This window comes from Apium graveolens, chromosome 10 (genome assembly GCF_009905375.1).
Source record: "Apium graveolens cultivar Ventura chromosome 10, ASM990537v1, whole genome shotgun sequence".
In the NCBI taxonomy this organism is placed as follows: Eukaryota; Viridiplantae; Streptophyta; class Magnoliopsida; order Apiales; family Apiaceae; genus Apium; species Apium graveolens.
The window spans coordinates 219210994-219283082 of record NC_133656.1 but is presented as its reverse complement, the minus strand read 5'-3'; the positions used below and the strand labels follow the sequence as shown (position 1 = coordinate 219283082).

General features: G+C 34.8%; 8 protein-coding genes across 9 annotated transcripts; 4 read left to right on the top strand and 4 right to left on the bottom strand.

Annotated features, from left to right (window-relative positions):
- Positions 1 to 15930: 15930 nt before the first annotated feature.
- Positions 15931 to 16347, bottom strand: LOC141691833 (uncharacterized). The gene has a single exon (XM_074496586.1). It carries the CDS (start codon positions 16345 to 16347, stop codon positions 15931 to 15933), a length of 417 nt encoding a protein of 138 aa, XP_074352687.1.
- A 2288-nt stretch (positions 16348 to 18635) lies between these two features.
- LOC141691832 (uncharacterized) lies at positions 18636 to 19265 on the bottom strand. Its single transcript, XM_074496585.1, has one exon. It carries the CDS (start codon positions 19263 to 19265, stop codon positions 18636 to 18638), a length of 630 nt encoding a protein of 209 aa, XP_074352686.1.
- A 17085-nt stretch (positions 19266 to 36350) lies between these two features.
- On the top strand, positions 36351 to 36848 carry LOC141691831 (protein FAR1-RELATED SEQUENCE 5-like). Its single transcript, XM_074496584.1, has one exon. It carries the CDS (start codon positions 36351 to 36353, stop codon positions 36846 to 36848), a length of 498 nt encoding a protein of 165 aa, XP_074352685.1.
- A 111-nt stretch (positions 36849 to 36959) lies between these two features.
- On the top strand, positions 36960 to 37589 carry LOC141691830 (protein FAR1-RELATED SEQUENCE 5-like). Its single transcript, XM_074496583.1, has one exon. The coding sequence runs from the start codon at positions 36960 to 36962 to the stop codon at positions 37587 to 37589; it is 630 nt and encodes a 209-aa protein (XP_074352684.1).
- A 104-nt stretch (positions 37590 to 37693) lies between these two features.
- Positions 37694 to 38176, top strand: LOC141691829 (uncharacterized). The gene has a single exon (XM_074496582.1). The coding sequence runs from the start codon at positions 37694 to 37696 to the stop codon at positions 38174 to 38176; it is 483 nt and encodes a 160-aa protein (XP_074352683.1).
- Positions 38177 to 42232: 4056 nt separating this feature from the next.
- Positions 42233 to 44598, top strand: LOC141693470 (nascent polypeptide-associated complex subunit alpha-like protein 5). The gene is made up of 4 exons (XM_074498576.1): positions 42233 to 42283; positions 42683 to 42791; positions 43933 to 44030; positions 44140 to 44598. Exons 1-4 carry the CDS (start codon positions 42269 to 42271, stop codon positions 44422 to 44424), a joined length of 507 nt encoding a protein of 168 aa, XP_074354677.1. The 5' UTR covers positions 42233 to 42268; the 3' UTR covers positions 44425 to 44598.
- A 481-nt stretch (positions 44599 to 45079) lies between these two features.
- On the bottom strand, positions 45080 to 47504 carry LOC141692742 (putative E3 ubiquitin-protein ligase RHC1A). Of its 2 annotated transcripts, none has more exons than XM_074497676.1 (2): positions 47320 to 47504; positions 45080 to 46249 (listed from the first exon to the last, which is right to left on the bottom strand). In XM_074497676.1, the coding sequence occupies exon 2, from the start codon at positions 46154 to 46156 to the stop codon at positions 45284 to 45286; it is 873 nt and encodes a 290-aa protein (XP_074353777.1). In that variant the 5' UTR covers positions 46157 to 46249; positions 47320 to 47504; the 3' UTR covers positions 45080 to 45283. The 2 variants fall into 2 exon arrangements, with proteins under 2 accessions (XP_074353777.1, XP_074353776.1); XM_074497675.1 differs by having other exon boundaries at positions 45080 to 46199; positions 47320 to 47503.
- A 689-nt stretch (positions 47505 to 48193) lies between these two features.
- LOC141691828 (uncharacterized) lies at positions 48194 to 49210 on the bottom strand. The gene has a single exon (XM_074496581.1). It carries the CDS (start codon positions 49208 to 49210, stop codon positions 48194 to 48196), a length of 1017 nt encoding a protein of 338 aa, XP_074352682.1.
- Between the last annotated feature and the right edge of the window lie 22879 nt (positions 49211 to 72089).

Below are 72089 nucleotides of genomic sequence, written 5' to 3'. Positions count from 1 at the left end.
AAAACCTCCATCGTGATATTGAGACATCCTTCCTCCCAGATGTAGATCTTGTTCGAGCCCCTCCTTCTAGCGCCAATTTGTTGACGGAGGAATTTGGTATCAACAAAGTTTGAGGTTCGTAGCCGGAAACAAGATCTGTGATGGCGGTTCTTCGTCGGAAACGTGAACAGTAGTCGGTGGATCTGATGAACAGTATTCGTCGGAAAAGATGAATAGTGTTTGGTGGTGGTGATTATTGGGGGCTGAGATTTCTTATGGTTAGTGGTGGCTCCTTTATGCTCTCGCTTCTGACCCCTTACAATGTGTCTACGTACCCCTATTTATAGGGGATCAAGCCAACGTAGTTCTTGGGGAACAAGAAACCTAATGGGCTTAGATTTCTTATTCCGAGGCCCAATGGGAAACCCACTGGAAACCGTCGTCTACTAGCTTTAGGAATGCCCGTCGATGAGGCCCAACCACAAAGGCCCAAGGCTCGTCCACGGCTTCGAGACTTCACGGATGAGCCATCTCCCTGGCCAAGGATAACCCTCCGCTACCAGCTGTTTCTCTAGTCCGTGGACGCAGGTATAGCCGTGATTCACCCCAAATGTTGGACGCATCCTTGTCCCCCGATAAGGAGCCCCTACCAGATTGCAGGACAAGTGATCCCAAGCTTTTGGGTGCAAAGTGCAGGATACTCCAAAGTCTCCCAACGAGGACACCCGTTGACTACAGAGACAGAGCTCCCAAAGCACACACCAGATTTCACCCCACATCCCCAATGAGGACACCCATTGACTACAGGAGGAGGCCTTCAGTCCAGGCATACCCCTGGAGGTCTCTGACCACGGACACCGCCTTTTCTGTAGATATGCTACAGGAAGGAGTTCTTCAATAGAGTACCTGCATCAAATAGGTTAGTAATAACATTCTCCATCTTCCTTGAGTCTTCCAGAGAACCCATCCAAGCAGCACATAAAAGTCGCATTTATATGTCAAGTAGAAGTTGAGGGCGCGCCCTGACATCTCTGCATGTTGGCGCCGCCCTGTGTCACCATCCTTTGGTCTCTTCTTAAATCATTCTACATCATAGGGCGCGTCAAAAACTATTCATCTTTAGGGCTCGCTCCAATTCTATCCAAGCCAACGAGCAAGTCTATCAAAGCAACCATGTCCAAACAATCCGTCCACGGAGCCTTCCTTGCCCAAGGCGCGCCCTAAGGCTCACTACACTACATGTTTCAATTAAGAAATTTCTCTCCTCCTTCTCGATAATTGGGCGCGCCTCCTCCACCTGTTTGAGGGCGCGCCTTTAATACGAGATAATCATAACTGTCAATTCAGTTTCAGTCAATCGGGACGCAATCTTTGGGCGCACCTTCTATTTATGAAAAGTCAATCTCATCTTTTTCCTATATTTCAGGCGCTTCTCTTTTAATTCTGCTCATTTTATTAATCTTAATCTAAATATTGTTTATACGAATTTTTGGGCATAACAAAATTCATTTTCTAAAATTCAATTTCGGAATTTCAAATTTAAATATAATATTTGGTAATTGTAAGAATTTCAAATCATGAATTTCAAATTTCTAATGGTGTAATTTTTAATGGTGTTTGACAACTATTAGAATTTCATTTGAAATTAGAAACTTAAAATTCAACAATAAACAATCAAAAATACATTATTTTTTTTAAACAAATCAAATAAAATATCTGTATCTAGACGACAGGCCATAAAAGAATTTGGATTTTTTTCATCTTGTTTCAGTAGTTTTTTTTAAAAAAAAATTGTGCAAATGAAGAAAAAAAATAGTTGAATTGTATTTTTTTTTTATATATAACAGAAGCAGAGTTGTAAAAAAGATTAGTTTATATATGATAGAAGTAGAGTTGCAAAAGTGATAAAAATAAGAGGACAAATGTAAAATTTTGTTGGATAATTTTGTAGGGTATCCAAATGTAGACAAGATTAAGATAAATAATAACGCTGCAATATTTGAACTTGTTGCAAAATCAAATTGCGTTGGTTTAGGCTCTGTTTGGGATTGCTGTTAAAAATTGCTGTACTGTTAGAAAAAGTGCTGCTGGAAAAAGTGTTATTGTAAAAATCAGATGACTGTTTGGTAATTTTTTTTGATTCGTATATGTTTTAATGCAAAAAATTAAAAATATTGATGTTTTTGGTAAGGTTTGATGGTGAAATCAGCATCTGCTTCCCGCAACAGCTGAAAATCAGCTTTTTCTAAAAGCATGGGGGGACTTGCTTTCTCTAACAGCAGCTTTTAAGGCAAAAGCACTTTTCAGAAAAACAGCTTTTAAATTTTACCAAACAGTTTTTTAACAGCTTTTCAGCGAAAAGCTGTTTTTGCTGTCTGCAACAGCAATACCAAACACACCCTTAATGTCGGTCCTAAAGAAATGGGTACGCGGGAGGCTCTGAACCGGATAAAAAGAGAAAAGGTTGATCCAAGACAGAGGTAGAAATTGATTGTCTATTAGCTGTTCAAACTGTTATGAGTTTGTTGTCCAATTTCAGCAAGATTAGTGAAGATTGCGGAGGTTTGTTGAAAAAGTTAAGTGAGAATGTTTTTCTAAAATTTGTAAAACGGTTTGCGAAAAACATAACTTATGTTTTTCTATCGATGTATAATTGTATTATAGGTGATTGTACGTGAAGATTGAGTAATGCTCCGGGAGGAATGCACAATACTATGTCTTGTACTATCCCGTTCCAATGAATTGTATACATAAATTTTTATTTGTCGCTTTGATTTTTGCACACATTTCAATATCTTTTGACCGGTTAGTTAAAATTATTATTTATAAATTATTATTTTTATAAATAAAAGTAGACAACTTATATCTTAATTCACAAAAAGAAAATTTTTAAAATCATATTTCTAACTAGCCGGTCAAACCACATTGAAATACGTGCAAAAGTCAAAGCGACAAGTAAAAAAAATAGAGGGAGTATTATTTTCACGTATTTAGAGACTTTTATAAAATATAGTTTCATAATGTTTTTCTTAACTTTTTTTTTTGGAATAAAGATCTAAACATTAAATTTTTATTCAGAAAAGAAAAATTAGAAAAATATTTGGAGTTATATTTTAAAGGATCATTAAGAAGCGTGTCTAAAAATGATGTATAGAATTTAACATGATAATTTAACGTGACAGAAGCAGATAGGAGTTGGAAAATGGACACTCTAGTTTGGATGAGATAGGTGAAGTAATTATGTTGAAAGATAGCAGAAATCTATTATTATATATATAATAGAGCAAATAGGGAGTTAGTTGAGACAATTTATTCCAAATTACTAATTTACCTCTCAATAATAAATACAAATAATTGTCAAATTTAATATTATATATTAATTACACTTAGGTGATTATTACTCCTTATTAATAAATATAAATAAATGTCATATTTAATAACATATATTAATTACACCTTACTCATTAGTATTAATAAATTTATATATGTTACCATTTATAATTGAATATTAACAACCTATAATTAGATATCTAAAATTTAATAATATTTGCATGTATATATACTAAATTCTTATTTTTTTTGAAGACTTTATATAAATCAAATTATTTTCAGTAAATAAATTTAATATGTTAGTTAATCTGAAAATGACAATGTTAGTGTATCAAGGATTAAACCCAAAAAATATAATAGATATTCTCTTTGTATATGGATAAAATAGTGGGTTATGAGGGGGTTTATAATAAATTTGAGATTTTTATAATATGACCAAATCGAATATAAACTAAGACTGGTTTGAAGATTTTGAATATATATATAATAAAATATTAAAATATCAAGTTCATTACGGTTACATTAATATTTTACAATGGTAAGGTGAATATATTTCTTACAATAACCAATTTAAAATTTTTTCAAAGGTATAACTAAAAGAGTTATAAGATTACTGCAGTATTATAGAAATCGACAATTTCGCCGATAAATTGCTAGAAGTCAACCAAACAATATTATAGAGCAAAATTGGAGCATACAACATTTTTGCCATTTTCGATCAAAATCGGTAATTTTCCGGTCAAAATTTGACGAATCAAACACACAATTTGAGGCTATGAAGAAAAGAAAAGAAAGAAGAAATATACTCAGCATCGAGTTGGTGAAGAATGACGATTTTAAATGAAGAAATCAGACGGTTGCCGAATAGAAACTGAAAAGATAACGGAAGAGGAAAAGAGATGCGTAAAGATGATTAAGACTCTTATTATTTTAATAAATATTGCACACAAAATAATGTTATAACTTAGTATGGATGTACAAATGCAATTTTACACATCTCAATATAATTATTTTACTTATATATTTTAAAAAGAATATAAAAATATGTTCGACATTATTTCGATTTAGCATTTCGATAAATTCTCGATTTTTGACGATAGTTCAACCGATGTGGTCCATTTTTCAATTTCCATAACCATTGATTACTGACCTATCTATTAATATATTTATCATAAAAATGATTTATATTGAAAAATGTATTTATTTTATCAATTGTACAGTATTATATTTAATATGTCGGCTTTAATATCCAATCATTACATTTTCTAATATGGAAAGTAAGAATTACCTCATATTAATTGTATTTTGTATCACTAATTGTACCATATAAACAAATATAGTAACTCTTTAATTAACTTCGCAATATTTCATTCATTGTAATTATTTTCATGAGATATGTGTGTTGTCATTTGTATAATATTTTGATCGTATATTTTGATTTCATTGCCGCATATTCAATTCATTTTGAGAAAAAACACGTTAAGTACGACATCGATCTCAATTCCATAAAGAGATATATTTAGTTAATCGATACTTCATGAAACAACATGATTATATCATCAATAATTACAGTCAAAATAACATCAATTCACAAATTAGAGAACATGCATGTGCATTGCACTGACTATAGACTACAGAGCTAGTTTGTTAGAATTTGGAGGTTAACGATGCATTTGGAGGCAAAAGAAGAAGCTATTGTGATAGTTTATTTTTATATTTAATTTGAATTAAAATTGTATACAGAATCATGGATTATATATGTAAGAAAAAATATGAATAAATTTAAGATTAAAAAACTGAAAAAAATATTAGAGTTGGACAAGATAATAAACCTTTAAAACAAATTAATAGATATGTAACATTGGAATGTTATTATATAAATGTAATGGAGATTACAAAAATATTAAAATGTGTACATGCTTGAATTTTACAAATATAAAAATTAAGTTGGATCATTAACCAACCAAGCTATAAAAGTTATACAAATTGTAAAATATAACTAAGCAAGTATAATAGAAATTGCACAGCAAAAATATTTAAAATTTTGGGTATTTTCAAACAATTAAGAATTAAAGTTAATTTGTAAAAAGAAAAAGAATTCGATTTAATTTATATTTCTAGGAATGGTGAACGTATAAGATTAAAAAATTAAATTACACAGAGGCGTAGTGACTAGTGAGCTTTAAACAAGATGAACACTATCAGGGTCTTTTAATTCTTTACTCCCTCTATTTTTAAAAATTTGACACATCTTTTTTTTTGCCAAAGTGACACACATTTTTAAGTGCTTTGATAGTATATTTTAAAATTAATATATTTATTTATTTTTAATTAAAAAAATTGATTGCATATTTTTATTAAAAAATTGAAAAATATTAATTCTAACCATACCATACCAATATCGTGTGTCAAAAATTAAAGTTTCAAATCTATTATTATTATATAAAAAACGAAACATTGAAAGTTTGAGTATGATACCTGTTTTTTGATACACGTTTAATTTACCTAGTTACTCTTCTTAATAAAATTATATAAATTATATTCAAATTATTTTATACAAAGTCAATTATAATCAGAAAAAAAAATCATATCTCTTACTATATATTATATGTCAACTAAGGGTAAAAATAGTCATTTCAATGGCTATGAAATCACAATTTTGCCCTTTTATTTGAAAAATTATAAAAATGGTACTATTACACATTTTTTGTTAAAAATGAGTAGAATTGTTGTATCCAATAAGAATCAAACTCATTACCTCTTACTCACAAATTTCATATCACTATCATCAAGCTACATAATTTTTTGAGTTCAAATTAAATTTCTTATTAGATAAGCCATATCCTCTCCTTTTATCAAATTCTATTTTTTTTTATTTTAACTTTTTAGTGAATAAACTGTTAGTTTATACAAATATATAGTTGTGATGTATATTTTGTAGTTAGACAAACACAAACACATATATATATATATTATGTTGTAATTGTTTCTGATATATATATTTTATAAAATTAAATTTTTTTATACCTTTTTAGATTTATTTTCAAAAATCATAATTTCATTTAATTCAGTTTGACTTGTGTATTTATCGAGTCAAAAGTATTCGATTTAATCCGGAAATACTTGGAATGAGTAATCAGGAAAAAAAAATCAAATATACGAGAATCGAACTTATGACTAAATTTTATCTTAGAACCATGGTGCTATAATGAATTTTGATAATCACTATGTACAATAATTAAATAATTTTAAAATACTGAGAAAGTTGGGCCTACATGATATGGAAGCATTTGAGAGGGTTTATTATATATCTTCATATCTAGAGTATAACTCCAAATTTGAAATTGCACGGTGCTTTCCTTTATTTATAAAGATATGGTAATTCATCGTTGGAGCCCCGTAACTTCATATATAGAGTAAGAAATGAAGTAATATGGCATATAAAAATGTGATTGGAGATACCATTATTATAGATATGTATCATTTAAAAAATTATATAATACTTTTAAAGATGAAACCAATTAAAACAGTATGCATTACTCTTATTATTATCATTATTATATACATACTTCTACATAACAGAAAAATATTAATTATAATTCATTAGTTAGGTTAAAATGTTAATTTTGTACAAAATCGGACATATATAAATTAAGACGAGTAAGTAAATTTTGTAAGACTCTTAAATAATTAGGTAATTGTGTTGGTTCAATATTTTTCTTACCTTCTATTTATTTTTAGACTTCTTAATATTTAATCCGAGTAGATACAAGTTTGACCAGAGTTAGACTCAAAATCGGGTTTTTATTCGACTAAAGAAAATCAGTTTGTGAATAAGTTCAATTATGTGTACGCGGTCGATATATTGGCTAAAATGTTCGAGTTTTAGAACAATGAATTGGGTTAGTCGAGCAGTGACACAAAAAAATAAAATACTAAAATTTGATATAATATAAATAATATATTAAATATAGTGAATTTCATTATTTGTATTAAGTATATTTGTAAAATAAGAAAATTAGTGCTGAAAATTTTATTAAATTAGACAACATTCATTTTTACACGCTAATTTTGGAAAATTTTATCTTTATCATGATATTTTTCTGAGTGTACTTCATTTGTTATTATCTTCTAATAGATAATGTTAGTTTTTTATTAGTTTTAAAATATTTTACAGTCTTATTAATTTACGCGCTTAGTCAACTTAAGTGTTACCAATTGAGAATTGAGACGAATTAGTAATGAATTTGCTCTCTTTTTCTCACTCTTCATTTTTTTAATCTCAACGAAATAAATAGGAATGAGAATTAACGTCATCCCTCCTGACCCCGATTGATCCCAGCCCGTTCAGGTCAGAAATTTCGAGAACTTTTCAGGGGGCAAGTCTAGCAACGAGGAAGGTTTTATAAAATTTCGGGGGTCGGGAGGAGTTTAGGATTAGTGTCTCTCCGCCCCATTTCCCCAACCCCGATTATATGTATATATATACATAAAAATATATTAATATATTATATTAAATTAATTATTATAAAAATATGAATAAAATATTATTTTATTCTTAAATTAATCTAAAACTTTGTTGATCAACTTTTTTATATTATAATTTAAAATATTTGTCTGAATTTTAATTTATCATTTCTTTATATTTTAAATCAATTTTAATATGATTAAATTTAAAAAATATGAGATATTACTAATGATTTTGTATAATACGAATTAGTAGATTTTTTTAAAAAATATATATAAATAAAAATGCATGATTATTATTTTTAATTATATCCAGAATTCTCGTAGAATTTCCCATTCGGGTGAGGACGGGAAAGAAATAGAATCTCCGTTCGAGGTGTAAGAGATCAAATAGAACTTCCTGATCCTGATCCTGAAATGACCCAATGCATATCCCTATAAACAACTACAAGTAATTTTATTATAATAGTATAGTTTTAATTTTTTTAGTAATTATGTTTATCTGCCTTAAACTAAGTATCTAATATCAAAATTATCAGGGGTGAGCAAGAATCGAACTTTACGATAAAAATAAGTTTTCACCACTTAAGTTGTCTATATGTTCGAAAAGGAAAAAAAATAAGAAAATACAGTGATGACCTTTATGGCATCTCATTTTTATTGCATATTTATTTATTTAAATTTTTATAAAATGTAATTAAATTAATAAAAATATATTATTCATTTTTACGTGATTGATGTATGAATATAAAATAGAGTTATAATAATCATTTATTGTATTCAAAAATTAATTTCTTATAAATATTAATTCATTTAAAATAATATTTCGATATAAATACAGTGGCTTACACGCTAGTTTTGTATAAACCTCCTACCAGCACATATGTCTCCGATCTCAATTGCACGATCCTGGCTAAAAATTTCGACCAAATTTACAAACTCTTACTATAAACCAAGTACACACACTTCACCACTCCATGAACTCTTGCCACGCATCAAAATCAAAACTTTGTGTACCTATCCCTTCTCTGCATTGACACCCCGTGAATTCTGATAATGATAATTATTAAAATTATTAATTATTATAATTATATTTATTAATAAACGAGGCAATTATGCTTTTTAACTAAAAAAACAATACCAACTATTCAAGTAATAATATACAATATTAATAAAAGTTACGTGCATCACACTAGTTTTAAACTATTATATTATAATAAACAAAATATTAAAAAATTTGTACATTAAATATCTTTTGACACACACTAATTTTACATAATTACCCTTACTTAAATAAAAGTTTATAAGCTTCAGTATTTTAGCTATACTATATTATAATATACGTAATATTAAAAATTTAATCGATCACGGTCAATTCTAATTTTAATTGATACTGAAGTCAATTTTCTCCTAACAATTTAAATTTTAATTCATATCGAACCATATATTATTCTAATTGATATATATTTCTTTTACCAATTTAAATTTTGATTCACATCCAAATCTATATTATTTTAATTGATATTAAAGTCAACTTTTTCACAAATTTATTTTTTATTTATTAAATTTAAAATAATCTTCTTTATAAATACCAATTTACTTTTATTTTATTAAATATCTATACTATCAAAATATAAATTTTTAATCGGTATAATGGCTTCTGGATAAAACGAAATAATCTTAAATTTTCATCCAACTAAAATGAAATAATCTACAATTTTTTATATGGGCTAAAACAAAAATATATCATTGATCCGGGTTAAATATAATTTAAAGCAAACTAAATATAATTGATCCGGAGATATTAAGTCACAGTATATCAAATAGGATAAGTATTCAAAATTCAAGTTTGTTTTCGGAGGTAAATGGTATTGGGTCGGACACAGCTGTAATAGGTGTAATTGACCCAAAACGCCGTAGAATGGACCTGTCTCATAATCTTAACTCTACTGTTCTTCCAAGTCAGGCCCAGGTCACAAATATGGAGATACAAATGGATACATCAACGGATCCAAAAATGAATTATCGGCGGGTTCTGCGTCGCAGACCCGCCAGTCATTATGAATGCACTATCTTGGAACTTCCAGGGCATGGGTTCACCTGGAAAAATTCAGTTCCTACGAGAAGTAACCCGAAGTGAGAGACCGTCTTTTGTATTTCTTAGTGAAACTATAAGCAGTTATAAGAAGATGGAGAATTTGTGCTACAAGTTAGGCTTTGATAATTTTATTGCAGTGGAACCTCAAGGAAAGAGTGGAGGCATTGCATTATTCTGGAAGAACGTAAACAGGGTTAACCTGCTAAGTTACTCTAGGTCTCACATTGATGTTTCTGTCAGCATGGCTGATTCTAGTGTTTGGAGATTGTCTGGTATCTATGGAGAACCATCGAGAGCTCAGAGATACAAAACGTGGGATCTTTTGAAGAACCTGTCTAGAGACGCCAATCTGCCATGGTGCTTAGTTGGTGATTTTAATAATGTTACATCCCAAGCAGACAAAAAGGGAGGTGCCCCATATCTAAATCACCTTATTGTTGGCTTTAATGAGTGTCTTCAAGAAGCGGGACTTCATGACCTCGAATTGACGGGTCACCAGTTCACATGGGAGAAAGGAAGGGAGACTGCTCAATGGACGGAAATCAGATTAGACAGGGTACTGGCCAACTCGCAGTGGCTAAGTTTGTTTAATATGGCTAAAGTGTATAATCTGGAGGGATCGCCGTCCGACCATAGCCCGTTGTTACTCTGTCCATAAAGTCATACCCGGGGTAATAAAAAACGTTCTTTTCGCTTTGAGAATGCTTGGCTTACTGAACCTGTGTGCTCTCAAATTATTGAGGAATGTTGGTTAGATGAGGGTGGTAGCAGCATTACACAAAAAATTGGCAGGTGTGCAGATGGTTTAGATGTATGGGGAAAGGAAATCACGGGATGCTTTAGTAGACGGATAAAGGAGTACAAATCAAAGTTAAAGCTGCTGAGGGGCAAACGAGATGCCCAGTCGTTGACAGAATACGAGAATGCAAGGAAGCAATTGTTTCTGGTGCTAGATCAAAAAGAAATCTACGGGCACCAACGCTCGAAGCAACTCTGGCTTCAGGCGGGTGAAAAGAACACTAAATATTTTCATGCCTCATGTAACAAGAGAAGGAGAAACAATTATATTCAGAAGCTGATGAATGAGGAGGGTGAATGGGTTAACTGGCAAAGTAGGCTACAGAATTTAATAAGGGATTATTTCCAGAACTTGTTCACTGCAGAGCAGACTCAAGCAAACGAAGTACTAAACTGTATCACAAGTACATTGTCTGAGCAACAAAATAGATTCTTACTAAAAGCTGTTTCTGATCAGGAAGTGAAAGATGTTATGTTTCATATGCTTCCTGGCAAAGCACCGGGGCCGGACGACATGACCCCGGCTTTCTTTCAGAAAAATTGGGGTGTTGTAGGTGAGGACGTGATAAGGTTGGTTAGAGAATTTTTTGTAACAGGAGCTCTGATGGATGATATCAATCGTACCAACATCATACTCATTTATAAGAAGAAAAATCCATCTAGATTGACGGAGTTGAGACCCATAGCACTATATAATATGATCATGAAGATCATTATAAAAGTGATTGCAAATAGACTCAAGAATGTTTTAAATTCTGTAATCTCGGATGCTCAAAGTGCTTTTCTACCAGGTCGGTTGATTACGTACAATATAATGATCTCTTTTAAGGTCATGCACTATTTGAAAAGGAAGAAATTTGGAAATGAGGGTTTCATGGCTCTTAAACTAGACATGTCCAAAGCCTATGACCGAATAGAGTGGAAATTTCTTCAAGATATTCTTATTAAAATGGGTTTCGACAGTTGGTGGATTCATCTAATTATTCAATGTGTGTCAAACGTGGATTATACGATTGTGCATGGAGAGTACGAAATGAGCCGTATTAAACCTAGTCGAGGACTAAGGCAAGGGGATCCATTGTCCCCTTACCTTTTCATAATTTATGCAGAGGGATTTTCAGCTATGATCAGAAAATATGAAGTGAATAAATGGCTGTATGGTGTCAAGATATGCAGAAGAGCGCCAATAATCAATCACATGTTGTTTACTGATGATTGTTACTTATATTACAAGGCAGATACGGGTGAAGCTTTTAAAGTTATGGAGCTGTTAAAGTGTTATGAAAGAGCTTCAGGGCAATGCATAAATAGCAGTAAGTCTACGATCTTTTTAGTGCAAATGTTTTACAATATAACAAGGAAACGGTGTGTCAGGCTCTTCAAATACCAGAGGCAGGTGAGGATGCACGGTATATGGGACTCCCTAATGTCCTGGGTAGGAAAAAAGCTGTAATTTTTGGCTACCTCAAGGACAGAGTCAATGTTAGCATCCAAAAGTGGAATGAAAGTGCATCTCAAAACCAGCGAAAGAGATTCTTATCAGAACAGTCGCTCAAACTTTGCCCTCATATGCTATGAACGTCTTTCTGTTGTTGTTAGAAGTTACTAGAGACATGGAGAAAGAAATGTTAAAGTTCTTATGGAATGGTTTAAGGAATGCAAAGTCTAATATCTCTTGGATGTCTTGGGATAGGATGTCAAGGCACAAGCATGCGGGTGGATTATGATTCAAATGTCTAAGGGATGTAAATCTCTCTATGCTGGGAAAATAGTGTTGGCAGCTTATCACGAACCCTGATAGTCTGGTAGCTCGAGTTTATAAAGCCAGATACTACGTAACAGTCCTAGCTTTATCTGGAAAAGCATTGCTGAAGTGAGGAGTGTTATTTCCTCAGGTTCAAAATGGAGAATTGGTACATGAAATGAGATCACTATTCTGGGTCAACCTTGGCTCAATAATGCAGAGAACCCTTACATCTCTACTGTATCACCTTCCCTGACAAATCAAATGGTTTTTTCTCTACTTCAAACAGGTAATAAGGATTGGGACTTGAAAGTGATTAGTGATATTTTAGTGATAGAGATAAACAATGTATTGTGAATACAAGGGTGGAACAGGACCTGGACAAGGACATTTTATGTTGGAGGTTGGAAAATACTGGACAATACTCCGTTAAAAGTTCGTATAAGCTTATTCAACAGCAGAAAGGAGCATGAAATGCAGATATTGATAGTGTTTTCTGGAAGAGGATATGGAGTATCAAAGCACCTCCAAAGGCATTACATACAGTATGGTGTGCTATCTCATACTGCCTACCAACCAAGACGATATTGCAGTCAAAGCATATTGTTGTTGACAATATTTGTCCGATTTGTAATGAGGGAGTTGAAACCATCTTTCATAGTTTGGTTCAATGCAAGACTGCAACTTTATGCTGGCAGATATACAATGTTGAGATCAGTACAAATGTCACTATGGAGTTCCCAGAATGGCTGGAAAATAATTTATCGCTTAGGTCGGATCATACCAATACAAAAGTCATTACCTTATGCTGGTCCATCTGGCGTGCCAGGAATGATTTGGTATGGAATAATAAAAGGTGGAAGCCAATGCGAATTATAGCTAAAGCTTGGGAGTATCTTTCACAGTGGAAGCAAGCTCAGAAAGGTTCTATGTGGCACCTCTGCAACAGTTAAAGGACGGAGATGGCACAATTGTCTGGGTAAAGCCACAACATAATGCAGTGAAGATCACAGTTGATGCGGTAATTTTTGAGGATCAGGCAGCCTCAGGGATATGATTGATTGCCAGGGACCATGAAGGTCATCTAATGCTGGCGAAAATAAAGTATCTTAGGGAAGTATTGAACCCTACTTTGACGGAGGCTATATCAGTTAAAGAAGCCTTAAGCTGGGCAAGTAAGTGGACGAACAACACAATCACCATCGAATCGGACTGTTTGCCGATAGTTCAGTTGATTCGAAGTGCTACGCCAATGCGTTCTAGGCTTGGTCAGGTGGTAATGGAGTGCAGGGAGTTGCTTCATCAGTTAAACAACACTACGGTGTATTTCATCAAACGGTCTGTGAATATGTCCGCACATGAGTTAGCTCGTGTAGCCCATATGTATCCTGATCGTATTCTAGATTGGAGGTCTGTTCCAATCATGGTTAATAATTGTATTTTGAATGATTTATTGAAGTAATAAAATTTACATTTGTCAAAAAAATATAATTTAGTTTGATTTGTTTTGTATAATGTGCCTCGGTCAAAAATAAAATAATAAATCGGCTAAAAAAATTATATTATATATCATATTTATCCATGCCAAAAAATATTATACAATTGATCCAAACTTACACAAAATTCAAATCAAAATATAATTTGACCAACTATGACAAAATCATATATAAAATTATCTTATTGATTTGGACTCAAAAAAAGGTTAAAATCAAAATAAAAATAAAAACTGGATTTCCCCGTATAATAAGTCTCGCGTTAAAACATAATAACTTAAATTATTGATCGGGGATAAACAAAATTAACAACTAAGAATAAATCATATATTATTGATCTGAACTAAAACTTAACTTTTAATTAAAACATAATTATTTTTTGTAAATACAAGAAATATCAATTTTGTTCCGTCAGTAATATCGTCATTTTTAAATGCCTTTTATTAAAAAAATAATGAAAATATATGTGTATTAATATATTTAATATGAAATTATATCACTTAAAAAATTTAAAATGAACAGTTTTAATAATTTAATTCAAATTAAATTTTTAAAAAACTATACAGTATTAAAAGTTTTGATATGATATCTTTTTTTTTGTTACTCGCTGATTTCATGTTAAAATAAATATATTCGATCCAGACTAAAATAAAATTAAAAATTATAGTACAATTACTTGAATTTGGTTTATATAAGGGGTTTATATAATTACGGGTCTTGTCAATAATATTAAGGACGAAACATTAAAATTTGTGTTGATAGTCGTCTAATCATCTGTATTTTTGTCATTCTCTACATTTAAAATTATATTTAACATAAAATACTTTCAATAATAGATTAATATTCAAAATATGATTATAAAAATACAAAAATAAATAAATTTGTATAATGAACTCGGGTCAAAACAAAATACTATCAAGCAAAAAAAGTCATATCATTGAAACGGTCTACAAGAAAATTAAAATCAAAAGATAATTCATTTTTTGGTATAATGGTCCCGGAATAAAAGAAAAATAATATATACTATTAATCCATATTTAGACAAAATTATACTATTATACAGGCTATAAAAAGTTAATACAATTAATTGGATTTGCTATATCACCCTATAACAAAATAATAAATACTATCGAGGTAATTAAAAAAATTATACTATTGAACCATGTTAAAACAAAATTTGAAATAATGATAATTCGTTCATCGATATAATGGCATTAGACAAAAACAAAATAATATATACTGCTCTTTCGTGAGTAAAAGAAAAATAATTTTTAAATCAGACTAAATAAAATTTAAAACAAACTATATACAATTACTTGGATTTTGTTAATATAAAGGATTTAATATACCTGTGGGTTTCTTCTAAATCTATACTATTTAAAATAATTGTCCATCGCACGAGTACACTTATTTAGGCGCAAACAAATTTAATTAATAAAATATTATAAATAAATAAAATAATATTTTTAAAATAATCGTGCATCGCACGGATTATAGTTATTATATAATAACCGAAATATTGATAATTTGGTCGTCGAACCTATCTTTTTGTACATGCTGTTTTTATCGAATTATTTCTAAAAAAAATCTTAAATTTTTTAATGAAATTTATTTTTAATTAAATATAAGAAGACACAAATTAAGCACCAATATACATACAAACATCATATATATCTTATAGGTCTCACACGATCACCGAAAATAATTCATGTTCATACAACTCTCCCGAGACCTGTCCCGAATCCCGACCGCCTGTGTAGATCCCTCAAAAGTCTTCTATTTTCCTTATCGACATTATTTAGTTGTTTATATATATATATTATTTACTTAATTACATTTATTTTGATTTTTTTTTAAAAAAAATTCCATTAATTAAAGGAATAATCATACATAATAGACTCCAACACACAGGGAGGAGGGGAGGTAAAATAGCCCATTCTCAGCATACAGGGAAGCCTAGCTATGTTATGAGCTACCCTATTAGTTTTTCTACGAACATGTTGAACCTTCATATCACTACGTTAGCGAAATATGGATCTACAAAACTCAAGAGTAGTCCCAACTTCAGAAACAAACGTAGTACTTTTAATCAAAGCATTCACTACTACTAGTGAATCACACTCCAGAATCACTTGTTGAATTCCCATATCATCAATCCACATCAAGGCTTCATACAAACCTATTGCCTCCGCTTCCGGAATTGAAACCTCCTCCTCAAAACCCTTGTGCATACCAGATACAAATTCCCCTTTATCATTTTTAAGCACCATCCCGACTTTAAACCATGTTGATCCCTCCTGTATAGCAGCGTCAGCGTTCACTTTGTACCACCCAGAAGGAGTTTTTTGCCACTTAACTTGCCCCTTAGCTACTGTATTCCCAACAATTTGCATATAACCTTGAGCCTTACTCTGAGCTTCCCTCCAATCTGAAACCATCTTCATGCTAATCTCCATTGCTACTGAAGGTGACATTATCTTCCCATCCCAAACTCTTTTGTTCCTTGCAAACCATATCCCCCCAGAGAATTTTAGCCATCTGCACTAGCTTAACTTCAGTTTCTGTCCCCAGTTTGTCCAACAACCATACAAAAAGATCCTCCACCTCTGTTATATCAATATCTCGACTAATGTAATCCCAACAACCTTTTACATATTGACACTCCATAAAGACATGACGTACATGTTCAATATCCTCACTACACATGGGACAAATAATTGAAGTTGGTACACCTCGACCTCGAAGAAGATTTTTCACCGGAATATTATTCTTACAGACCCGCCACAAAAAGTACTTTACTTTGTGAGGTACCTGCAACTTCCATAATCGTTTCCACCCTTTGGATTCAGCCTCTGCCTCTCTATTATAATGCCTCTCATACCAGAAATGATAACCTGACTTAGCTGCGTAACACCCATCTATTGTATGCACCCAAGCTACTCGATCCTGCACCTGATTTTAAGGTATTCTCGTTTCCAAAATGCAGCTAGCATCCACTTCGTGAAAAGTTTGTTGTACTTTAGTCACGTCCCACTGCTTAGTATCAGAACGGAAGTATTCATTCACCTTGTCACTGCTACTACTATTTGCATGATGATTTTTGACTCTGTAATCAGCCTTTCCTTTCAACCATTGATCTGAAAAAATGTTTATACTATTCCCATCACCCATTTAAACCATGTACACAACTCATCTCTGGCCTCACAAATGCCCTTCCAGATGAAACTAGCATCCTGACCTCGTGAAGCTTGCAACACATGAGTATTAGGATGATAACGTATTCTGGAATCTTTAAAAAATGCCAGACGTGCTTACCTATCAGTGCTATATTAAAGCCATGCAAACTCCTAAAACCCAGACCTCCTTTACTTCTCGAAGTGCACATCTTATCCCATGAAAGCCAACAGAAACCCCTATTACTATTTGAACCAGACTTCCACCAATACCCATTTAGAATTCTTTCAATCTCTTGAGCAAGTGACTTAGGAATCAAAAAGCACGACATACAATACGAAGGAATAGATTGTGCTACATTTTTTATCATGACAGCTTTACCCGCTCGAGATACTATTACTCCATCCTTGTACCCGTTTGCAAACTCTTTTCTTTACAAAGCTAAACACCTTCTTTTTAGAACGACCAATCAATGATGGTAAACCCAGATACTTGTTATCTTTTAGTTCATTTTGAACCCCCAAGATACTCAAAATCTCATGTTGTTTGTCCCTTCTAACATTGGAGCTAAAAAAGACTCCAGATTTATTGAAATTCACTGCTTGTCCCGATTACTGTTCATACACCTTCATAACATTCTTAACAGCCCACGACTCTTCCCCAGTTGCTTTAAAAAATAAAAAGCTGTCATTAGCGAATAATAAGACACTTCCTGAGCATTTACACTGATTCTACAGCCTTAAATATGCCCATTTCTTATTGCAGTATTAATCGAATGAGATAAACCTTCTACATAAAAGAGAAAGAGATATGGCGAGAGTGGGTCTCCCTGCCTTAAGCCTCTACTCGGATTTATAGGCCCACCTGAGACCCATTCATACTTACCATATATTGCACCGTTGTGACACACATTTTAATCCACCCCATCCATTTTTCAATAAACCCCATAATTATCATTCTATGTCGTAGATAATTTCACTTAACACGGTCATAAGCCTTACTAATATACAGCTTCAATGCTACTTCTCCATCCTGGCACCCTTTTCTTTTCTTCATAAAATGGATCATTTCAAAAGCAATTAGCACATTATCAGTGATACTCCTACCCGGAACAAACGTCGATTGATTCTCCGATATAATGCCACGGAGGATACACTTTAGTCGATTTGCTAACACCTTAGCAAAAATTTTATACACCACATTACAAAGAGCTATTGGCCGAACATCGGTGAGCTTCTCTACTTTATCTTTTTTCGGAATGAGCACTATATTCGTATTATTAATATCTGGAGGGAAAACACTATCTTCCAACCAATTTTTGCAGCAATCGAACACTTCCTTACCAACTATCCCCCAACAATGTTGAAAGAACGCTAGACTATAACCATCTAGCCCAGGAGCCTTGTCGGGATGCATTTGTTTTATCGCTATTGTAAACTCCTCAAAGGTTAAATCTGCTATTAATTCCTTATTCTGCATATCAGTAACAAGTGGAACCACAATCTTCCCCAGAAAACACACCCTAAAAATAATCCTTAGTCATCTCACACATCTACTTATGATTATCAATTTTATCTCCACTCTCCCTCATCAAGTATGCAACATGATTAAGTTTCTTCCGTTTTGTTGCTTGGGCATGACAAAAATTCGTATTAGCATCCCCTTCTTTAAGCCAAAACAACTTGGCCATTTGTTTCCAATACGTTTCTTCATGAAGCAGAAGCTCATTTAATTTCTCCCTTTCTTCAAAATACGCTTTCACACCTTCCTCATCTTCCCTATCAATAAGGCTGTTTAAAACCTCCTTTTGGCTTTTAACTTTGTCTCTAAACTTATGAAAAAAATGTTTCCCCCACTTGGCTAAGAGAGAGGACAACGACAACAGCTTAGGAATAATATTTATCGGAGGTAAACTTTCCCAAAGCTTAACCACTTCCTCTTTAAATATAGGTTCCTGTAACCAATAATTCACAAACCGAAATCTGAATTGCTTCCTTGACACAGTCGTATCAAAAAACATCAACAGAACAGGATCGTGATCTAAACAAGTCGTATGATTGACCCTTAAAGTACACAACGGAAATTTACGCCACCATTCATTACAAGCAAAAGCCCTGTCTAACCGTTCCCTGATCCAATTCGACTTGCCTTTACTCTTCTCCCAAGTATATTCTCCTCCCATAAGATCAAGCTCGTCCAAGTTACAATCTTCTATAGCTCGCCTGAATCCATCTAAAAAAATCTAGGGATGAGGATGTTCACCTTTCTAATCTGCAGCATATAAAAGATCATTCAAATCTCCAAACACGCACCAAGGGAACGTATCCTTTATTGCCAACCTCCTCAAGAGATCCTGTTGTGCATATGTTGTGTACTTGATGATTTCATAAACAAAACATCTAAGTAGATTTTACTTAGTGATATTATGTAGCACTCGACGGATAAGAATTATAGTCCCGACGGATAACTCATTATAGTCCTGACGGATGATTAACTTATTATCCATCGAGTGAGTAGCTTATGTTATAATAAGTTTGTAGCACAGTTATGTATGCACCTTTGTATAGAATCTGTAGTAGCATATAAGTTATGTTGACTTTAACTAGATATGCAGAATAGGTTGATTAATTGTACATAAATGATGTCTTGTAATTCTGCATAAGTGATATAGAGTCAAGTGGCAAAATAGCTACCGACGGATGATTAACAAAGCCATCGACGGATGATCAAATGACTATCAACGGATGTTTAATATAGTAGTCGACGGATGATCAATTAAATCATTAACGGATGTTCTGAAAGTCGACGGATGATCATATGAAGAATTCAAACAGCAGTTGAACAGTGAAAGCTGACACACAGCCGTCGAGATGTATACAAACACACTGTGGAAGCCCATTAACTGGGTAATAGAGGATGAAAAGCAGCAAAGCTTAAGACTGTTAGATTTTATATTTGTTCAGTCTTTTTGACTTTGTAATCTTGGTATTATATAAACCAAGAGAGTAGCAAATAAAAATATAACTGAGATAGCTGAGAAACACAAAAACAGAGAAATCTTTGTAAGCAGAATCCTTAGCATTTCCTGTATTCTCAGTAGTTCCATTTGTAAGCAGCTGTGAGCATTTCTGCACACAGAGTCCTCTCGATATATTATATATATCTCTGGTGGAATTGTTTAAATCCACCAGAAAGTTTTTAAAGACTCTTGTTTTTAATTACTTATGTTTTGATTCAATTAAGTTTACATTCCGCATTGTGCTAATCAAAACAAATATATCTATAATCGAGTTGAACATTTTTATTTCAAGAAAAAGGTTCAAGAATTCCATTCAACCCCCCTTCTGTAATTCTTGCTGTATTGTTAAGGGACTAACAATTGGTATCAAAGCAAGTTCTTAATCTACAAAGAGTTTAAAGATCAAAACAATTTAGCAAGATGAACAAGAAAGATGTTGGAGTCAAGATTCCTTTTCTTGATAAAGATAATTACCATCATTGGAAGGTAAAGATGCATCTTCATATACTTTCTCAAGATGAGGCCTATGTGGACTGCATAGAAAGAGGCCCTCATGTTCCAATGAGAGCTGCAACAGGAAACGAGCCATATGTTCCAAAGCCAAGGCATGAATGGTCTGATCCTGACATTAAACAAGTCAGGAAAGATAAAAAGGCCATGAACATTCTGTTCAATGGTGTTGATGCAGACATGTTTGATAACATCATCAACTGCAAAACTGCCAAGGAAGTTTGGGACACAATACAGATAATTTGTGATGGCACTGAGCAAGTAAGAGAAAATAAAATGCAGCTCCTGATTCAGCAATATGAGCATTTTCACAATGAAGAAAGTGAGTCACTCAATGACATTTTTAGTAGATTCCAAAAACTACTAAATGTTCTTAAGTTGCATGGAAAAGTCTATCAGACTAAAGACTCCAATCTGAAATTTCTCAAATCTCTTCCAAAGGAATGGAAACCAATGACAGTCTCATTGAGAAACTCACAAGATTATAAGGAGTTTACTTTGGAGAGACTGTATGGCATTCTGAAGACCTATGAGCTTGAGATAGAGCAGGATGAAAGAATGGAGAGAGGAAAGAAGAAAGGAGGATCCATTACACTAGTTGCTGATCTGGAAAAGGAGAAGGAAGTGAAGATGGAAGGTGTAGAATCAACTTCAAAGGTCTGTGAGAATAAGGGTAAGGGGCTAGCTGCAGAAAGTTAAGATTCATTGAGCCAAGATGACATGGAGGACATTGATGAGCACCTAGCATTTCTTTCAAGAAGATTTTCCAAGCTCAAGTTCAAGAAGAACTTTGGAGCAGCCAAGCCAAATAGAAACATGGTGGATAAGTCAAAATTCAAATGTTTCAAATGTGGCTTGGCAGGGCATTTTGCAAATGAGTGTAGAAAGTCAGATTCCAGTAAGAAAAGGTTTGAGTCTGTGGATTATAAGCAAAAATACTTCGATCTACTCAAACAAAAGGAAATGGCTTTTATTACACAAGAGAATGATTGGGCAACTGATGGTTTGGATGAAGATGAAGATGTTAGCTATGTCAATATAGCCCTTATGGCCAAGTCTGATGAAACAGAGACAAGTTCCTCAAGCAATCAGGTAATCATTACAAACCTTGCACATTTATCTAAAGCTGAGTGTAATGATGCAATAAATGACATATCTACAGAATTATATCATTTGCGTGTTACACTTAAGTCTCTCACTAAAGAAAATGCTAAAATCAAAGAAAACAACTTATTTTTAAGTGAGAAGAATAATGTGCTTGAGTCTCAGTTTGTTGAGTTTGAGAAACTAAAAATTAAGTGTAAGATTGCCAAGGAGGAATTAACTGAGTCCTTGAAAAAGGAAGAAATTTTGAAGAAGCAGCTCGAGCGTGAATAAGAGGTGATTAAAGCATGGAAAACATCCAGGGATGTTCATGCTCAAATCACCAAAGTTCAAGGAATTGAGTCTTTTTGTGATGAAGCCTGGAAAAAGAATAAAGAGAAACTAGAACCTATTTTGGTAGATGGGTTGCTGACAGATGTAGACTCGACGGATTATGAGGACTATCCGTCGGATAACAAAAAGTGTTATCCGTCGAATGATAAAAATCCTCATCCGTCGGCTGTAAGCAAACCCATTAGCAAAGCCAAATTAATCAAGTTAAATGATAAGTATGGGTCTGTTTCCAAGAACTTTGTTTCAGGAGAGTCAAGTCAAGCTAAGAAAGGGAAAAAGGCAAATGTTGGTCACATGACTGTCAAACAGTTAAGTGACAGACTTGAGAAAATAGAGGTAAAAACAGATACTAAAAAGAAAAACAATAGGAATGGTAAAGTAGGAATTAACAAACACAATAACTACACACCTGATAAATATGCCCCTAGAAAAATCTGTGTCAAGTGTGGTAGTGTAAATCATTTGTCTGTTAATTGCAAATCTGCCATGCCTACTTCCAAGTCTTTTCAACCTCAATTTCCTAACATGAATGCCATGCCTCCCATGCCTGTTAATGTTATGCCTACACAGAACATGAATGCACAGTTTGCTAATATGCCATTCGCACCTAATCCATATTATGCTGCATACAATATGCCTCAAATGCCATTTAGCATGCCTTACTGGAATAACATGTCTGCACCAAGCATGTCATTTCCTGTTAGCCATAATATGCATGATAACTTTGTTGCATTAAATGGTTTCAAAGGCCCAACCCAAATGACTAAGGAAGAATCTGAAATTCCTAAGTCAAATGAGTTAAGACCTAAGAAACAGAAGAAGAAAGCTAACAAGGCAGGACCCAAGGAAACTTGGGTACCAAAATCAACTTGATTTGATTTTGATGTGTGCAGGGAAACAGAAAGAATCTTTGGTACTTGGATAGTGGTTGCTCAAGACACATGAATGGTGATTCTACCCTGCTCACAGAGTTTAAGGAGAGAGCTGGCCCAAGTATTACTTTTGGAGATGACAGCAAAGGTTATACTGTGGGATATGGCTTAATTTCAAAGGACAATGTCATCATTGAAGAGGTTGCTTTAGTGGATGGTCTCAAACACAATCTGTTGAGTATCAGCCAACTTTGTGACAAAGGCAACTCAGTAACCTTCAACAAAGAAGCCTGTGTTGTGACTAACAATCAAAACAACAAAGTGGTTCTCACTGGTGTGAGAAGAGGAAATGTGTACCTAGCTGACTTCAACTCAACTAAAGCAAAATCTGTAACTTGTCTTCTCAGTAAAGCAAGTCAAGATGAAAGTTGGCTATGGCACAAGAAGCTATCCCATTTAAACTTCAAGACCATGAATGAGCTGGTAAAGAAAGAACTAGTAAGAAGCATTCCTCTAGTGGAGTTTACAAAGGATGGACTGTGTGATGCCTGCCAAAAAGGGAAGCAGATCAAAGCATCATTCAGGAAGAAACTCGATTCAGCAATTGAAGAGCCTCTGCAACTGCTTCACATGGATTTGTTTGGACCAGTCAATGTATTGTCAATTTCAAAGAAAAGATTTTGCCTAGTAATTGTAGATGATTTCTCAAAGTTCTCTTGAACATATTTCCTAAAGTCTAAAGATGAGGCTAGTGAAATCATCATCAATCACATAAGGCAAGTTAACAATCATCCTGATTTCAAAGTTAGAAGAATCAGGAGTGACAATGGAACTGAGTTCAAGAACTATGTTATGAGAGCATTTTGTGAGGAAAATGGGATCTTGCATGAGTTTTCAGCAGCAAGGACTCCACAACAGAATGGAGTAGTGGAAAGAAAGAACAGATCTCTTATTGAAGCTGCAAGGACAATGCTTGAAGAATCAAAATTACCAACATATTTCTGGGCTGAAGCTGTAAACACTGCATGCTACACTCAGAACATCTCTCTGATTAATCAAGCAAGATGCATGACTCCTTATCAATTGTTCAAGAGCAAGAAACCAACTCTAAACTTTCTTCATGTCTTTGGCTGTAAATGCTATATTCTGAGAAATCAAACTGATCAAAATGGGAAGTTTGATGCTAAAGTAGATGAAGGAATTTTTGTTGGATATGCTGTTGGTAAAGCATATAGAGTCTACAATCTAAGAACCAACATTTTTGTGGAATCTAACATGTTGTGTTTGATGATAAAAAGATTGAGACTGAAAGATGGAGATTACCATGAGAGCCTCAAATTCGACAATGTTGAGATGGTCAGTGATGGAAGTGATGATGAGAGTGATCAAGAAACAGTGTCTAAGGATAATGCAGACAAATCTACCACCAATGAAGCACAAAACTCAACATCCGTCGAGTTGCAAAATGCTTCATCCGTCGGAAGGCAATCTGTGTTATCCGTCGGTAGACAACCTGCCTCATCCGTCGGTACTCAAAATTCACCATCCGTCGGGTTATCAAAAGGAGCAGGAAGTCAAGGAAGATCACCCATAGATAGTACCCATTTCTCAAATCAAAGATCCACAAACTCAGGGGGAGTTTCTAGCAATCAAAACTCAATCACACATCAAGACAATATTGAGGTCTCTTCATCTAGAGTTAATCTACCTCAAACAAGGAAATGGACAAAAGATCACCCCTTTGAACTGATTATTGGTGATGTTTCTTCTAGAGTTCAAACAAGAAGAGCAACTCAGGAAGAATGTCTATACAGCAGCTTTCTGTCAAAGGAAGAACCCAAGAAGGTAGAAGAAGCTTTGTTAGATCCTGATTGGACTTTAGCTATGCAGGAGGAGCTAAACCAATTTGAAAGGAATAAAGTATGGAAGCTGGTACCCAAGCCTAAAGGAAAGAATTCAATAGACACCAAATGGGTATTCAGAAACAAGATGGATGAAAATGGCATAGTAGTAAGGAACAAAGCAAGATTGGTTGCTAAAGGCTATTGCCAGCAAGAAGGAATAGATTTTGATGAAACATTTGCTCCTGTTGCAAGACTTGAAGCCATCAGAATCTTCTTAGCCTATGCAGCCCATGCCAATTTTAAGGTCTATCAAATGGATGTCAAAAGTGCCTTTCTGAATGGAGATTTAGAGGAAGAAGTGTATGTTAGTCAACCTCCTGGCTTTGAAGATCCAAATTTTCCAGAGTATATCTATTATCTACTGAAAGCACTTTATGGACTGAAGCAAGCACCTAGAGCCTGGTATGACACTTTATCAAAGTTCCTTTTGGAAAATCACTTCACAATAGGTACTGTAGATAAAACTTTATTTTTCAGAAATGTTAATGGCTCTAGCATACTTGTTCAAATTTATGTAGATGATATTATTTTTGGCTCTACAGATGAGAAACTTTGTAAAAAGTTTGCCAAACTGAAGCAAAGTAAGTATGAAATGAGTATGATGGAAGAACTAACTTACTTTTTTGGTCTACAAGTTAAGCAAGTTAGTGATGGAATATTCAGTAGTCAAACTAAATATATTTTTGATCTTTTAAAGAAGTTTGATCTAATGGATTGCACATCTGCAAAAACTCCCATGGTCACTGCAACTAAGCTTGAACTAAACACTATTGAAAAGTCTGTGGATATTTCAAGCTATAGAGGCATGGTTGGCTCACTTCTGTACTTAACAGCTAGTAGGCCAGATATAATGTTTGCTACATGTTTATGTGCTAGATTTCAGGCTGATCCTAGAGAGTCTCACTTGATAGCTATTAAGAGAATTTTCAGATATCTCAAGGGAACACCAAAACTTTGCATTTGGTATCCTAGAGATTCTGGTTTTGATATAACTGGTTATTCAGATGCAGATTATGCAGGTTGCAGAGTTGACAGAAAAAGCACAACAGGAACTTGTCAATTTCTAGGAAACAAGCTTGTGTCCTGGTTCAGTAAAAAGCAACATTCAGTTTCCACTTCTGCAGCTGAAGCTGAATATATTGCTGCTGGCAGTTGCTGTGCACATATTTTATGGATGAAAAATCAATTGCTAGACTATGGTTTGCAAGTTGAGAGGATTCCTATTTTCTGTGATAACACAAGTGCAATTGCCATCACTGAAAATCCAGTGCAACATTCAAGGACAAAGCACATAGACATAAAGTACCATTTCATAAGGGAACATGTAATGAATGGTATTGTAGAGTTACATTTTGTTCCAAGTGAGAAGCAACTTGCAGACATCTTTACCAAGCCACTGGATGAATTCACCTTTTCAAGATTGGTAAGTGAGTTAGGTATGCTTAATTACTCTTGAATTTATCTGAGTTATTTTGCAAGTTGAAATGTAGCCAGAAATTTAACTAATTTTTAGTCATGGATGAAATTTTGGTTGAATCGAAATTTGCATCTCGACGGATGACCATTATCCATCGAGTTGAGTCATCCGTCGATATACTATTTGCAAATAAAAATCAATTACTTTTCTGGAATCTTTTGAAACTCGACGGATAACAGTTTATCCTCATTCGTCGAATTGTTTAAATCTTAACCGTTAATTCCCTGAACATTATCCATCGAGTATACTTACAGTTTGTAAGTATTACACGACGGATAATGGGTGGAATTTTTACAGTTTATTTTTTAAACGGCTATTTTAGGCAATTTCTATTGGGTAATTTACTTTTCTTTATTATTTTCATCCGTTGTTTTTGAGATAGTATAAAAGCTTATTTCATTCCAATTATTTTCTTTTATCATTCTCAAATTCAACTGCTTTTATTTTATTCTCTCTCAAGCAAATATCCTCTTTCTCTTCAAGCTTTCATTCTCTAACAATGGCACATGTAGTAAAGATTATGTCTCAGACTGGGTTCATTTATGAGAAGAACAACTTCACTGCTTTGGTTAATAAGGGTATTCAACAATCAGAAGACTACCACAAGATGATGGACTTTGTGAAGAACTGCAAGTTAAGCCATGCCATGCTTGAATCACCCACAATTTTCTGTGAAGTTGTTGAAGAGATGTGGACCACTGCAATCTACAACTCTACTGACAAAACCATCACTCTAACTATCAAAGGTAATGAGTTATGTATCAATAGTGATGTGATAAAAGCATATTTCAAAATTCCTGATGATAATGTAACTTCACCACACAATGACACTGATATTATCAATATGCTTAACTCCATGCATTATGCACTTCCTACTACTAAGCTAAGTGATATTAGAAGATTAGGTCTTAGGAAGGAATGGAGTTTCATGTGTGATGTTGTGACTAAAGTTTTCTCTGGTAAAATCAGTAATTTTGATTCTATGAACATTTCCATGCTTAACATGCTATACATGCTAGTTACAGATAAATTTTACAACTTCAGTGACCTTGTCTTGTATGAGTTAGGTTTTAAACTAGGTGAGTTAGCCAAAAGGGGAAAGAATGTATATTATGCTAGATTTTTTATGCTATTGGCTAACCATCTTTGTCCAGAGATTGTACTTGAGAACCCAAACAACAAATTAGCTTGTTGGGTTCAAAAGAGAAGAATCATTGCACATTTGAACAGAGCCAACCATCATAGGGATGTGCCAATGTTCTACTTCCCTGTAATGCAGACACCTCAGGTAAGTGAGGTAAGTTCATCCATACCCTCAACTATTCTAATCTCCTCAATTTCTTTGAGTTCAGGAGTAGCTATGGCAACTGTGACAATGACCAAACAGTTGCCTACCAAAGCTGCCAAAACAACTGTAATTTCCAAATACAAGTCAAAGAAAACCCCCTCTGGTATCTCTCAAAAGGTACCAGTTGAAAAATCTACCAAAGCCAAAGAGGGGAGTGTGAATGAGGGTCAGTTAGGTGAGGGAAGGGGTGAACATCAAAGAAACCCCAAGGATAAGGTTGGAGAGTTGAGTGAATCCCAGCCTAGCCACACTGCAGTTTCCCAACAAAGTGCAGTGCTTAAAAAGGACAAAAGCTCTCTTCTAGCTGCATCCTCCCAAAAGGATGTGGCTATTGAACAAAGCTCTTAGCCAAGAACACAGGCTAAAAGGGTTAGGGATACAAGCTCACCCCAAACTTACACAAGAAAGAAGAAATCCAAAATAACTGGGGATGCACAGGGCACACACACAGTGCAAACTGGTGCTAAAGACACAGTCCCTGTACTTTCTCAAATTCAGATTGATGTGGCTCCAATAAATGTGGAGTCACAGCCAAAATCTCTTATAATAGAAGCCTCTGAAACACCATACTCACCAACAAACTCTCTGGAAGTGGATATGATAAACACTTCAATTCTTGATTCCCCTTTTTTAACTCTATTGGGGAAGCCAAAATCTAGTGCAAGTGAGCATCATCTTTTAGATGATTTGCTGGCTCACTTGCCAATTCTTTCAGATACTATTGTGACAGCTGTGCCTCAAATAACTTCAATCAACACAGAGTCAACAATAGTTTCTCTTCCCACCTCATTCATTTCTACTCTCTCGATGGATATTGCTCATTCGTCGAGTAGTGATTGTATCTCGACGGATAAGCTTAACAGCAGTTATCCGTCGGATAGCTTTACCACTCACCCGATGGATATCACTTATCCGTCGAGTTTCTCTGCACAACTTCAAACTTCAATTATTTCTAGTGCAGAAGATTTAGTGGTAATACAGTCACTCTTAGGACTGAGAGAGGAGAGTGCATTGAGTGAGAGGCTGGGTTGCTCTCAGACAAAAGGAGAGGAAAAGAGTGAATCTCAGCAATCCATTTATTCAGGATTGGCAAAAGTGAGTGAGAGGAGTCCCACCTTAGTAGGTGAAGGTGAGGGTGTGAGGGTGGGGAGCCAGGGTGAGACCCTGATGTAACGAAAGAGAGATTATGAGAGAAAGGCAGGTACAGGAGAAATAAGGGTGGATCCATCCATTGCTAGTGAGTCAATGATTGTGAATGATGCTGAAAAGGGAAGACAATTTCAGCAACATTACAAAGCTGAAATTGATAACATTTTCTTGGATGCTGACACTTTCACTAATCCTGTGTCAGCCTATCAATTGTTGGCTGCTCAGGGCAATGTGGAGGCAGAACAGACTTTGAATTTAGTACACACCTCAGAATCTCTTCAAAGAGATAAAGCTGATGTCAATAGGATGCCTTCTCAAGCTGGTGAGCAATCTGAAGAATTTGGAGTAAATTCTAATGATGATGACTTTGTTTCTTTGGATGGAAGCATGAACTTAGGGGAGATGAAGGCCCAAGTTCTGTTTTAAATTTACCTGGATGGGCATGGACAAAGGAATTTATACCAGGACAATTTGATGTGTCTTTGGTCAAGCAAGTGATGGCTATTCAAAAGGCCCTTCAGGAAACTTCAGATGCTGGTACCAAGGCTATTTTTCAAGCTCACCTAGACTCTCTACATCTCATGAAGATCCAGCACTCAAGACATAATATGAGTGTGGATGAACTAAAAAGAGACATAGCTGACTTGAAGACATACAATTCTGAGAAGCTGGATTCAGTAATGCCATATAGTACCATGCAAGATCTATTACTAAGATTGAGGAGAGAATCAGATTCTGAAAAGAAGCTAGCCAAGCTGGAAAACAGAGTTCAAGTTATTGAGAATTCAGTGGCTATCCTTCTTCAAAATCAACAGACTCAGATAAATCTTCTCATGCAACTGGCTAAAACACAAGGCCTAACTCCTCAACTTGATGATAACAAAAAGGGCTAGAGAGAATCAAGTAAGGGGGAGAAAGGACCAACTGAGGGGGAGAAGAAATTTCAAGTACAAATCAGCAAAGTAATTGTACCTTTAATTACAGTCTCCAAGCCAACAGTTGCAGATGGTATAGATCTAATTAAAGCAGCAGCAGCAAATTTGAAAGTTACTGAAAAAGGAAAGTTGAGTTTGATCATCTGGAATAAGATTGATGAGGAGATACAGAAAAAGTTTGAACTAGTCAAAGAGCCAGTTCAGTCAGCCATCCATCACTCTCATGTCAAGCCAATCAGTGTGAATGAGATAAGCATGAACTATCTGGAAAAAGGACAATCTTCCTACATCAAGTCTACAAAGGCTGAAACAATTCTTAAACCAAGGGCAAATTATCCAAAATCATCTTGGAAGAACCCTATGGACACTGTGTATGAGACACCCAAGCCTGATGAAAAGAAGCTTCTATCAAGATCTATTGTCTTCTATAAAGATCCAGCTGATTCAGCTTCAAAAAGGAGAATTGCTAAGATATTCAGAAATGGAAAGGAAATTTGTGTGGTAGCTGGACATCCACAATTTGCTCAAGCAAAGAAAGAAGAAAAAGCCAGATTAAAGCAGGAAAAGAGGCAAGCTGCTCTAGATGCAAAGAAGTCTAAACAAAAGAAAGAACAGATTTCTATCTTGGCCAAGCAACAGGCTGTAAACTCTTCTCCACAAATTCCCTCTCAACCATCAGAAGCTGCTGAATCAAAGAAGAAAATTGAAGAACAGAAGAAATCCCCAAGGAAGAAAGAATTGGCTAGAAGAACAAAAAGGAAACTGGATGTTGTTGACAAGGAATTGAAAGATCAATTTCCTAAGGAATCCACTCCAGCTACAACTCAAGCATCAAAGCCCTCTGTGGTATTTGAAGACATAAGGGTGGTGGATCCTTACAGGAACATACATGGTGAACCTATTATGCTAAAGGATGAGCCAATGGAGTGGGATAAAATACCAATTCCTGACTTCAACTTACCAATCCTTAGCAAGCCAAAAAGGACAAAGTCAAGGGCAGTCAAGAAAGTGAAGCTGTCACCTCTCAAATCCAAGTCAGTAGTTAAAGCTCAACCCAAGGTCAACAGGGGAGACTACTTGTACTTGTGTGACATCAAAGAATTTTCAGATCTAAATCTTTATCTGGATGAATTGGATGAAGTAAGGGCAATTGATGCATACAGAAACCTACCTGAAAGGTTGGTGTTCAAGTACAAAGGAGGAAGGGAGATTCAGTGGCCACTTCACAGGATTCTTCAAGAAAGCCAAGTTGTGCTGATTAAAGTCTATTCATCCTTCAAGAAAAACTTTGGGTTCAATGTAACTGCAAGAAGACTAGTATTGAAGAAGATTGAAGAGCTGAGGAGTGTTAGAGCTAAAGATGCACTCCCAAAGACTCTAATCATCCCATACACGGGGAGAAGAGTGCATCTAAGGCCCTACTGGCTGATGGAATTCATGGATGACAAGGGTGTAAGAAGATTCTTCAGATTAGAAGACCAATTGAGTATCTCTAGCAATGAGACTCTCTTGGAAATGCAAGAAAAGCTAGATCTCTCAGAATCTGATGAACTAGATTTCCATAGGCAGCTCCAGAATCAAATTGAAGAAAATAACAGAAAGCTTAGAAGAAGATCCAGACCTTCAAGGAACTAGAAAAATCTGCTCAGGCTAGAGGGGCATCTTGAATTGACTGTGAGTCAAACCTTGTTCATTTTAATTAATTGAAGCACTTTCAGTTTTATCTACTTATCTTTAAAGATATATGTTCAGGATGTTTTGTTATCATCAAGTATCTCTTAATTTATGGCTACAATTCCAGTAGACATAAATTGGGGGAGATTGTTGTGCATATGTTGTGTACTTGATGATTTCATAAACAAAACATCTAAGTAGATTTTACTTAGTGATATTATGTAGCACTCGACGGATAAGAATTATAGTCCCGATGGATAACTCATTATAGTCCCGACGGATGATTAACTTATTATCCATCGAGTGAGTAGCTTATGTAATAATAAGTTTGTAGCACAGTTATGTATGCACCTTTGTATAGAATCTGTAGTAGCATATAAGTCATGTTGACTTTAACTAGATATGCAGAATAGGTTGATTAATTGTACATAAATGATGTCTTGTAATTCTGCATAAGTGATATAGAGTCAAGTGGCAAAATAGCTACCGACGGATGATTAACAAAGCCAACGACGGATGATCAAATGACTATCAACGGATGTTTAATATAGCAGTCGACGGATGATCAATTAAATCATCAACGGATATTCTAAAAGTCGACGGATGATCATATGAAGAATTCAAACAGCAGTTGAACAGTGAAAGCTGACACACAGCCATCGAGATGTATACAAACACACTGTGGAAGCCCATTAACTGGGTAATAGAGGACGAAAAGCAGCAAAGCTTAAGACTGTTAGATTTTATATTTGTTCAGTCTTTTTGATTTTGTAATCTTGGTATTATATAAACCAAGAGAGTAGCAAATAAAAATATAACTGAGATAGCTGAGAAACACAAAAACACAGAAATCTTTGTAAGCAGAATCCTTAGCATTTCCTGTATTCTCAGTATTTCCATTTGTAAGCAGCTGTGAGCATTTCTGCACACAGAGTCCTCTCGATATATTATATATATCTCTGGTGGAATGGTTTAAATCCACCAGAAAGTTTTTAAAGACTCTTGTTTTCAATTACTTATGTTTTGATTCAATTAAGTTTACATTCCGCATTGTGCTAATCAAAACAAATATATCTATAATCGAGTTGAACATTTTTATTTCAAGAAAAAGGTTCAAGAATTCCATTCAACCCCCCTTCTATAATTCTTGCTATATTGTTAAGGGACTAACAGATCCCATGACTCTTGTCTTCTTTCCTTCTCTGGCATGCCATAAAAGCACGAAAGCCTCCAAATTGGTTGATCCTTTTATAAAAAGGCCACATCTATATGATTGTTTGAAAAATCAGTAACTCTACACTTCACTGTCGACTTCCACATCACTGTTAATCCATCACCCCGCCCTACTCTATTAACAACAAAACAATCTGAGAAACAATGTTTCTCACATAATTCCTCTATTTTATTCCCATCTACCTTGGTTTCAGACAAAAATAAAAACATGGGTTTCACAGACTTTATAACATCCTCAAGCACTCGAACTGTTCGAAGGTTCCCCAACCCTCGACAGTTCCAACTTAAAGGATTCATAATGGCTGGCTAGCTTGTTGTGCAAGCTTAGCCAAATCAAGTTGAGATGATGCTGAACAATCCATATAAGAAAGAACAGTTTCATTATGTATGTTACTTTCGTTAAGCATATCTGAGCCCACCAAGACATCGCTTGTATCCATAACTACTTCAGGCCCACCCCACTTCATTTTCCTAACTTCCAACTCCAGCCCATATTTATATTTTAATTTAGTAAAATGTCATGTACCCAAAATATTTTCCAATTACTTATGTGCAATCTATGTAAATGGTAATATTTTTAATAATTATATGAGACACCGTGTGTATACATGTGCGTATATGAATAAATATTTCGGAAATCAATTTTGGATACCTACCGCTACTCTTTAATATATACTATACGATATTATGAATGTATACTATAATATCTTAGCTATTTTATAATAGACGAGACATTAAAGGTTTGGTTAGTACGAACCTTCATTAATTTACTTAATTATTCTTATTTAATAATTTTTATATTTACAAAATACTCTTAATCAATTATTATATAAATTAAGGCTCGCCAAATCTTTTATTATTTTATTGGGCCAAATATATATTTTTCAGAACCTATTTTCATTTTGTGAACTTATTTATTTCCAAACCTATTTATTATAAATAACTATTATAATATAATGAAATACATATTCAGCTATATTTATTCCAACATATTTATTCTTTTAAGAAAAATATAATTAATAAAATAAAGAAAAAATAAAATTATAATTATCTAAAATAAACGTGCGAGGGTAACAGGCTAGTATTAAAAAATAGAGGAGTATTAGTTAAAGTAGGTGTATTTAACCTGATTGGCCCTGCACACTCTTTTATATGTGTATATATAAGGGATATAATTATATTAGGGAATTAATCAGGAGCCAACGTGGGTTGGGGGGGACAGCCAGCCAACCCACAGCAATGAAACATTGCGGGGAAAACAATGTTTCAATGCGGGTCTTGCCTTCCGTAATGAAATATTGCGGGATGTTTCCATGCACAGGAAACATTGCGCATTCCGCAATGTTTCATTGTTGGGCCGCAATGTTTCATTTTTGGTTAGGCTCCCAGTTTTTAATGTCCAAACTGCCCCTCTCTTTAGCTTATTCTAATATTTAACTTATTTATATAAGTATAAAAATAATATTAATGTTCAACAGTAATTAATTTTTTAAAATATGTTAACATTAAATATAAGTAGTAGTAATATATTAAAATATTATCAATTTTAATAATAAATTTATCAATTTAATTTTTTCGGTACTTTTTCTTTAAATTATCGTATGAATAATTTTAGTTTAAAAAATAATATTATTAATTTTATACTTTTTAGTGAATTGAGTTATTTTAGTTTAAAAAATTTATCAACAGTCAAACTTATTTTTTGTGCAAAACTTATTTTTGTGCCAATATTAATAAGAATTTTAAAATTCACAAAATTAAATTTGGCACAAAAAAAAATTTGCTGAAAACATTTCATTTGACTGTTGAAATTGCCGCAATGAAACATTGCGGCAGTTGAATTGACTGGTCAATAGAGCAGAAGCTTGACCGACACGCCGCAATGTTTCATTGCGGCAGAAGCTTGTGAATTTTAAAATTCAGATTTTCACCTATAAATAGTCCTGCCTCATCTCATTTTTTTTCAACATTCTCTTCTCTATTTTTATTCTACATTTTCTCTTCAACATTATCTTCTCTAATTTCCGAAAAATGGTTTTCTACTATGATTATGACAATAATAAGGTAATTATCGATGGTGTGGCTTACGACGGGCCCGAAGGAGACGAAGACATGGCAATAGCTCTCCGCCGTATTCAAATGGTGCTTGAGCGCAAGAAAAAAAAAGAAAATGAAGCTAAAGCGAAGGCGGAAAAGTCGAAGAAAAAGAAAGACGACGATAAGGGTGATAAAGGCGGTTCTTCCAACACCGTTAAAGTTTGATCATTCTCATCGACATAAAATGTTATTATGTATTTTTTTTGAAAAAATATTTGAATGTACTCCATTTATGTTTGAATGAAATAAATTATTTAATGTTTTATTTTTCTTGTACTTGTCCAATTTATTTTATCAAGTTTAAATTTTAATAAACAAATATAATGCTAAAATTTGAAAATGTGAAAAACTAAAAAAATGAAAATTTATCGAATTTTCGTTATCTATAAAAAATATAAAAATGGACACTTTACCTGGATTCTTTCGAAATAGAAAAGGACACGCATGCTTCTAATTTCTCATGTCCACTAATAATCTCTCAATATCTAATTCTTTGTTTTCTTTGTTTAGATAATTGCATGAGATAATTGATCTGACGTTGATATTATTATTAAGTTACTCTTATAAACATTTATATTTTCAAAATAACATTTAACATATTAAATGAAATATAATAAGTCTAGAAACTATTTTTTATAATTATTTTTGATTAATTTTCTAATTTTAAAGAAAATAACAAAAATAAACAACCCAACCGCAATGTTTCATTGCGGTGGACACTTCCCCCCGCAATGAAACATTGCTGGGGTACGTTGTAAAGTTTTTTTTAAACTGCAAATATTCACAGTTGTTGGCTTGGGGGTTTGTACAGTGCCGCAATGTTTCATTGCGGCCATCGCAATGAAACATTGCGGCCGTGCATTTAATACACACACCTACCTTAAAATGTCTGTATTTTTGAAACATTGCTGTTTTTACTGCTTCTTAACATTCTGCTCAAATTTATTCTTCTGAAAAAAAAGGTTAGTATTCAATATCCATGGCTTCTTATTTATTTGATTATTCAAGTTCATCTAGTGATCATAACGATTTTAATTATGTTACCCCCCACACAAAAAAGAGGGTTTATCGTAAAATCTTTAATGATGATGAAGTAATAGATGTTGATAGTATTGAAGATAAAGTTAATGATCCGGGGAAGCGAAAAACGCATAGTGATGATGATGTTGGTTTCGGTTGGAAGAATCACGATGTTCACGGTGATTCCGATGATAGTAATGATTCTTTTAATGGCGATGATGATGATAAAATTAATGATGAAAATTTTATTGGAAATATGAATGATGTAGTTCCTTGTGTTGGTATGATGTTTGATTCGTTGGATGAAGCGGAAAGTTTTTATCGAGGTTATGGTCGAAGTATAGGGTTCGAGATAATTATTCGAAGTAGTCATAAGCATTCAAGAAATGGTGGTATATCGTCACGTTTGTATATATGTCGAAAGGGTGGAAGATTGGGCCCAAAACCCTTGGAAGTTGAAGATAGAGCTAAAGGGAAACGACCTCGAGATGTTATTCCTCGAACTTGTTGTCGTGCTCGTATGTGTGTTGCTCACAAAGTAAGCTCAAACAAATGGGAAGTAACCAAGGTCAACCTATAGCACAATCATGCTATGGTTACATCGGATAAGGTAAATTTCATGCAAAGATCACGCAACATAGATCCGTTTACCCGATCTTTGATTGAGTTATTCAACAAATCGGGTATCGAGACCCCGAAAGTGATGAATTTACTTAGTGAGACGTGTGGTGGTATTGAAAAAATTGGTTTTTCCGCTCAAGATGTACGAAATGTAATACGTGACATTCGAAGACGGGTTTTTGATTCCGGTGATGCGGAGTGTGGATTGGTTTTGTTACGAGACTTGCAAAAACAAAGTGATGGCAATTTTTTCTACCGAGTGGATGTGGATGAGGAGAATCGGGTTAGGGGTTTGGTGTGGGTTGATCCTCGTTCACTTAACGCGTACAAGAATTTTGGAGATGTGGTGACTTTCGACTCGACATATCGGACTAATAGGTATGACATGCCTTTTATTCCAATTACGGGAGTGAATCACCACTACCAAAATATTTTGTTTGGATTTGCACTTATAAGGGACGAGAAATAGACTACTTATAGATAGGTTTTGAAGACTTGGTTGGAAGCGGTCGATAACAAGCCACCTATTACCATTATTACGGATCAAGACATCGCTTTAAGTAATGCCATTTCTGAGGTTATGCCTAACACCAACCATACATATTGTACGTGGCATATTAGTAGCAAGTTTCCCGAGAAACTATCTACTTTGTATACTCAATACTCGGAGTTCAAGACGGATTTTAATGCATGTATCTACAAGTCATTGTCACCAACGGAATTTGAAGGTAGGTGGGAGGACTTGAAAGAGAAATATGATCTTGAAAATCACAATTGGCTAAATGATATGTATGCAATTAGACGGCAATGGGTTTTTGCTTTCACGAAACAATATTTTGCCGCCGGTATGACTACCACCTCAAGGAGCGAGTCTATGAATTCATTTTTTGATGAGTATGTGAAAGCGTCAACCGGTTTGAAAGAATTCATTGAGAATTCACAAAAAGCTTTGGACTCACAATATTTACGGGAGGTTCAAGCCGATTTTGACACCGAGTACAAGGAAAGAAGACTATTCTCTAACTCGTCAATGGAGATACATGCCTCCAAGATATACACAAAAGAGATGTTTAAGCGATTTCAAAAAGAGCTTCAAAAAAGTCAATCTTTTGTTGTGAAAAGCATGAAAGGTTGTGGAGATTATCTTTCAAAGATGTATTTGGTAGAAAAGTCCACCTTGCCGGAGATTAATAGAAGGAATTTTTCTTGAAGGTTTCCATCGACGGGAGTTATTCTTGTACATGTAAAAAATTTGAACATTCCGGGATGATTTGTAGACACATGATCCGTTACCTTAACAAGAAACAAAAGACGATGATACCACCAGATCTTGTAGCAATGAGGTGGACAATAAACGGAAACAAAGTTGCGGGACCTCTACCGTGTACGCCTCGGATGCTTGGTAATGTTGTAGAATCTCAAACGGCAAGATATAGTGGATTGTGTAAAGCTTTCCAAGGTTTGTCCGTTATTGGTAGTTGCTCCGTTCCGCGGTACAATTACTTGATGAGCGTGATCAAGAGAGAAAATGAGTATGTGATTAAGTCTTTTCCAGGAGAAAAGAGAGAGAAAAAAATAAATGAGGACTATGAAAGTGATGAAGAATATGATCCGTTATTAGATCCCCCAAGGTCACAAACAAAAGGACGTCCAAAAGCGGGTAGATTCAAAAGTGGTATCGAGACGTCAAGTTCAAATAAACAATTTCGAAAGTGCAGTTTTTGTGGGGCGAGGGAAGAAAGCCATGATAGAAGAAATTGTCCCTCGAAATTATTAGGAAAAAAAGGAAAAAATTGATTGTAATTTCTTATCATGTACTTTGAAATATTAATGAATTTTAATTAAATATTTTCAATGCTGTTAATGTTAGTACTTGTTGCTATTATTAATAATCCCAAAAAAAGAAGTGACTCCAAAAAAAAATTTGAAAAAAAGTTATTTTTGAAGATTTTTTTTCCCAAAATTGGGCAGAAAGTTTTCTGTAAAACAGAAAAAGTATTATATAAAAAATAAATCATTTGCAAGTGCAATGACCAATCTGCAAATTTATGCAAAACCCAGATTACCCCCGCAATGAAACAATGCTGCATCCGCAATGAAACATTGCGGCATCCGCAATGAAACATTGCGGGCCTAAACTGGGCTTTGCCGAATTTTGCATATTGGTCACTGCACTTGCAAATGATTTATTTTTTATATAAAACTTTTTCTGTTTTACAGAAAACTTTCTGCCCAATTTTGGAAAAAAAAAATCTTCAAAAATAACTTTTTTTTCAAATTTTTTTTTTGGAGTCACTTCTTTTTTTGGGATTATTAATAATGGCAACAAGTACTAACATTAACAACATTGAAAATATTTAAATAAAATTCATTAATATTTCAAAGTACATGATAACATTAACATGATTCCACAATTCTTGGTTAAAATACTGGTTATACATTTGTTTTAAAGATTCTCTTATTAGATATACATGAAGAAAGAAATTAGTGAGGAATGGCAAAGAATACTAGAATAAGATATTCACAATAATTTTGTATCAATCTGGTGTCTCAACAACTGCAGAAGATATAGGTAATGACAAGTTTAAGAATTCTTACTATGTTTTTATAAATAAATGACATTCTAATGAGTGGAATGCCATCTTGTAGAGTTGCATTATCACAATTTGTGGACATAAAAACTCTATCCAGAATGCAACAAAAAATAAAGTTTATTGTTAGATAAATTGTACTTGAATTCAAGCAATGATCTTAAAATATTGTACTTCACACCTTAACAGTTTAGACAACTGATGTAAAAAATCTCAAGCTTAAGAATGATACTCTTCAGCTACTTACTAATGTAAAAAACAAACTAATTCTCAGAGGACTTTCATCAAACACTTCATTGGCATTAATAAAAAATTAGCTTAAAATCAAAAAAACTACAAAATACACACAAAACCCATCTAAATTACCCCTAATTCGAAACCTAATTTAACCTAATTATTAACTAATTTACCCCTAATTCGAACCCTAATTATCACATAATCAACATAATTTCGAACAAATATCACATTCACATAAAAAAATCGAATAGTAATCGAATAAAATCGCACTCAAACTCAAACTCATTGTATAATCGTGTGTGTGTTGGTGTAATCGTGTGTATAAATGTGTGCATAGCTATAAATCGTTTGTATACCTGATGAACAAGAAGATCAGTGGAGTGGTTGTGATTGAAATTGTCTCAAATCGCTTCAATGTCGCTGATGGTCGTGTTTGAGTGTCTGTTTTTGAGTTTCTGCGAGTATCTGTGCCTGAGTTTCTGTGTCTGTGTGTAAGGTAAAACGACTACCGCAATGAAACATTGCGGGGACGCAATGAAACATTGCGGAGGTATAATATTTGTGTTTATTTGACATTATTAATGTTTAACATTATTAATATTTTCAAATATTCAAATATTTTCATTTATTATTAAAAATATTGAATAATTAAAATATTTAAATATCAAAAATATTTTCCTTTATTATTTTAATATATATTATTAAATATTTAAATATATTAATTTCATTTTAATGTTTCAATACTTTTAAAATATTGAATATTAAATATTAAATATAATATTTAATATTATTATAAAATATTTTATAATATTTTTTAAATATTATATTTTTAATCAGAAATATTAAGAATAATATCTTATTAAATTAATATTTATGTAGTTAAAAAAGCATTGATAAATGAATTAACATAGGAAAAGGGTAAAAAGGGGAATGGAGTATGTGGGCTACTCCCGCAATGTTTCATTGCGCCCTCGCAATGAAACATAGCGGCAATAGCGGATCCTAACCATTCGTTTTTTACTTCAATGGTCCTGATTTGTTGGTTGGATAGGTCTCTATCCAACTATGGCTGTGGATAGGGACCCATTACATTATTATTATTTATTATTAGGGTTCTAGAGTACTCTACTTGTCTTGGTCAGCTAGGCTAGCAGCATACAATGAGTGCTCTAACCCAGAAAGAACTTGAAGATTTCTTGGCTGCCCCCCTCGAACTAGAAAACATTGATGTAATATATATCCTCTGCACTGACTAAGTTTATTCAGTAGTATATATGTGTTGCATGATCATATTATTAATTTTTGTGTTTCTTTTTGTATTTTATTTGTTTTTTTTGTTTCCATTTGATTTTTTGTGTTCTGTTGGCCATTTAGTTCTCATTAGGTTTTAGATGAATATGCTGCTTCTGGGTTAAAGTTGTTAATATTACTTTACATGTTTCTTAAATATCAATATTGTTACTTAGGGGTGTATTCTTTTGAGATTCTATAAGATTTTTATTGATTTTGAAAATCAGCAGGTATTCAATAAAGATTTTAAATAATCTTTTAAAATCTAGAGTTATTCAAATCAGATTTCAAATAATCCTTATAAATCTGCAGGTATTCATTTGAGATTTAAAAAAATCTTATAAAATCTATAGGTATTCAATTCGGATTCTAAAAAATCAAACAAAATCTCTATGTATTCAAATTTTAACAAATTTGCTAGAGTCATGGATTTTGAAGTATTTGTTTCATATTTTATATACAAATTCATGAACATAAAATCTCTTATTTGGAGGAAAGATTTTGATGGATTTACGAATCATAACAATTTTTTATATAGTGCATACACTGTCAACCAACTGATGGTTATTTGAACTGCTACTTTTGTTATTTATCATCCCGAAAGTTGTACAGCTTTCTAATCCCAGATCCAAAGTACCAGGTTTGTTGGTACCATGGTGTTTTTTCCTTCGCCTTCTACTTGCTATGTACTCTAATTTCATTACAGTTTCTCTCCTTTCTATCATGATCAGATTAGGCCACTTGTCTTTTAAGAGGTCATTTCTTGGGTTTTTGACGATGTGCTTCCCGTTATGGAACAGGTCGACTACTTTTTGATCAGAGGATGTATTGGTCATGATCTCGACTTCCAAACCACTCAGGGAAGACTCCCGTACCTGACCAACTTTGTCTTGAGTGCCTTCTAGCTTCTGTCTGGCAACCATTTATGTCGTCGGTCCTAAATCTTTAACAAATGACATTAAGCTTTTAATGTAGCTAAGATCGTTCCGATTCGCTTAATTAGAGAAAGTAGAAGGCACGTGATCAGTCTATGTATTATGCATGTTGTGGTATATGAATAATTACAGAATTCAGAAGATATTTCCTCTTTATAGCCTATCATATATAGTCCATGTAGCCATAACTTGGCAGTTGGTGCATATTATGTATTTATTGTAGATCTATTGTTTAATAATTTTATGTTACAGATTCCTAATATCTTACCTAGTTGCATGTTAGATATTATCACACATGTATAGATTGTATTAGACTATATGTAGCTATCTGTATCAGCTAGTGAGGATTGCGTACCCTGCTGCTCAATCTTGTACACTCTTTTTTTTGCTTATTAAGGAGTTGGTATTGTTATTTGAATTTTTTATTTATTTTAAATTACAACATTATTATTAGTTGATATATTCTATTATTAAATAAAAGAAATATTAGTAAATCAATCTAACAAAATCTATGAGATTTAATTCAATCCATCAAAATCAATCCTTCAAAATCCATTAAAATCTGCATAGAATTAAGAAAATCAACATCCAAATCTACGTGAAATTTAAACAATCCATGAATTTATAAATCCGTTAAAATCCATGGATTATTAACAATCCATTAAAATCTCAAATGAATATAGTTTGTAGGATAAGTAGAGTTAGTTTAGGATGTAATTTTGTTACTTATTATTGTTACCCGATAAATAGGCTTGTTACTTGCATGATTATGGAGAACATTCATTTAGTATCACATATCACTGTTCTTTATTTTCTTTTATTTACTCTTTTCATCCATGAAAACCAACAAGGTATGTGCATAAACGCATGTTAAGTTATATCTTTGCAAGTAGAGTTTTATGAGATTGTAGAATATCTTCTAGACTAATTTTTAATATTTTGACTTCTTAACTTTTTAGCATTTGACTATCAACTTAGTTTGAAGATTTTACTCCTAGTTTGAAGTACCAGATTATAGAAGTATAGCAGTTTAATGTGGGTTTTAACATTTCTATTTTGTCTAGAGTCATTATATATCTGTTGACCTTGTATTTAGACACAGTATGTTGGATCTTAAGGTTTAAAGGTAAAAATTTAGTTTCTGCTCTTGATTCTCTGTAAAGTAAGCTTTTTTTCTTGGAAAATGTTTAAATATTGATTAATGGAACATTGTTAGATACTGTGGGTGCTAACATCTGCAATATTTGCAGTCTGAGGAGGCTGTGATTGAAGATGTGGACGAGGATGATGATGATGGTGATGGTGATGATGATGATGAGGATGACGACGATGATGACGACTACTTTGACGACTTTGAAGGTTAAAATGTACCCAGTTGTGTATTCTTTTCTCTGCAATTTGTGGATATCCATAAACTCATTTGCTTATTAAAGAGTCTTTGCTTCAGGTAAACTTGTAAAATTTGAAAATGACTCATGGAGAGGAACGATTAATCTTCAATTTTTGTTGTTGTTATTGTTTTAAATCTGTGTATGGAAACTAAAGAATTGGTCTTATTTGTATTTGACACTTAGAGTAACATTAGAGCTCTGTAGAAAATCTGATATTACAAAGCTGTTTTGAATCTGTGTAATAAACTAAAGAATTGATCTTATCTGTATTTGACACTTTTTGTAACATTGGAGGGCTGTAGAAAATCTGATATTATAGTGCTTGTATAATGTGAAAATCCAGCGGACCTGCAATGACATGTATATAGAATTATATGAGCAATTCTTAGTCTTGAATGTTGTAAACGATCAAACAGTTATAGATACATGTATAAGCTGTTTAGAAGTAAGAACATAGAAACAAAGTTTGTGCTTGTCAAAAGACCACGCAATATTTTTTTATTCTGCAGCACTATTACATATAGAAAGCTAAACAACTGGCTACCAGAAAATCAGGGACTACATGCCATGACTTTCCTTAAACAGACTCCATGATCCCTGTATTCTTGCTACTGCTTATTCTACCAAATCACTCTACTTATTCGACCATATCAATTTACTAACGACTAGAATTGCATAATAAAAACAAATAAGTTTAAGATAATAACTCCAACATTGAATATATTGCAAGGTAGAATTTTTGTGTGGTGAATTCGTGTTACTGTTATATATATGATTGTATGTACATATTCATACCAATATACATATAAGAGCAGGCTGTAAAAATGACGCTAGTTAGTATTTCTTCTGTGTTAAGGTTACATGATACTATTATTTACTGATACACGATTCATATGCAGCTGTAGTTTTTTATTTCCTTCATCTAGATACGTGACGAAGAAAGATTTTATGTTTTCATAGTCCTTGCTCCTTGCTGTTATTAATTTGTGGAACCTTGTAAAAAATTTAAGAATTGCTCGTTACCACATGATACTGAGACTCTGCTATGTGTCACCCTACCGTTCCTTCTACTTTTAAGCAAGAACTAATTCAAAGGTTTCCATGAGCAGGATTAGAAGACTCAAGTGGGATTCGGAGGGCTATGCTAAAGCTTGGGATGATGCGCATCTCAGATGTCAGTCGTGTGTGTGCAAAGAAGAGCAAGAATGTATTTGTTCTTATTTTCAATGATTTTCCACTTAGTGTTGAATAGGTGTCATTTTCACTTGCAAAGTTCTCATATATACTTTTCATTTACTATCTTGAATGCTCTTCAGACCAAATTTGTCATCTCAAAGCCAGAGGTTTTCAAGAGTCCCCGTTCAGACACGTACATTATAATTGGTGAATCAAAAAATGAGCATTTGAGTTCACAGTTGCAGACTCAGGCTGCAGAGCAATGTGTAGCTCAGGAGGACGAAGATACTGACGAAACTGGTATGACACCAATAGACATAGAGTTAGTGAGGATTCAAGCAGGGGTGTCAAGACTGGAAGCTGTGAAAGCTATCAGAGCTGCTGACGGGGATATTGTTTCTGCCATTCTGGAGCTTACAAAATAGATGCTGGCCAATATGTTTTTTAAAGGATTTAAGTTCTGAGTTGTTCAATCTTTAGTAATGACTTAACTTTATAACTAACCTCTGCATGTGTTCTAGAATGCTTATTATCTTTAATAGTTGCGGCTTGTGTCATGGCTCAGAACAACCATAGTAAGCAATGACATTGTCAGGGCTTTAAAGACATGGTCATTTTGATTTTTTAATCTAGTATATTAGATGTTTGATGGTGTTGGACTTGCACCAGTTTAGGTTTTAAAATTTCTAAAAACTTGGCATTTTTGTTTTTTTTATCTTGTATATTAGATGTTTGATGGTGTTGGACCGATCCAGTTACAACATCAGTTACAATGTTAATAGGACACAATCCAAAAATTTATGTGTTTGTGTAATCAAATTAATATTAGATTGGATTAGCACACCAAGTTATCAAAACAACCATATTGACTTGCTTCAACCAGTTGTAAATATATCAGCAAAATATAGAATTGTCCACAGAACACGTTGTGCGCAATTGGTTTTCTTCATAAACCTTGCTATGGCTACAACAGAAAATGAACTCACATTTGTGTAAATAACTAGATAGACACTATAGATTTCCATTACGGATAAAGATGAAAGAAGTTTTGAATGCTATGAAATTTTGTCAAACCTAGCAAATAGGAAGGTTGCTCTCATAAATTATTGAATTACAGGATTACGGGATACTGCAAATACAGCTTCATTGAGCTTTATAAAGATATACCAATTTGGCAGGCCCCGTGATGAACGACCAAGTAAAATTAATTTATTCGACTAAAGGGCGAAAGTACATTGGCAGAAATGAAAGAAGAGGGAAATCCAATTTATATGACCAACCTTTCTACTCAACTGGCCACTCAAAGTGTTCTCTGTAGTGGTTAACACCATGATTTGTTGAGGAGCTGCTTCCAGCTGTTCTAGTATGGTAAGAACTGGAACGAGATGAGCGGAATGGCCACAAGAAAGACCATGGACCCTGCCTTTGCCTGTTTGTGCCACTTGCCTCTCTTCTGTTAGAATTTTTATTGCCACCACCTGATTTCTGTGGTAATGCATCCTGGCGGCAAACTGGGCATGAGCTGCGTTGGGCTAGCCAAGGAACAATGCAATCTGAGTGATATATATGCTTACAAGGCAACTTCTTAGCTTGAGACCCTATTACAAACTTTTCTTTACAAACAGCACAATGAGAATCAGAACGTACATCTTTCTTCGAAATCTTAACTGTAGGCAATGCATCAATTGCTGATTTGGAAGCAGGGAGAGGACCACGTCTATCTTCAACATGAAATTGTTCAAAAAATTCTTCTACTCCAGGCCCTACAAAGTAATCGCCGCCATTTTCTCGCCTGAATCCAAGAAGCTCGTTGAAAAGATCAAGAAGGCCACCATTGCTAGGCATCCTAACTGGCATATCACCACTGTATATAGGCCAGGGACCCCAAAAGTTTCCACTTTCAGGTCCTGAATCTGATCGTCCTCTAGCCTCGGAAGTATCGATTCTTTGTCTTTGTGCCACTTGCTGCCTGAGAAAATTTGATACAGCTTCCATGAATCCAGGGCGCTGGTTGTGATGATCAACATTCACGCTTGGTAAATCCTCTAGCTGTTGAACAAACCCTCCACAACAGTTGTTACAAAGTCCATTTTGTACTCTAAGAGTAACTGGTTGTCTACAATAGTAACACCAATGTGTGGTTCCGCCAGTAGACATTGCTCTCAATTTCTTTATCACCCCTGTTCCTTAATAATAATTCCTAGCATGATTGATATCCATTGACAGGATTAACAACTACCGATCACAAAGCTGATTTACAAAAGAATTTTTTACAAATTTCTCATGCAATGTCATAGCGAGTCATCAAGGCTGAAATAACATATCTACATTCTGAATTATATTGAAAGGATGCAGAAATGTAAAAAAAAAGATAGAAATACTTCTATAAATAAAAACATTCCAAAACAACACCCAGGCCATAACAATAAGTGAGTAAGGTTTCCGACTAGGGCCCCAACACTTAAGGGTCCCAAAATTTTTGAATCCTCCACTATACAAATATAGATTATGCGGCATATATATAGTTTAGGGCCCCAAAATTTTCAAAACCTTCACTATACAAATATAGATTATGCGGCGTATATATAGTTTAGGGCCCCAAAAACTGATTTTGGCCAAGGCCCCTTAAACTTGCAGGGCTGGCAGTAAATCAACCAGCAGAAAGGTAAAAATATTACATGATGCGCGAGAGTATCAAGTTCTAAATCCCTAAAATTCAACTTTCAAAGTACAATAATTAACACAGTTTAGTCACAGTTGCTTAACTAGGCATATCCTTGCTTGAAAACATAGCTATTGCCAATCTGCCATACAGGCAGCAAACTCGCAACTAAAAATGTTTGAACTAAATCTAACTACTTCTCAGACTCAACCAGACGGGGCATATACAAATTACACAAGTTATAAACTTGAACAAACTACTCATTACTTCAACTTAAATAATTTGAAAAAATCAAATGATATCATCAGTCTTGAGCCCAAAAATTATCCAAAACCGATTTAAAAAAATTGGGCAACCACATTGGAAAAAAGGGTATCAAGATTTAATAGCCACAATGACAGAAATCAAAGCTCAGTAATCAATCAGCTCAGATAAAGTTTCAATTTTTATGGAGATCAAGATTAAGTTGATCACAGTACAAGTCCAAAAAGCACATAAATATAATCAAATTTAGCATATAACATCTTCATATATGAACACAAAAAACAAGAAACATGTAGTGCATAAAACAGAATCACATACAACTATAGAAGATGAAATGTAAAATGTGAAGATTATTAAAGAATATAAATACATATACACGAGTGTAAGTATGTACCTTGATCAAAAAGAAGCTAGGTTGTCCAGTGCATATATACACATTAAAAGATGAGGGGGAGAGAGATGAGATAATAGAGTCAAGACTTGAGATTGGGATTGGAGAATGCAAGAAAGAGAGAGTCAATGAGAGAGAGAGTGACAGTGGGGGTGAGTGCTAAAATGAGCCAGGGTGCGCTGGATTAGGAGTGTCAGCGGATGCTGTCTGGGCTCCACGTGGTAGTTATTACTTCCATTAATGAATTATTATGGGAGCTGTTTTTATTGTAATCATCATCCCCTGCCCCCTGCCCATGTCTTTTTTCATATCCTTTCCTCATGCTTCAACCCATATTTCATTTTCTTATATTACCTTCGTCCCCTCATTTCTTTACGATTTTTTTCACATACTTGACACACATTATAAGACAACTATAAAGTATATCTCTTTAATTTATTTTTAAAATTTTCTTTTTTTTATAAAAGTTTAAACATTATATTTTTATTTAGAAGAAAAAAAAATTAAATAAAATTATGCAACCACATTTAATAAGAACATTAAAGTGCGTGCCGAGCCTCCGTCCCTAATATAAAGAATTGAGGGGACCGAGGGAGTATATTTTAAAAATTATATGATTTACCTCTATTATAAGAAACTATTCTTTATATTAATCTTCGTTAATTTTCAAAAAATACTAAAAGTTATTGTGTTTTAGTTCCCTATGGCCCCAACACGTTTTGATTTTCAATCGTTTTTAAAATATGCTATAATGAATAATTATTTGTAAAACGTATACGTTTAATTATTCAGCTGTGGTTGACAAATCTTGACAAAAATAAAGATTGTTATGAACAAGAGCTTAATTTTTATTTTATTTTTGACGCAAAGAAAAGATTTATATTAATAAATCACCAAGCAAAACATTCTGCAACTCAACAGGGACATCACCCCTATTGAAACATCGATCTGGTAAAAAATATGACATCTTGGCTACAACGTGAGCCGCCATATTAGCAGACCATCTAACAAATAACAACACAACCTTGTTAAGACGACTAAGAACCTGTCGACACTCTCTCACTATTACACCAAACGGCGAATGCATCTCGACCTTGCTTCTGATAGCTTGAGCTGCTACCAAGCAATATGTTTCGATCACTCCCTCCTGCCAACCATTAGTCTCCATCCAACTCAAAACTTCCTTAATCGCCATAACTTCAGTTAACTCCGGCTGCACTAAACCATTTAATACCACTGTACGAGCTTGCAGCAGATCTCCTCTACCATCTCTAGCTACCATACCAACACCAAACGAAACATGTTCATTAAATAGAGCTGCATCAACATTTACCTTAACTTCTGTCCCCTGTGGTTTTACCCAAGACATGGCTCCATCCTCTGCCAGACCTGCACGAGGAAGGATCACAAACGAATGACTTTGGGTTGCTCTCCATTGTGTAAGGTAGTTATTTGCTAAATACAACATACTATTCACTGAACTGCTTCGATTATTCCACACTTTCTCGTTTCTCCCTTTCCATATAGACCATGCTATTGTACCGACTAAAGCTCGGCGGTCTTTGTTCACCTGTCTCAGAGTCCCGTCCAACCAATCGAAAAAATCGCCTTGAACGTATTGTTGAACATCACTGATAATCGATTGCCACAGTAGAGCTGCTTTAGGGCACGTCACTAGAGCATGTAAAATGGTTTCGTCAGCCCCATCACAAACTGGACAAGCGGTAGTAACGGGAACATGCTTCTGACTCAATGACACCAGCGTAGGTAGCAAACCTGAAGCTGCTCTCCATATCAGATTCAACACTTTAGCTGGGGCCTTAATACGCCAAATGATTTTCCACAACTTCGAATTATCTCTAATATTCCATATGGGATTCTTCTCCTGCAACATTCTATACGCACTTTTAACCGAATAAACCCCTGAGGCTTCTCTACTCCAATACAAAGAGTCCTCAACCAACCTGTTATGCACCTTTGTAGCCAAGATACACCTCTGATCTCTCTCATTAAACAAATCTCTAACTATTTCTGCATCATATTCTGTTAGGTCACACACACACTGTAGAGGGGGTGAATACAGTGTATAGTACACTCAAATCGAACTTTAAGAACTTAAGTAACAGAAAACAAACTTTATTGAAACAATAAACTCTGTTACAGTATGAAACTGTTACCTCTCAGTGATGAACAAATATCACGAGAGCTGCTAGGGTTATAATGAATAATCTTTTCTAATAATGATAACACTCTTAATGTAAACCCTATGTCTGTGTTTATATACTACACAGTTACAAGATAATCGCTAATTGATATGGAATATAATTCTGCTTCCTAAAATATATCAATCAGATATCTTTTCTTCCAAGTATTCCATTCTTCACGAAATTCCTTCTTCATGCATATCTCTTCTTATATTTATCTCGATCTTCTTTCCTTTAATCAGCTACTGTCCTTATCTGATTGTCCTTCAACACTTAAGTTCTGATATCTATCTTCTGATGATTATCTCCTGATAATACAAGTACTGATATCCTTAAGTCCTGACTTCCAGTATAAGTACTGATCAACAGTTAAGTACTGATCTATCATGTTCACGCAAGATCTGAAAGCTAAACATAAAACATATTAGCCATGACATTATCAAATATATCTAACAATCTCCCCCAACTTGTAAATTAACAAAATATACAAGTTTAACAGATATTTGATGATGTCAAAAACATTAAGTATAAATGCATGAGAAATAGACTAGATAACTACAACTTACAGTCCTTAAAGTTTTTACCAATTTCAACTTCTGATAACAACTTTAATCTGTATAAATATCAGAATTTAAGCAGTTGTAGATCTTCGACTTGGCTTCTTCATTTTCTGATCTCTCTGATGTCATGAGTTGTTCTGAGATAGTTCTTCAACAAACATTTCTCAGCATATCTTAGTTCATCAATCATTCTCCTTTTAACATCCTTAAGCTCTGCAGTATCTTCACCAGTTTGAAAGATTGCAGCTCTGAGATCATTAATCTTTGCTTTTATCAACTCCTGATCTAGTCTTATGACATAAGCTTTGTCAGACTCAAGATTGAATTCAAGTCCCTTAATACCAAGATACGTTCTGATCTGTGCAGTATTAGGCTTCATATCAACAATATCACCATTGTGATCTCTGTACTTTGGAACATATCTGCTGTCAGACTTAACAGAATAAAGCTTTTTCTGTTTCTGAATTTGTCCTTTCAAGAAGTTTGCAGCAGTCTCTGTTATTCTGTCATCCACTTGAAGTAAGAAAAGTACATGCTCCAATTCTTCAAAATACTTCAAAGGAATGGCATTTTGTCTTATATGATAAACCCTACCATCTGTCATGAAATACAACATGATGTATTCTTTCAAGTAGGTATGGTAAACCATCTGTACAGATTCCAGTTGATTCAATCTCTCAGGAGTTGCTCCAATACCTGGTTCACTCAAGGAAGTTGGATCATCGGTAGTGTTGTGTACTCTTCTTTCATCAGCACTTCCCAATCCAGTTTTATCTCTAGCTTCCTTTCCAGTAACTACTCTTGCTTCAAAACCACTTGCAGTAGTCTTCAAAGATTGAGTTTGTTTTGCTTTAGTGAATCCTGGTAGGGATGTCTTTGATCTATTTTCTGATATCAAGTTAACTTGAGCTCTGTCAGAGGTTACTTGCTTCTTCTGAATATCAGAACTTACAATTTCTTGACTCTGAACAACTTGAGCCATGTCAGAGGTTGTTTTAAAAACTTTTCTTGAAGTCAGAGCAAGATCATCTTTTTCATCAGCAATTTCTTCTTCCTCAGGAGGTACATAAGCCTTGATAGGTTCACCAACCTTTTCTTTACCCTTGGATCTTGGATCTATCTGTGGTTGTTGTAATAACCCCAATTTTTGAGAAATTTTTGAAACCCTTATGAATAGTGTTTTTGCTGAATGAGAAAACTTTTCATGCCACACTATGTAGGGTTTCTGTTATTGATATTCCGAGATTTTATTAGTACTTTATATGGGATATAAGTGTATGTAAAGATCGTCAGAATCCAAATCCGAACACTTTGATTTTTCCCGGAAATCCACTAGATACGGAGAGAATTGAGTATAAGGTAACAGGATAAAAAGGATTTAAATTAAAGGATTATAGGAGAGGATCATAAAAGGAATATAATATATTGAGAAAGGTTAAGGGAACCTAAGTAATAAGATCCCGGGTATGATCCCTCAAACGATAAACGAAAACGAAAGTTAAGCGAACCGTATAACAGATCAGCGGTCATTAGGCAAACAATTAGGAAGTTAAGCAAAGGGATTAGAGGAAGTGATGTCACCCAACCAATGAGAAGAGGACAAGGAAGGGAGGATGACATAGCAATGTGATGTAAGCATGACATAGGGAAGGAGGAGGTGTGGTTGGTTTATAACCACACAAATATAAGGTTATTAAGGTAATTAACCAAAAACAAAACAAAAAACAACCAAGCTAAGCCAAACAAATCAAAAAACACAAAATCATTTCATTCTCATCATCTTGCTCTCGGCTTTTCATCTTTTTCAAGGGCAAGAATTTCAAAAATCAAGTTCCAAGCATTGTTAAATCACAAGGTAATTATCTAAGCTTCCTTGTACATAGATATGGATATGCTATAAGTTTAAGCTCCTAATTCCTTCACAATCTCTTCCAATAAATCAAGGAAGAAGATGGTGAATAGTAACCTTCAAGAAATAACTTTAGTTTTCTTGAATTTTTATGAAAGATTAAGGTTATACAAGCAAGGATCAAGGTTCTTTTAGGCATTCAAAGCTCTTGGGTTGTGTTAGGAAGCTTCAAGGAGGTATAAACAACTTTCACCTTTAACTTATAGTTTGAACTTTGAGTTTTGATGAGTTTATGGATGGATTAATGTATATATAGAAATATCCATGTATGTATAGCAAGATCCATGTATGTTAGATAGTTTGGTTGGATTTGTGGTGATTTTGGATATGAATCTTGGTTAATGGTTAATGAATCTTAAGTTATGGTTAGTAGATCATGTTTGCGGTTGAATAAGTTGTAAAACCTTGAGATTATGGACTGACTTTGCCTTGATATAAGTTGTGTTTGATGTATTGATGATGGTTGGGTGGTTTGTAGTGAATTGGTAAAGAATTGGAGTGGTATAAATATTGGAAATCGCGTAAACATAGCCGTCGTAACGTCCGATTTTCTTTGGACTGTTTTTGTGCATAGTATTAGGACCCGAGAACCCCCTGCTAGATTATGACCACTGCCATGTTTAGATAGCTCATGTTACGAGCTTCGTTTTGATATGTAGTTCGTTCGATTCCGATGCACGGTTTAGGAGAAACGACCGTTTCAAGTAACGGCGTTTCGCGAACGAAACTTTTCCCCTCGCCTTACTTTGAAACATAGGTTAAAGACCAATAAGGGTTAATTAATGTATGAAACAATTATGGTAAGAGTGTTAGGCAGTTGATAAGACACTCGTGAAGGAATCGCTTTAAAACTCGTAAAGGTTAAATTATTAAAAATGGTGGAGCCGAGGGTACTCGAGTGACTTAAGAGAATCAGTAAGCGCAGAATAAGCGTTAGAGTCTAAGTTAGTTAAAGTATAGATTTACAAGTGACTTTGGTTTAATTCCAACTTACTTGTTGTTTATAGGTTACCAGACTCGTCCCGAGCCATTCGTAACCCCCCAGTCGCTCAGGCAAGTATTCTATCCGTTATACTGTTGTTGTGATGTATACACTTGTATATGCATTATCTTGCGATAGATGCATGTTGGTTATTTAGCAAATTCTTGCGATATATTGTAGCATGTGATATGGTATATATGCATGCCTGTTTCATATTCTTGAAATATATATCTGTTGGTTCAGTTGATAATACCTATGCTAGAGGATAGCGGTAACTTGCATATACCCTTAGTATAGGGACCCAAAGGTGAAAATATTTTCTAAAACCGGGAGTCGAGGATCCCGAGTAGATTTTGTATATATGGATATGGATATATATATATATATATATTTATTTATATATATATGGTCATAGTTTTCAAAACTATTAATCGAATAAGGTTTATTCGATAACTTTAATTTTATATTATTTATTGAATATTATTTGAATATTCATTCGAGGGCTTATGACTCTTTTATATTATTTATTGAATATTATTTGAATATTCATTCGAAGGCTTATGACTCAGTTTATATTATTTAATGAATATTATTTGAATATTCATTTGAGGATCTATGACTCCGATTATTTGCTGAAATATATTCTTTATTTTATTAAAGAATAAGGTGTTAATAATCAAACTTATTTTCGATTATTCAAATAAAGATAATACTTTCATATAAGTATATCTTTGGTTATTTAATACTCGTTTCAAGTATAAGCTTTAATACTTCTACTTCAATTATTTTTATAAAGATTATTCTTTATGGGAATATTATTTAAATAATAATATTCAGTCATTTTCTAAATATTCTGGGGACTGATTTACTTCATTAAATCAGCTTTACTCCAAACACTCTTTAAAGTGTTTTCGAGTCTTCAAAATGATTTTTAAAGTCAGAGCGGATCCCAAAACTCATTTTTATATTTAAGATCTTCCTTTTTAAGGGGATTTAAATACTCGCTCAAAACCTGGGGAATCCGGCTCTGTGGTGTATTTTATATTCGCAACGAGGTTGCAGTTTTGGTAAATGAATTGATTACTTACCCAATATTCGGGAAGTAAAATTCTTGGAACAAGTTAATCCATTAACAGGCATCGCCTGGGAAATATCGGTGAGTTTTCCTTTCCAACTAGATACGACTTCTTGGTGAAGCCGTATCAACAAGTTTCTACTTGGGAAAAGGGGGAACGAGCTTTACGTTTCAGAGTCATGGATTTCATCTGAACTAGGAGTGGCATAAGTGGCCGAGTAGCGCCGGCCCAGCCTTATTATATTGGCCCAAATGGCCTGGAAGTTCCGCTAAGGCGGTCCATTCCTTAGGAGTTCAGTGTTCGGTTGACAAGTAAATCCGACAGGTTCTCCTCTACATGTAGAAAATGGTGGGGTTGTACTACCACGACTGATCACCTTATGCATGATAAAGATTTTCAGAAAAACGTTGAGACAAGGTTAGATATATGAGATCACCTTGCAACGATATATTTTTTATATATACAGTTATACACTGGGATTTTGTGTATATTATGCATGGAAGAGGACTTCCAATATTTTGAAAAGTATATATGTATATATACTGAATATTTTGCGACTTCATCGCATTAAGATATCAAACTTGGTTCATTTCTTTTGACCAAGACTTTCATGAGTACTATGAGAAGGCTCATATACTAGTAAGTATATACTAGTAATTATCTTACACACGATAAAAGATTCTAGTAAGTATCCATTTAGATACTTATATTATTGTTATCACTATATATTATCTTGCGAGCTGTAAGGCTCACTCTTGCTTTATTTCTTCATCACACAACAACAGTTAGGAAAGATGGCCAGACTCCAGTAGACCCAGCGCAAGCGCGTGGGAAGCGTCCCGCGTCTTCCCGATGATGTTGTGGCTGCTATAGCTGCAGAGGTAGATCTATTGGTAGATCAGGCATTCTATTTTTGAGAATCAATTATGTATAATTATAACTTGTGGCAGATAATGGCAATTAACTGTAAATTTATCAAGTAATCATTTTGGGTTGTAATAATTTTAAATTGTGGATTCAAAGACTTGTACTTATTTCAATTTCATCTATGAGACTATAACGGGTTGTGGTGTGTGTTAGTGTGGGGTCACAGCATAAGGTTATTATTATTAATTAAGTGAAGTGATATTGTGGAAAGAAAGACCGTAACGACCCGGATCCCCGACCCCGGATCTGGGGGTGTTACAGAAATGGTATCAGAGCCAAGCGTTATAAACCTCAGAGATGATGGGACGTTAAGATAATAAGTTAACTAAGATAATAAGAACTCTTGCCAAGTTCATAGTCGGGCTACCTAACGTAGCACTGACAGTTAAAACCCTTATGGGAACCCTTATAAATATCGTGATAGAAGCGTAGTTCGTTATCGTAGATGGTAGCGGGACTCCGAACCCTGAGGTTGAGGAGCAACAGCGCGATGATGTTTTATTACTAACCGGAGATCAGATTGTGGATCCAATAGAGCGTCCTAATGCAGGACCGGATGATGCTGATATTGAAGATGTAGCGGTTGAGGAGGTTGTCCTAGAAGGGATAGTTGTTGAGGAGGATCCCAAGGAGGATCCTGACAAGATTGGATAAAGGACCACTGATGAATTGATGACCATGGTTAGGTCGACTACCAGAGGTAGGATTGGTCGGTCACTACCGGAGGTTCGTTCAAGTTTGTAAAGATAGTAGCCCCTTTAACGCGGCTTACTCGTAAGACTGAGAAGTTCGAATGGACAGAGAAATGCGAGAACAGCTTTCAAGAACTGAAGCAGAGGTTGGTGATGGCCCCTATGCTGGCGTTGCCGGATGGAAAAGGAGATTTTGTGATTTGTAAGTGATGCTTCGCATAAGGAATTAGGGTGCTTCTTATACAGCACAGCAAGGTAATCGCGTACGCGTGAAGACAACTAAGGGAATATAAAATTCGATATCCCCACCCATGAGCTTGGGCTCGTGGCAATAGGTTTGCCCTAAATATTGGAGGCACTACTTGTATGGATAGAAGTGCGAGATTTACACAAACCATAGGAGCTCTAGTACATTTTGCGTAGAAAGAGCTCAACATACGCCAGAGGAGGCGGTTAGAGCTAATCAAGAATTATGATTGGGAGATTCTTTATCATTCGGGGAAAGCCAATATGGTGGTTGATGCCCTTAGTAAAAAAGGAGAGACTCAAGATGATAATGTCTTTTGGAGAGTTTATAAGAGATTTTGAGAAAATGGAAATAGTAGTGAAGGTAACCGGAGCCGGTACCGAAAAGCTGTTTGAGATAGCAATACAGCCCGAATTATTGGAAAAGAACATATTGTGCCAGTAAAGGTGATGAATGAAGGCAGAGAGCCAACAAATAAATATGAGATTAATACCGAGAAAGATGATAAGGGAATAATGAGGTATTCCTACAGAATTTGGGTTCCAAATGTTCAAGAGCTTAAGGATGAGATCTTAGATGACAGCTAGTTTGAGGAATAAGATTTAGAGCAAACCCTGAACGTGATAGTCAGGGAGGTCGCCATCAAGATAGAAAGAACCCATAACATAATGAAGTGAAAATGAGGATTTAAAATATGAAGGATGACCCCGATTATGGGGAGGAGGAGGAAATGTTCAGACTTAAGAAACAGAAGTCGAGTAAGGAAAGGAGACCCGAGACGGTACTCCTATATGATAATTTATGGCCCTTTCTAGACAGAACTTAGACTATTATTCCCACCCACCACCCTGAGGAAACAATGCGGTGAGAAATTCTTTCAGGACCTTTAAATCGCTAAGCTCTCAGAGTTCCAAGGAACAAGCTGACCCAGTCGAGGCAAGAGCCTGGCTAAAGGAAATGCAGGAATCATTTGAGATTTTAAATAATTGACGAATCACAAAAGAGTGTTTTTGTCACTTACCCTCCTAAGAGAGAGACCACCCGCTGGTAAAAGGCCAAGGAAGGCACAGAGCAAGAGATTATAATAAACTGATTTAAGTCCAGTCAATTATTTTCGGGGAAGTAATTCCCAAAGATAAGGAGATAGTGTAAAAGCTTTAGAGCCAGAACAAAGGCAGACGAGTATGATAAATTATGAATCTAAGTTGTAAAAGTTGTCAAGATTCGTTCTGAGGACACGAATCCAGAATGACGGGATGTTTGAAATCAATGTTTATGTTGTGTTGGTCCATGAAATAACGATAAGAGAAAGGAAAATAAAAAGAAACTGAAGTGGAAAGGAATATAAAGGCAATAGAGTTTGAGGAATGATAAAGGAATTGGGTATGAGGAAACCCTAAAGACTCGTAGCAATAGAAATAGAAAAAGTATGTAATCTTCAGGATGAGGGTGATTCACCATGAGTTAAAATTGCTGGGTGAAGGCATAAGAGATACATATATTTTATCCCCTGTAAGTTGGGAGGATTTGAGGAAAACTTGAGATAGTTCGAAGGTTAAATATGAGACGCGGATAGACTGAGGAGACAAGGAAGTAAGAAATTAGGAAAATTGGATGAAGGAAGTGACCTTCAAGAATGTGAAGTGTAAGACCGGTGGCTTGATACCCAGAAAGGGAGACGCCAGGTATGAGAGATATCCCAACATTGAGGTGACTGTTGAGAAACAACAAAAGTAAATAAGGAATTATTAAGAAGAAGTTCACGTTGAACACGACCAATATCTTCCAGAACATCCTTGTTATCGTTACCAAATTAGGCAAGACAAGCGAATGACCATTGTTATCTTTTGGAGGCCATAGGGATTGACCTCAATTTGAATAAGGATGCTATTATGAAGTTAGGTATAGACTATCGAGGTGGGATTGATGAATAAGATAATCTATCAAGGATATATGACTTGATTTATTCGTGGAAGGATGCAGGTACCTTTTAAAGGTGGAATTAAGGATAGAACATCGGTAACTTAAAATGAATCCTAGGGGAATGCATAAAGGTTGGCATTTCACCCTTAATAGGGATAGTATGAGTTTTGACAGTATGAATTGGAAAGGATTAAGGTAATAACAACCTTTAAGTATCAGTGGAGAAAATTTTTCAGAAACATATAGATAATGGTTCTAGTATTAGTAAAGGGTATGTTGATATGCCCTGTATCTAGGGAATACAGGAGGAACGAATCAAGGATAACCTTAGAGGTTTTACAAGGAGAAAGGTAATATTCAAAATTCTCAAGAATAGAAATGTTGATAAAGGAAATATGACGTAATTATAATGTTGCCAAGTGGGGCACGTGTTAAACCACGAGAAAGTATGGATCGAACCAGTAATGGTCGAAATTATTTAGGGCAATTAGGACTTAAGATAAAAGATGTTCTAATTATGATTGAGAGTCAGTCATGACAGTGATTAATCTCTAAAAGACTGAGGCAATAACTTATGGAAAAATAGTGATTTTTTTTTACTCATCAGATTTTAAGGAAAGCATTTTCACATAAGCTGTGATTGAAATAAGGTAGAAATTTATTTGGAGGTGGTTAATGTGACATTGACTGTAAGGAAATTTTACTATCAGGAAAGGCCAAAGAGGTGGCCGACACTTTAAAGGTAAGTGGATAATTATAGGCGCGTGTGCCAAAAGAATACAGTGTTGATGGTTAAAAATGTGAAGGTTGAATTATGGTTTAGAAGATTGACATTCCTTCTGATGACTGTGCAATACCCAACCGTAATAGTAGTTGGTAAAGGTTTAATTCATGTAATCACCATAAACGGGCTCTCTATCTTAGAAGATCCTATCTTGAGAATGAGCCTGGACCATGTTTCAAAAGGACTAAACGAACCTTTGAGTTAAGTCTTCAATCGAAGGCATATGATTAAGAATGGTATTAACCTGCTATCGTTGCTTTAAGCGAAACTCTTTTGCAATTTTATCTGCTTCATGTCATGTATGTATGTCAGGATCAGGAGTGTTCTTCATGAATCAGGAATGGTGATTATGTTACCTCCTTAGAATGATTTGATACGACATGTATGGACTCCGTATGGTTAGATATTAAGATTTTATGGAAAAGTGAATAACGACAGTAGGTCAGTGGTGGACCATAGTAAGGCAGCAATGATTCTGCGAGTAGTGAGCTGATTACAACCGTGAGAGTTGTATTGGAATGGGTATTGAGATTGAGTACCACTAATCAAGTCGTGGTAGTGTATAAGTTATCATTGATAGACTAATTAAGTAGAGTATCTACCTAGTGAATATTTATTCTTTCTTATCAATAGAGAGTCGTATTATTATACGAGGAAGGTTGCGGTGCAAGCATAGAATTCTAGTAACGATGATGTATAGAATGAGATCCCAGATTCAATTTTCGATGTCGAGGGAGTTTCAAAGATGATTATGTATAAGCTCGAGGAAGAGTGTGGGTCCATAGAATGATGGACGGGATAGCGAAAATATTTAGGCATGGGAAATACGAGGCTATAATGCTTGATGCTGATATAAATACGTATATGTTTTGTTCTCCTATGACAAACCTCTATAGTTCAGAGGTAGGTTCCAAGCCAGATATTTTGCGGCAGTATATTTTTTTCATATATACAATTCTCTTCAGTTCGTTCTTTTCTCTTCTTTTCATTTCATGTAAGCTGAGAAGAACAACCCTTCCAAAAGGGGAGGTATTGCCGAATGACTATCTATCTGTGTGATAGAAGCCGGGTAGGATACCAGCTATTGTTTAATTGCTTGTCAAGTACTAAAGGCTGGCCACCTTCTATACTAACTATGCGATATAACAAGTGTTCATGATCATAGTGATCTCTCAACAAATTCCTTTACTTCTATTTGATTGATCAAATTTTGGAAAATAGAAACAACTGAAAAAGGAGTAATAAAGTGGTGGTAGTATGCGGAATGGAAACACATTCATGATACTAAGGTTGACGTGGTTAATAAAGGGTTATAGAACGCTAGCGAGCAAAAGTATAACCAGTATAATATTAGGAACGGAAGGTAGTAGCGATTACGAACTGGAAAAGAATGGGTATTAAGAAGCAAAAGCTATAAATCTAGAAGCTATAATGAGAGTCTGTGCAATAGACTTGAAAGAAATTTGAATGATCACATAACGCGGATTGAGTTTTCTTATGACAATAGATCATATGTCAGTATTGAGATATCGCCTTATGAGATCCTTGAGGGAAGACAATGTCGATCTCCCTTATGTTAGGATGAAGTTGTAGAGCGCAAGATGCTCGGACCCGCAGTAGTCCAAAGGACCAAGGATATGATAGATCTAATCAGAGGACGGCTGGTTGTAGCCCAAGATGGACATGATAAGTATGTTGATTTGACACGAAAGGATAAAGAGTATGAAATAGGGGACCTAGTAATGTTATAGGTACCCCTTGGAAAGGATTGATGAGGTTCGGAAAGAAAGGAAAGCTAAGTCTACAATTTGTTGGACCTTTGGATATATTAAGACGTTTGGGAAGTTAGCATATGAGCTAGCCCTAACCCCGAACATGTAGCAGGTCGTAACGTGTTTCACGTATCAATGTTAAGAAAATGTAATTCGGATGCCAGATAAATAGGGGCATATGAGCGCATAGGCATGCGACCAGGCATACCCTATAGGGAGCAACCAGAAAGAGTTATAGATCGAAAAGGGACAAGTGCTTAGGGGAAGGGTTATCAAACTAGTCAGAGTTTGATGGTAGAACCACAATGTGGGAAAATTGACTTGAGAGTTAGAAAGTGCAATACTAAGAAAGTATCCCTATTTATTTCTATCTGATTCCGGGACGGAATCCTTTTAAGGAGGGGAGACTGTAATAACCTCAATTTTTGAGAAATTTTTGAAACCCTTATGAATAGTGTTTTTGCTGAATGAGAAAACTTTTCATGCCACACTATGTAGGGGTTCTGTTATTGATATTCCGAGATTTTATTAGTACTTTATATGGGATATAAGTGTATGTAAAGATCGTCAGAATCCAAATCCGAACACTTTGATTTTTCCCGGAAATCCACTAGATACGGAGAGAATTGAGTATAAGGTAACAGGATAAAAAGGATTTAAATTAAAGGATTATAGGAGAGGATCATAAAAGGAATATAATATATTGAGAAAGGTTAAGGGAACCTAAGTAATAAGATCCCGGGTATGATCCCTCAAACGATAAACGAAAACGAAAGTTAAGCGAACCGTATAACAGATCAGCGGTCATTAGGCAAACAATTAGGAAGTTAAGCAAAGGGATTAGAGGAAGTGATGTCACCCAACCAATGAGAAGAGGACAAGGAAGGGAGGATGACATAGCAATGTGATGTAAGCATGACATAGGGAAGGAGGAGGTGTGGTTGGTTTATAACCACACAAATATAAGGTTATTAAGGTAATTAACCAAAAACAAAACAAAAAACAACCAAGCTAAGCCAAACAAATCAAAAAACACAAAATCATTTCATTCTCATCATCTTGCTCTCGGCTTTTCATCTTTTTCAAGGGCAAGAATTTCAAAAATCAAGTTCCAAGCATTGTTAAATCACAAGGTAATTATCTAAGCTTCCTTGTACATAGATATGGATATGCTATAAGTTTAAGCTCCTAATTCCTTCACAATCTCTTCCAATAAATCAAGGAAGAAGATGGTGAATAGTAACCTTCAAGAAATAACTTTAGTTTTCTTGAATTTTTATGAAAGATTAAGGTTATACAAGCAAGGATCAAGGTTCTTTTAGGCATTCAAAGCTCTTGGGTTGTGTTAGGAAGCTTCAAGGAGGTATAAACAACTTTCACCTTTAACTTATAGTTTGAACTTTGAGTTTTGATGAGTTTATGGATGGATTAATGTATATATAGAAATATCCATGTATGTATAGCAAGATCCATGTATGTTAGATAGTTTGGTTGGATTTGTGGTGATTTTGGATATGAATCTTGGTTAATGGTTAATGAATCTTAAGTTATGGTTAGTAGATCATGTTTGCGGTTGAATAAGTTGGAAAACCTTGAGATTATGGACTGACTTTGCCTTGATATTAGTTTTGTTTGATGTATTGATGATGGTTGGGTGGTTTGTAGTGAATTGGTAAAGAATTGGAGTGGTATAAATATTGGAAATCGCGTAAACATAGCCGTCGTAACGTCCGATTTTCTTTGGACTGTTTTTGTGCATAGCATTAGGACCCGAGAACCCCCTGCTAGATTATGACCACTGCCATGTTTAGATAGCTCATGTTACGAGCTTCGTTTTGATATGTAGTTCGTTCGATTCCGATGCACGGTTTAGGAGAAACGACCGTTTCAAGTAACGGCGTTTCGCGAACGAAACTTTTCCCCTCGCCTTACTTTGAAACATAGGTTAAAGACCAATAAGGGTTAATTAATGTATGAAACAATTATGGTAAGAGTGTTAGGCAGTTGATAAGACACTCGTGAAGGAATCGCTTTAAAACTCGTAAAGGTTAAATTATTAAAAATGGTGGAGCCGAGGGTACTCGAGTGACTTAAGAGAATCAGTAAGCGCAGAATAAGCGTTAGAGTCTAAGTTAGTTAAAGTATAGATTTACAAGTGACTTTGGTTTAATTCCAACTTACTTGTTGTTTATAGGTTACCAGACTCGTCCCGAGCCATTCGTAACCCCCCAGTCGCTCAGGCAAGTATTCTATCCGTTATACTGTTGTTGTGATGTATACACTTGTATATGCATTATCTTGCGATAGATGCATGTTGGTTATTTAGCAAATTCTTGCGATATATTGTAGCATGTGATATGGTATATATGCATGCCTGTTTCATATTCTTGAAATATATATCTGTTGGTTCAGTTGATAATACCTATGCTAGAGGATAGCGGTAACTTGCATATACCCTTAGTATAGGGACCCAAAGGTGAAAATATTTTCTAAAACCGGGTGTCGAGGATCCCGAGTAGATTTTGTATATATGGATATGGATATATATATATATATATATTTATATATATATGGTCATAGTTTTCAAAACTATTAATCGAATAAGGTTTATTCGATAACTTTAATTTTATATTATTTATTGAATATTATTTGAATATTCATTCGAGGGCTTATGACTCTTTTATATTATTTATTGAATATTATTTGAATATTCATTCGAAGGCTTATGACTCAGTTTATATTATTTAATGAATATTATTTGAATATTCATTTGAGGATCTATGACTCCGATTATTTGCTGAAATATATTCTTTATTTTATTAAAGAATAAGGTGTTAATAATCAAACTTATTTTCGATTATTCAAATAAAGATAATACTTTCATATAAGTATATCTTTGGTTATTTAATACTCGTTTCAAGTATAAGCTTTAATACTTCTACTTCAATTATTTTTATAAAGATTATTCTTTATGGGAATATTATTTAAATAATAATATTCAGTCATTTTCTAAATATTCTGGGGACTGATTTACTTCATTAAATCAGCTTTACTCCAAACACTCTTTAAAGTGTTTTCGAGTCTTCAAAATGATTTTTAAAGTCAGAGCGGATCCCAAAACTCATTTTTATATTTAAGATCTTCCTTTTTAAGGGGATTTAAATACTCGCTCAAAACCTGGGGAATCCGGCTCTGTGGTGTATTTTATATTCGCAACGAGGTTGCAGTTTTGGTAAATGAATTGATTACTTACCCAATATTCGGGAAGTAAAATTCTTGGAACAAGTTAATCCATTAACAGGCATCGCCTGGGAAATATCGGTGAGTTTTCCTTTCCAACTAGATACGACTTCTTGGTGAAGCCGTATCAACAAGTTTCTACTTGGGAAAAGGGGGAACGAGCTTTACGTTTCAGAGTCTTGGATTTCATCTGAACTAGGAGTGGCATAAGTGGCCGAGTAGCGCCGGCCCAGCCTTATTATATTGGCCCAAATGGCCTGGAAGTTCCGCTAAGGCGGTCCATTCCTTAGGAGTTCAGTGTTCGGGTGACAAGTAAATCCGACAGGTTCTCCTCTACATGTAGAAAATGGTGGGGTTGTACTACTACGACTGATCATCGTAAGTGGTCTTCCTGGCGTGGCAAACTCCCGTAATGAGTTCATCCTCCAATTGGATAATTTCTGCAACACTACCCAGAGCACTTCGAGAGAAAGGCTACGGTTGGGCGATTGTTGAGTGTTGGCAGGGTCAAGTTTTCAAAATGATGTTTACATCAAATGAAGTATCTCATAACTTCATTTTATTTTGATGATATTTTAAAGGTTGAATCTATTCAAGTATTATCTTGTAGTCTCATCTATGTGATGAACTTTTGAACTAATTATAACTTGAACGGTGGTAGTTCAAGTAGTATTTGGAAAAGATATAAGTATATTGGAGTATCTTGTAACTTCATCTTTTAAACTTATATCTAGTAAATGATTATCTTATGCATGATAAAGATTTTCAGAAAAACGTTGAGACAAGGTTAGATATATGAGATCACCTTGCAACGATATATTTTTTATATATACAGTTATACACTGGGATTTTGTGTATATTATGCATGGAAGAGGACTTCCAATATTTTGAAAAGTATATATGTATATATACTGAATATTTTGCGACTTCATCGCATTAAGATATCAAACTTGGTTCATTTCTTTTGACCAAGACTTTCATGAGTACTATGAGAAGGCTCATATACTAGTAAGTATATACTAGTAATTATCTTACACACGATAAAAGATTCTAGTAAGTATCCATTTAGATACTTATATTATTGTTATCACTATATATTATCTTGCGAGCTGTAAGGCTCACTCTTGCTTTATTTCTTCATCACACAACAACAGTTAGGAAAGATGGCCAGACTCCAGCAGACCCAGCGCAAGCGCGTGGGAAGCGTCCCGCGTCTTCCCGATGATGTTGTGGCTGCTATAGCTGCAGAGGTAGATCTATTGGTAGATCAGGCATTCTATTTTTGAGAATCAATTATGTATAATTATAACTTGTGGCAGATAATGGCAATTAACTGTAAATTTATCAAGTAATCATTTTGGGTTGTAATAATTTTAAATTGTGGATTCAAAGAATTGTACTTATTTCAATTTCATCTCTGAGACTATAACGGGTTGTGGTGTGTGTTAGTGTGGGGTCACAGCATAAGGTTATTATTATTAATTAAGTGAAGTGATATTGTGGAAAGAAAGATCGTAACGACCCGGATCCCCGACCCCGGATCTGGGGGTGTTACAGTTGTGATCTAGCCAATGTTGCTTCAGTATGTGTCCTTTCTTTGATCACAATGCCTTTAAGTGTTGGAAGTGACTTTTTACCAGAAGCTTCAGATTTAGATGTGACTTTCTCTGATTTAAGTCTGGCTTCTTCTTCCTTTAAACTTTCCAAGTCCATTCCTGGATTTTCTTGAAGAAATAACTGTCTTGACATTTCCTCATCAAGATCTAGAAGTTCATCAGAACTTATCCTTTTACCAGCAGCATAACTTATTCTTTTCCCAGTATCAGAACTTGTTCTGTGACTAGCTTGTCTTGATGTAAACCTTCTACCTTGACTATGACCACTACCCATTCCAGAGTTTCCTTGGTCATCTTTTCCATCATCCTTTCCTTGCAGTGTCTTGTTGGTTTTGCATTTGGACTTAATTACCTTATCCCCTTTTTGGCATCAGCAGGTAGTAGAAGAGAGAGAAGTAATTCCACTGAGGTCTGGATTTCAGTAAGTTGCGATTGCTGAGAAGCTTGATTTGTCAGAATTTGATCAATCTGAGCTTGTTGTTTCTCTTGAGTTTTCTCAATATAAGCAATCCTGTCAATGGTAGGTTGAAAGAACTTTTTCTTATCAATTTTCCAAACTTGTTCCTGTTTGATAAATTTCTCCTGAATCTTGTGTAGCTCTGCATGAGTAGTTGAATGAAGACCTTGTAGATGTTTAGTACTCAATGCAGTGACTCTAAGCTGGGTTTTAAAATCATCAGAATTTAACATTTCATCAGCTTTAGTCAAGTGCTCAGCAAGATGTAAAACATTTGGAACACATGAAACTGAGTTCCATTCCTTAGTCCACTCCTGACCTGCAGAAGTTTCACTCCAAGGCACTGGTGCATCCCCGGTAACAAACTTCTTAACCAGTTCAGACTTAGGAAGAGTCTGTTGAGGAGTATGTCCTGAAGGACCTGCTTCATCAGCATCTACAGTTGGAGCAGCTTCACCAGTATCTCCAATATTTGCAGCATCAGAACTTAAAGAATTAGTATCTTCTGATAAGACAACAGTATGAGTAGCAATGGAGGCTTCAGCATCCTCTAATTGCTGATCTGATACTAAGTTCTGATCAACAGCCATATCATGATGCTCACCTAAAATCTGATCATCAGCATCGTGATGCAGAGAAGGTGTTGTTGATAACTCTGGAGTGTGAACAGCATCAGTAACATGTGTTGTGGAAGGATTATTTGCTGTTGGAGCTTCTAAGAAAAGTATTTCAGGCACAACCAGGTTCTGAATTTCAATTTCAGCACTTGTGCCTGGATCAACAGGAGACACAGATGGTGAGGGAGCCGTGTCAGATACAGCTTCCTGAGATGGAGTTGATGGAGAAGAAGTGACTGGAGCAAATTCCTTGTCTTGTGAGATCAGAGATTCCTGATCCCCTTCCTTAGCTGCTTCCTCTTCATCATCTGAAACTGGCCTTTGTGCCCTCTGTTTCTTGTACTTCCTTGTTGATTTGGATTCCTTGGGAGTTTCAGGAACTGTCATTCGTCTAAGCCTCTTGAGAAGCCTAGAACCCCCAATTGCAGAATCCTTCTGAGAAGTTGCCTTCTCAGCTTCATCTACAACAGGTTCTGAAGAAGGAACCTGTTCCTCAGTATCAGATTCATCTCTCAGTACTGTCCTCCTCCTCTTTTGAGGTGTTTGAGGAATAGTTTTTGTCCTCTTTGGCTTGGAGGATGAGGGTTGAACAGTCTGGGAAGAAGAGAGATAGGATTTGAGATAAGTCCTGAGGGTAGGTTGTGTAGTATGAGTGGTAGGTGCTGAAGATGATGGTTTTTGGTTGTTTGTGGTTGGTTGGACATCAGAGTAAACAGATCTATAAGTATCAGGATCAGCATTGACTAGAATATGTTTTACAGACGGAGGAATCTGTAATGGTCTAACCACTATTTTCTTTGTATCAGCATTTACCAGATCATAAAAGTATCGTTTTGTAACTCTAAAAGGTGGGGTTGAGGAACTGACTAATTGAGGTTCATCAGTACAAAAAGTATATATAAGTTGACAGAATCTAGCAAAATAGACAACATTTCTATCCTCTGTCATCCTATCCCCAATAGAACCAATTATTCCAGTTGCAAAATCAAAATGAGTTTGATGGATAATAGCATACCCTATGTGCTGACTCAGAATTGGGATAGCATCAAAATTCGAACATTTGTTCCCAAAAGCTTTGGTGATGCAGTCAAAGAAGAAACTCCATTCTCTTCTGATATTAGCCCTTTTTAACTGCCCAAGCTTTGCCAAACTTTTTACATATCCCAAATCAGCCATTAACTCCTGAAGTGCTGATTCCTCTGGAGTTGAAAAGTACAATTGTCTGGGAGATGTAGAGCTTTGCGTATTGTACCAGGAGTGACTGCATAAGATGAATCACCCACTTCAAAAACAATACTGGGAGTGCTATGTTTACCACCATCATCAAAGTGCCCAGTCCGCCAATACGTCAGAACTTGTTGACTTGAAAAGACTTCAGGCTGAGTTAATGCATACCCAATCTCACTGTGTGCAAGAAGATCTTGCACAAAATGCAATTCAGATGGAGCTTCAGCATGATCAAGAATTGCAGCATAGTTGTTTGGAATAAACTTAGCTCCATCAAAGATTAAATCCTTTGGTGCCATATGAAAAAATTGAGAATTAAGTATGCATGTTAGGTGTTTGATATAATGTCTGTATGAAAACAACGGAAAAAGTAAAGTGAAGGAGAGTAAAAGTAAGAAGAGAGATAAAGTATAAAGAAAATAAAAGATTAAAGAAATCTTCTCTCTGTTGTACTTATACTCTGAAAAAAAATATTACCGTTGGACACCTGTCAGACATGCAGTAATAACGGTCAGTTACTGGGCTCGAGAAAATAGGAATCATTACTTACCTAGTTGCCTTGTTTCAAGGAAAAACCGTTCTATTAATCAAGAGAAACAGTTTTAATTCAAAATTTAAACCATTAGTACTGATTGAATTATTTTTCACTGCATCATTGATATTCTGAAAATACATCACATGAAAATGACCAAGATAAATTAGATGAGTAAGTGCTGAAAATGAATCAGAACTTAATATACAACAAAATATATATGGTCATCAGAACATCAATCAGGATTTATCAACATAAGATGAAATGACTCAGAGATAAAATCTTGAAGTAAAAACAACTTTCATTAATATATCAAGACAATACATTTATGAAATGGAAATTACATCAATACTTATACAAGATTTTCCCTAAGCTCCTAATCCTAACATCAACAGCTTTAGTCCTAGCTAAAAAGCCTGACAAAGCTGAGGATGAAGAAGAACAGGAAGAAGACAAGATTAAGTCAGCTTCCTCTTCCTATCTTCGACGAACAAGATGGCGAGTCGTATGATTCGCTCTTGCTGACGGATAGCTTCCCGCCTTTCCTCCTCCAATCGCTCCAGATGGCGATGGTAATCCATCTCGAAGAATAGAAGGTGAGCCAGCACCTCCTGTGGGACAGAGTCCCAAATCTCCTCAGGAATGGCTGTTATATGCCACTCCTGCTGCCACTCGGCACAACTTAGCTCCATAGTGAAGGTTTGGGTGTTCAAAAACATGTTGTATCGAACCATTGTGTTTTTGACAGAAGAAGGAGGATAAGTGTGTGAGAAGAATGTGATGGAAAGACTGATGTGAAGTGGTTGCTTATATAGGCAAGAGAATGCCAAGAGACGCAAAGATATTTAATGCTGACAGGTAGAATTAATTCTACCTTATCTCCCTAGACTTTGAAAAAGAATAACAGTCATTGGAAAGAGGAGTCATGGTCTAGACCACACAAGACACAAGAAACAGTGGACTGTTCAAGTACAAATACCATTAATCCTAATCATAGTGACTATTAATCTTCCACTTCAACATATTCTAGTTCGAACTGAGACTGTTATCAAATTTTATTCACAGATAAGCCAAGTAAAGGATTAGACTGAGAAATCAGAACTTAGACCTATACCAGAACTTAACAGTCATCAGAACATAATTTCTTAACTCGAAAAAAGAATGCCCATCTTAGTAAATCCTCATACAAGTTCTGAGTTATGGACGTCAGAACTTAATCATCAGAACGTGTAACTTAGAACTTGTCCTCAGAATTTGTGCAATAATGACACACTGACTGTTTATCTAAAATAACATAGACCACCACAGAAATTTTCATCATTCAGATGGAGTGATTAGTGTGTACATTAAGCTAAAAATAGACAAAGAGTAAAGTCTGATTCACTTCAGTACATCTTAGAAATAAGGCATAACTAAAATTTTGCTAAAGATCTGCCATTGTCCTGAAACCTACTGATGAATGAGTTCATGCTTGAGTCCACCTCAACTGTTTTGTGCTCATTTTATGCATCTTTTGAAATTCTATTTTACAGTGGCTTCTCAGTGTAAGTGAGTCACGACTGTTTATCAGAATTTATGCTATTATCAGAGTATTTCTCCAGTAATCATAGAGTGTGAAAAGTCACCAAGAAAATATTTTGCTTTTCTAATACATATTTACTTAATACCAGCAATGCACTTGGGTCGTCCCTTCCACATTTTTACTCCAGATCTCAAAGGAGTACCTGATTTTATTCTTTGATTTTTTTTTCTTTTGATAAGTGAGGTTTATCAGCACTTAGTACATTCAGCAGTTTTACTAGTATCAGAACTTATCAGATGAGTAGCATTATTCTAATTTGTGACTTAGTAATAAGATATACAAAGTAAACTTAACTAAGCTCAATTATCAGAATTTGCTAGTGTCATAAGATTTCCACTGAAATAATTACTTCTTCCATGGAATCATTTGTTTATTGAAGACTACTAGGTCAGTTATCTAGCACAGTTATCCTCATAGGATTGATTAGGTACTAGAACAAACATATCACTTATCAGAGTTTAGAAACATATATCAGACAACAGTCAGTACTTAAAGACATTTATCAATTAAGCACAGAATATACAATGAGATTAATTCTGTAAATACTGAGCATAAAGTCTGATAACACAGAACAAGTCTAAGCAGATTTAGAGAAAGAACCTGAAATCATTCCAAGTTCATTTACCAATCTTGTAAAAGTAGCTTCACATAATGGTTTTGTGAAGATATCTGCCAATTGTTGATCTGTGGGAACAAAATGCAATTCCACTGTACCTTCATCCACATGTTCCCTGATGAAGTGGTACCTGATGCTGATGTGCTTTGTCATTGAGTGTTGAACTGGATTACCTGTCATAGCAATAGCACTTTGATTATCACAGTAAATAGGGATTTTGAAATATGTTAACCCATAATCCAGTAACTGATTCTTCATCCAAAGAATCTGTGCACAACAGCTTCCTGCAGCAATATACTCTGCTTCTGCAGTTGATGTGGAAATTGACTTTTGTTTCTTGCTGTACCAAGAAACCAATCTGCCTCCAAGAAATTGGCAGCTTCCACTTATGCTTTTCCTGTCAATTTTGCAACCTGCAAAATCTGCATCTGAGTAACCTATTAGTTTAAAATCTGATTCTCTAGGATACCATAATCCCAGAGCAGCTGTTCCTTTAAGATACTTAAAGATTCTTTTTACAACTGTTAAGTGAGGTTCTCTTGGATCTGTTTGAAATCTTGCACAAAGACAGGTAGCATACATAATATTAGGTCTACTAGCAGTTAGATAGAGTAGAGAGCCGATCATACCTCTGTAGTCAGTAATATCTACTGATTTACCGGTATCCTTATCCAGTTTTGTCGCAGTGGCCATTGGAGTGGATGTACTTGAACAATCTTGCATTCCAAATTTCTTTAGCAAGTTTCTGGTGTACTTGGTTTGACAAATAAAAGTGCCTTCCTCATTCTGTTTGACTTGAAGGCCCAGAAAATAGCTAAGTTCCCCCATCATACTCATCTGATATCTTGACTGCATTAGTTTGGCAAACTTCTTGCAAAGTTTGTCATTTGTAGATCCAAAAATGATATCATCAACATAAATCTGGACCAGAAGTAAGTCCTTTCCATGGTTGAGGTAGAACAGTGTTTTATCTATTGTTCCTCTGTTGAATCCACTTTCCAGAAGAAACTGAGCTAAAGTCTCATACCATGCTCTAGGAGCTTGCTTAAGTCCATAAAGTGCTTTATCAAGCCTGTAGACATAATCAGGATGTTTGGTATCTACAAAACCTGGAGGTTGTTCAACATATACCTTGTTAGGTCACACACACACACACTGTAGAGGGGGTGAATACAGTGTATAGTACACTCAAATCGAACTTAAAGAACTTAAGTAACAGAAAACAAACTTTATTGAAATAATAAACTATGTTACAGTATGAAACTGTTACCTCTCAGTGATGAACAAATATCACGAGAGCTGCTAGGGTTACGATGAATAATCTTTTCTAATAATGATAACACTTTTAGTGTAAACCCTATGTCTGTGTTTATATACTACACAGTTACAAGATAATCGCTAATTGATATGGAATATAATTCTGCTTCCTAAAATATATCAATCAGATATCTTTTCTTCCAAGTATTCCATTCTTCATGGAATTCCTTCTTCATGCATATCTCTTCTTATGTTTATCTCGATCTTCTTTCCTTTAATCAGCTACTGTCCTTATCTGATTGTCCTTCAGCACTTAAGTTCTGATATCTATCTTCTGATGATTATCTCCTGATAATACAAGTACTGATATCCTTAAGTCCTGACTTCCAGTATAAGTACTGATCAACAGTTAAGTACTGATCTATCCTGTTCACGCAAGATTCTGAAAGCTAAACATAAAACATATTAGCCATGACATTATCAAATATATCTAACAATCTCCCCCAACTTGTAAATTAACAAAATATACAAGTTTAATAGATATTTGATGATG

What these genes read in the sequence shown, in the direction of transcription:
- LOC141691833 (XM_074496586.1), bottom strand. Translation starts at nt 16,347, where the DNA reads ATGGTTTCAGATTGGAGGGAAGCTCAGAGTAAGGCTCAAGGTTATATG.
- LOC141691832 (XM_074496585.1), bottom strand. Translation starts at nt 19,265, where the DNA reads ATGGGAGGAGAATATACTTGGGAGAAGAGTAAAGGCAAGTCGAATTGG.
- LOC141691831 (XM_074496584.1), top strand. Translation starts at nt 36,351, where the DNA reads ATGGTTACATCGGATAAGGTAAATTTCATGCAAAGATCACGCAACATA.
- LOC141691830 (XM_074496583.1), top strand. Translation starts at nt 36,960, where the DNA reads ATGCCTAACACCAACCATACATATTGTACGTGGCATATTAGTAGCAAG.
- LOC141691829 (XM_074496582.1), top strand. Translation starts at nt 37,694, where the DNA reads ATGATACCACCAGATCTTGTAGCAATGAGGTGGACAATAAACGGAAAC.
- LOC141693470 (XM_074498576.1), top strand. An exon ending in CTACTTTGACGACTTTGAAG is followed by an intron (nt 42,792 to 43,932) that starts GTTAAAATGTAC and finishes TTCCATGAGCAG; the next exon opens with GATTAGAAGACTCAAGTGGG. An exon ending in GTGCAAAGAAGAGCAAGAAT is followed by an intron (nt 44,031 to 44,139) that starts GTATTTGTTCTT and finishes AATGCTCTTCAG; the next exon opens with ACCAAATTTGTCATCTCAAA.
- LOC141692742 (XM_074497676.1), bottom strand. Translation starts at nt 46,156, where the DNA reads ATGTCTACTGGCGGAACCACACATTGGTGTTACTATTGTAGACAACCA.
- LOC141691828 (XM_074496581.1), bottom strand. Translation starts at nt 49,210, where the DNA reads ATGTTGCAGGAGAAGAATCCCATATGGAATATTAGAGATAATTCGAAG.